Source organism: Coloeus monedula (genome assembly GCF_965178545.1).
Source record: "Coloeus monedula genome assembly, chromosome: Z".
Classification (NCBI taxonomy): Eukaryota; Metazoa; Chordata; class Aves; order Passeriformes; family Corvidae; genus Coloeus; species Coloeus monedula.
In genome coordinates this window covers 61,018,239-61,072,241 of record NC_138822.1, presented here as the reverse complement: position 1 = coordinate 61,072,241, position 54,003 = coordinate 61,018,239, and the positions used below count along the sequence as shown (strand labels likewise).

General features: G+C 39.8%; 1 protein-coding gene across 3 annotated transcripts; it reads right to left on the bottom strand.

The window, feature by feature from the left end:
* Positions 1 to 11,843: 11,843 nt before the first annotated feature.
* On the bottom strand, positions 11,844 to 36,117 carry AGGF1 (angiogenic factor with G-patch and FHA domains 1). 3 transcript variants are annotated; one of them, XM_082300926.1, is made up of 14 exons: positions 35,904 to 36,117; positions 34,779 to 34,875; positions 34,105 to 34,310; positions 33,247 to 33,393; positions 31,252 to 31,440; positions 27,320 to 27,389; positions 20,868 to 20,979; positions 19,522 to 19,573; positions 17,388 to 17,489; positions 16,863 to 17,028; positions 16,534 to 16,616; positions 15,393 to 15,520; positions 14,421 to 14,520; positions 11,844 to 13,594 (listed from the first exon to the last, which is right to left on the bottom strand). In XM_082300926.1, exons 1-14 carry the CDS (start codon positions 36,090 to 36,092, stop codon positions 13,394 to 13,396), a joined length of 1,842 nt encoding a protein of 613 aa, XP_082157052.1. In that variant the 5' UTR covers positions 36,093 to 36,117; the 3' UTR covers positions 11,844 to 13,393. The 3 variants fall into 3 exon arrangements, with proteins under 3 accessions (XP_082157052.1, XP_082157050.1, XP_082157051.1); XM_082300924.1 differs by lacking the exon at positions 27,320 to 27,389 and adding an exon at positions 22,482 to 22,833; XM_082300925.1 differs by lacking the exon at positions 27,320 to 27,389 and adding an exon at positions 22,482 to 22,833 and having other exon boundaries at positions 33,247 to 33,395; positions 34,131 to 34,310.
* Between the last annotated feature and the right edge of the window lie 17,886 nt (positions 36,118 to 54,003).

Genomic DNA, 54,003 nt, shown 5'->3' with positions numbered 1-54,003 from the left:
GAAAATTACTATGTTCTTGGGCTTATGGATGGAGAAGAAAAAGTGGAAAATACGTGCTGGATGAAAAGCATGGAAGACAATAACCATCCCAAGTAATTTAAAAATCCAAGGCAAAATATCACTCCAAAATGGTCAACAGCCTGGAAGGCGGAGATCCAAATGCTGGAGAATTTCAGATGACTCACAAAATCTTTTGACCTGTCCTTGCTCAGAGTCCTGAACACAGCCACGATGGTCCACTAAAAAAGCATATTCCTTCTTAACCAGTCATCTACTGGGAGAAAAATCAAAGTGAGAACCCCAGATAATGTGCCTAGTTACCAATTATCTTTTAGTTTTTCATCTTCTCCTTAAATACGTGACAGAAATAATTTATACCTTGATTAGAAGATATGTAGCAGAGGGATAATTTAAAATCTTTGGTGGAGCATGTATTTCAGAAATACAAGCACAGAAAAAAAATCTTCATTACAGTTAATTACAGTTAAAATGGATTTGGAAGAGAAACGACTCATATTTTAAAGGCAGCCATGAAAAATGTAATGAGAGCCAGACCCTGATCTGCATCTACTCCAGTTTTCATTGGTGTAAGTCTGCTCCTTTGAAAGACTTTCTCTCCATTTATAACCTCCCAGTGAGATGAGAATCAGGTCCGCAGCCTACCTGCCCACCCTTGCCATGATGATGATGAGGATGATAATGAAAAAATTAATGGACCTGGAGTCAGTATTAAAAATTGCTTGTCCCTAATACTAATTTTCCTCATGGCTGTGAAACCCTCTTTTTGATGAGAAGAAAAACAGAACAGTTACCAGCTGTTCACATAATGACGAACACTAATAAGGGAAGACATGCATGTTAATGAGCTGGGGGAGGGGAATCAGAAGGGGCACTCATCAGTGTGCAGCTGTAAGTGCAAATCTTTCCTCTGAGTATTTTGGAAATCTGATGGCATGTTGGCATGTTACACTGGCAAATAGACTTGAAACTGAAATCAGTCCCAGGTAAGGAAAATAGCACTTCTAGAGTCTACTTTCAGCCCTGGACAGGTGCTCAGCCTGTCTTTCACCATGCCATTAACAGTATTAGGACAGGTATTCTCACCACATGCATCATCTTCTAAAAAATTATTATTGCAGTCACAAATGAACAGTCAAACTGAGATGACCTCATGGGTCCAGCAGAAAACAACAAGTGAAGAGAGAGATGTGTGGATCAGAGCTGGTGGGAGAATAAGGATGGCCTTTGTATTCTCTGGTCTGTATATCACACAAACAAATTGAAGCTTAAAGGCTTGTCTGCATGCAGAGTTGTGGTGTCTTCTTTCAGAAGTGATTTAAACCTTAATGTAGTTTTTTCAGTGCAGAAGCCAGCAAAAATCAGTCCTCCCTTAGTTTAAACCCAGCATTTCATCAGGTTTGGGTCAGAGAAGCACAGGCTTATGCTGAAATAAACCATTCGGCCAAAGCAAAGTCTGCATCTAGGCTTACAGTATTCTAATTACCCCACCTCAATTATGCAAAGACAGGACATGCTCCCAGGACTTGTAGGTGTAACACACATCAGGCTACCATAGGTGCAAATCCCCTGCTTGGAATTCACTTCCTACAAATTTTCTGAAAGCAGCTGAAGAGGCATTAGGTTCTTGGAGGACCTCAGCAACATAAGTCCTGCCAGCTTTATTAGAAGCTATATTTGTTCAATTTGTTCACACTGAATGATCTTGGGAGGCTAGATCATCCAAACTGAAAAATACAGATCTGGAGAACGAGGCCAACCTTAAAGAAAACCATGCTCCAGAGCTTTTGACCTGCTGAGGATTGCTTAGCCAGGTTCACATGTGCCAATCCACAGATCCACGAACTATAGTCCTAAATAGCTGGAGGCAAGATTGCCAATATGAAGGACAGTGTTTGGTGCAAAACACAATAGGTAGTGTAAAACTGCATAGCTGGGTCAAAGCTGATTTACATCTAAATCTACATCTACACACTAAAAATGCCTTTGAGTTTTTAGATGTGTAAATAGGTCCTGACAAAAGCTCACTCATCAGGTTTTTATTTCTCAGTAGCAGACGTGGCACTTAAATCAGTACTGCAAGTTGTTATATCAGCCTCCATGTTGGGCTCAGATTGAACAGAAACTGCTAGGGACACGTTCTTTCCTGATTAATATGAAGACAGTCTTTTTCTTTTTTCTTTTTTTTTACTATTATAGCTGTGCTTCTACAAGAAAAACGTATGCCACACAGCAGTCAGCACTTCTCAGCAGGAAAAACTGAGACCAAGAACACAGAGATCTATGAAATCAGAGATGAAATGGAAAACATGACCAAGAGACATAAATTAAAAAAATAATTTAGAAAAAAATCAATTTCCTAGTAAGTTCCACTTAGTCTCACAGAACACACTGAAATGAAATGCAAAATACGGAGTCCAACTCCATCAAGATGTAAAGGTTGCACAGTATGGAGGTTAGTGGCATCGTGTGAATTCATTTAACTCTGAAAAAGAGCTCAGAAAAATGAGTTCAGAAAAACATATTCAGAAAAGTAAAGATTTCTGTTGCTTTTGCAAATGCCTGAATTTGAGAGATGGACTAATAATAGCATGAGGTGCATTTAGATGAAGCTGTAGATAATGAGAAAACCCACTACCATTCTCTCGGTGAAATCAGTCTTTCCAAAATTTCTAGCACTCCTCCTACATGCAGAAGGGCTTTCATTCTGAAGAAGCATGAAGGCAGAGATGTGTAAGTCACTCTTCCAATCTGAGAAAACCCAGGTCTCATGTCCCTCTGACCATCAGCCAAACAGGCAGCTGAATTTTCAATTGTGCCTGCAATTATAAAGTATTGAAACCACGAGATTGGTAATAACAGACCCTCTGCATACTTTCAGTCTGGCTCTACCTCAGCAACCTATAATAGGCCATGTCAGGCCAGTGCAGAAATATTTTCTGCTCCGGGGAGACATTGTGTGGGTGCGCTCCTCTGTGACATCACTCTGATCATAATCTCTACTTATGTGGCCATGTTGGAAATAAAGGGGTCTCCACCTTTTGCGCTCCTGGTGATAATGTCAGTACCCTACAGGAACAAGGCAATTGTATGCCAGTGCATAGCTACAGCATGATCACTTTTGACATGAAACAACAAGGAACAGCATAGAGAAAATTCAGCACAGGAAATTTATCCAATGGGAGTTGCAGTTCTCAAGGCTGAAATTTGGTCAAATTCTTCCATGTGTGCTGAAAACCTTATGGAGACTTTAACAGCCCAAAGAAGATCTTTGCACACGCTGGTGGGGCCTCCAGCATAAGACATGAACCTGCTGGAGCAGGTCCAGAGAAGGGCCACAGAACTGACCAGAGAGCTGTAGCACTTCTCATATGTGGAAAGGATGAGAGAGGTGGGGTTGTTCAGTTTGGAGAACAGAAGGTCATGGGGAAACCTCCCACTACCTAAGGGGGACCTCCAGGAAAGACGGTAGGGAGTGTAATTATCAGGGAGTTTAATTATAGGACAAGGGGGAATGACTTCGAACTGAAAGAGGGTAGGTTTATAACAGGTATCAGGAAGAATTCTTTACTGTGAGGGCATTGAGGCACTGGAAGACGGTACTCAGGGAAGCTGTGGATGCCCCATCCCTGGAAGTGTTCAAGGCCAGGTTGGATGGGGCTTTGAGCAACCTGGTCTAGTGGAAGGTTTCCTTGTCCACGGCAGGGTGTGAAACTAGGCGATCTTTAAGGTCCTTTTCAACTCAAACTATTTATGAACCTATGATTCTATTACATGAAAACAGTAGGTAGCTGATGTGCTTCTATTTAAAATCATAAAAGAGTCATTAATTCAATTGTTGCCACCACTTACTGCAGCTTCTTCAGCTTCATGTTCATGCACTGGTTGTAGCTGTATTGATGTAGAGTGCAGAGCAGATAGCATAGGAATCCCAGTGATGAAACATGCTCATCCAAGGAACAGCATGAGATTTTTGCTGTAGGCCAGAAGATGAGAATAGGAGACATGACGGGGGAGAGGGAAACTGAAGGCAAAAAATCTGATCCAGTTGCTTGCTTGCTAAATACATTGGTCCTGCACAGTAAAAGCTAGGGACTCTGGGAGTAAAGAGAGCATGAGAATATAACTATACATTAAATCATGAAGCAAAAAAACCTTCATTGAGATGACAGTGTTAGCACCATGCAGTTAAAGCAGTCAGCAACTGGAAGCTATGGTTCTTGCATTTCTGCAACACTTGAAAGCCTTACTGCAAGGATAACAATGTACTCTTCATGTTGATTCTCATTGTGATGTATCAATGTGCTCAGCCATGTTTTGGTTTTGGTTACTACCTCACATTCTGAGGATCTAGGGCTAGGAACGTATTTCTCTTCTTATTAATGCTAGCATAAATCCCAAGTAACTGTGTTGAACTCAAAGAGGCGTCATCATAAAAAAATCCCAGTAAACAAACAGAGGCAACCATCAATGAAAAAATATCCTATTCTTACATAATCAACAGAAACTTACAAGTGGCAAGTAGCTGGCAAAAAATACCATTCTGAAAGCCTAAAGTGAAGACTGTTATCCTTTTGCATAAAAGGATTTTTTACTCTAAATGAGTCTTATGGATTCCAAAATACACTTTCTAAAAACATTGCTAACTGTCAATTGAGTGACTCCAACTGAAGCCAGTAGAAAAATAATGCCACTGCAGCTGTCAAGAGTTAGGTATTTCAAGGCTCTAGGCTATTTTTAACAGTATGTAGAAGAATATAAAACATGTAATTATTCAAAAGGAAGATACACAATCTGAAAAGTGCAGTGTTTTGAAAATAAGCAAGTATCCTGACACCTGTAACACTGCTGCAATTTGGCCAGCACTATAACACCAAGTATTAGTGCAGCTGTCACCCAAAATGCTGAATACAAACAGCCAGTAAATGCTTTGTTTAGGTGAGCAAACATTGGGGATCTAAATCAATGACAATAGAAAGACCTTCCTTGGCTAATTGCAGTAGTGCAACATACATAGTTTGGCAGGAGGATGGTGCTGCAAAAGTAGAACTCAGTTTGGGATCATGTTGTTCCTGCAAAGCCTGACATAACTATTTTAAGTCACAAAATGAGATTAGCTCAGTTCGTTAGAGCATGGTGCTAATAATGCCGGAGTTGTGGGTTTGATCCCCATATGGACCATCCACTTAAGAGCTGGACTTGATAATCCTTGTGGGTCCCTTCCAACTCAGAGTATTCTGTGATTCTGTGAAATTTCTTCTCCAGCTTGAAGAGTTAGGGCATGTTTATGTGTGTGTAGACTTCTATACCAACATTGTATTGAGTTTGCATGGACAGATTTCGGTAGTAGGGGGGCTACAGGGGTGGCTTCTGTTAGAAACTGCCACAAGCTTCCCCCATGTCTGACAAAGCCAAAGCCAGCCGGCTCAGAGATGGACCTGCTGCTGGCCAAGGTTGGGCCAATCAGAACTGGCAGTAAGGTGTCTCTGACAACAGATTTAAAAAGGAAAAAAAGTTATTGTGCCGATGTAGCAGAGTGAGAATGTGGGAGAGGAACAGCTGTGCACACATCAAGGTCAGTGGAGAAGGATGGGGACAAGATGATCCAGGCACAAGACTCAGGATTCCCCTGCAGCCCGTGGTGCAGAACAGGTGAAGCAGGTGTGCCCATGGAGATCCACAGTGGGGCAGAGATCCAGCTGCAGCTCCTGGAGGAGTCCCACATCAGAGCAAGTGGATGCCTGAAAGGAGGCTGTGAACCTGTGGGAGGCCTTTGCTGGAGCAGGGTCCTGGCAGGGACCTGTGAGCTCATGAAGAGAGGAGCCCACACTGGAGCAGGTTTCCCGGCAGGTCTTGTGACCCTGAGGGGGTACCCACACTGGAGCAGGCTGTGCCTGAAGGACTGCACCCAGTGCAAAGGGACCCATGCTGGAGCAGTTAATGGAGAACTGCTGCCCGTAGGATGGACTCACACTGGAGAAGTTTGTGGAGGACTGTCTCCTGTGGGAGGGACATCACACTGGAGCAGGGGAAGGACTCCCCTCCCTGAGCAGAGGCAGGAGCAACTTATGATGAACTGAACCTAAGCCCTATTCCCTGTCTCCATGCACAGGTAGGAAGTAGAGCTTGGAAAAGAGGCAGGGGTGTGGGGAAGGAGTTCTTAACATTTTATCTTACTTTTCATTATCCTGCTCTGATTTTGTTAGTAATAAATTCAGTTAATATCCCCAAGTTCAGTCTGTTATGCCTGTGATGGTATTTGGTGAGCAACTTGTCCAGTTCCTTATCTCAGTCCATGACCCTTTGCTATATTTTCTCTCTCCCATCCACTGTGGGTGCCTGGCATCCAGCCAGCATCAAACCATGACTTTGTTCCTGCAAAATCTGACACAACCATTTTGATTTCTCCTCCAGCTTGAAGAACTAGGGCAAGTGTATACGTGTGTAGAGTTCTGTACCAACACCCAAGCCATTATCTATTTAATAACACTGGCCTATGAGCTTCAGCAGCCAGGCCATTAGATGATGGCAGCCAGTGTGCACTCACTGAAGTCATGGTGAAATCCCAGTTGAGGCTCCTACCCTTACATTCCAGAATTTGTAGGTTGCTCTTTTGAGCTGTCAAAACCAGGCACACTGTCTATATCCATGTCTGGAGAACAGAAACTTGTTTCTTTCAAAGCAAAACAAATAAAAACTATGGTGAAGAAAATGACATGACTCATTAGTTAAAATCCCCCAAGAAAACACACTCTTTACCTAAATCAGTAGTGGCAGTGATTAATAATCCTGCCAGCTGTTACAGGAGGCCTTTGAAGTATCCTGAGATCTCAACTTAAAGATCTCCTGATAACGCATCTACTGCAGCACTTTAAAAATGAGCCTTACACTCAGGTAAGCCTTCTTAATATTTATTTGTAATGACTAAAATGATTTACCTAGGCTTCAACAGTTCATTAGTTTTAATGGTGGATACCGGGAATTGGCATATTACCATAGCCAGGTGTGAGCAATATCTAGGGGAATGAAAATACTTCACTGAATGCAAGTCACAGGACAGTGAGGAAAGAGGTGAGGATCATGCCACATGTCGTAGACAGTTGTTTAAACATTTTTGCAATGTTCCACCATCATTCAAATAACTACAAATAAACAGACTTGGAAGAATCAGCTAACCTTGGTTTTTGCAAAAGGCCTGAGGAAGAAGGAAGAAGTACTTGTTCGTACTTCCAAAGTGTGGAAGGTTACAAGCTTAAAAACCACATTCAGTTTTCACTAAACTCTGGCTGCGGCAAAATTCAACGTAAATGGGCATTTCAGCAAGCAAGGTGCAGATTTCAACTGTCATCTTAAAGGCACGGTGTCTGTAAGGTGCCACACATACAGACATGGGAAAACAGATAAAGTAGAAGGTCACAGTCATCCTTCCCATGTATTTCTCCATCAAGTCAATGCATACAAAGAGTACCTCAGTTTGTAGTAAAGCCCCACATATTGCAAATTCATCAGAAAATATATCCTTCTTTAAATACACCTAAGACATACAGTGGATAAAGCTATTTTAAGGAACTTGTGTATTGTGAACAATTTCCAAGTTGAGTCTTTATTGTAAAAAGACAAAAGTCTCAAACAAAGCATTTATATGGCAAAATGAAAAATCAACTACTGCATTAAAAAAAATCATTCCTTACAAGAACATCCCAGTTATACTCTCCTTCTCATCAAGTGCTTTAAACAGCTCTAAACTGATGGATAATTGTCCACCCAGTTATCTTGTGGTCAACCTGAACAAAAAGAAGAAGCCAACTTTCTAGTGCCCCTGGTTATCATGTTCCCATCACACTGACTTTGTGGTAGATAACAACTGCTCATGGTCAAATAACACACCCAGACAGAAGCTCTGCTCTCCCACGTCGATCACAACCAAAAAACCCAAACCTCTTGGTCAACACAGGTCAGAAAGTCTCTCAGAAAGACCTCCAAACAGAAAACACACCCCAGATACGGCTCAGTGGGGTTTTTCCTGCCACTGTCTTTGTGGAGGATAAGTGGAGCTACATTACACTGAGCAACCATTCATTAATAGATAGTCTAATAGATAGTTGCATGCAGACATGCCTCTGAGCAAAAGTTTGGGAACACCAGGACTTTGCACAACATTACACAACAGAGAATGCCTCTTTAAAAACCATGTGACAACATTTTAAAAAGCCAAAATGGTCCACTGCTGCAGAGATTGAAGAGGCACAGACTCTGCTGGGTGTTAGCAAGCAAAGACAACTTATTGTACAAGTTACCAGCGTTTTATAGTTTACCAGTCCTGGGCAAATCCATAGACTCAAACCCCCCTGCCCCTATTCCCATAGCAACACTATCGAGTCCTTGCAGATTCCCTCTTGTGGTGTCCTGGCTAACCATCCTTTTGTGCCAGAGGCTCAGGTCATGTCATCCTGTTCATCCCATGTTTGCCTCTTGTTCTTGGTTTGGGCTTTGTTTTGTCTGTACTTCTTGTTCTTGCCTTGAGTTTTTATCTGTCCCACAGCTTTCGCGGCACCAAGGCTAGAAGACCTGAGCAGCTATCAGCTTTTCTCGCTCTCTGGCTCCTGTCACACTTACTGATTGTATCACTTTTTTTTTAACCTATTGTTTCTTTGTTATGCTCAGTAGAGGAATGCTGGACTTGCCAGCCTGCCAAGCAGTTTTCAAAACTGGTTCAATATTTACCATTCAGACTCATCACATGCTTATTGTTCTTGCAACTTAACCTCTGTTGGATCACGAATCCCAGCTTCAAGGATAGCTGGTGAAAGGTAAAGTGGACAGCAGATTTTTCCTTGCTGGCAAATCTTCAACTGCCCACTCTCCTTGGGCTTTTTGTTGGTTTTCTTGCTATTGTGAGTTCAAGACTTCTTTCTGTCTGCCTAATATGTCTGGGCCTCCACCCCTGCAATATCTAAGTACCAATCAGTTCTTCACTGTGGTAATCACAGAGTTGCAAAGCAGCTGAGGTTGGAATGAACTGGTGGTCATCTTGATCAACTTTCCTGCTCAAGAAGGGCTACATAGAAGTGGTTGCTTTTTGAATACCTCTAAAGAGGGGGGAAAATAGTATTATTTCCAGTGTGTAGCTAAACAATCAAACCAAAAGATTAAGGATTTGCCAAGGAAGTTATGGAACTGAAACTATAATTCTGATTCACAATAAACCTTACTCAACATCACTGGGCACTTTAAACTATTCCTGCCTGGAGGTGGTACAGGCCGAGTAAAGAGGATAAAAGGATGAATAAACAAGTCCAGTGAGGAATCTGATGGTGGTAACTTAAGTATCACAGTTTTACTTAATCAGCACACTGTTTTTTGATGTGTAGAAGGTAGCTAAATGAAGAAATCTGATGATCTAAAAGAAAAAAATTAGCCAGGGGAAACAACAAAGGAAGAAACAAAGAAAGCACTGAAGGAGGAAAATGTTGGAGGTAAGCAGGTTTTTGTGCAAGACTCAGGGTGCTACAAATTCTAGCTTGACAAACTGCGAACTTTTTAGTCCAACGAAGTCCGGCAGTTGAGGTTTGACCAAAGAACACCATCTGCAGTAGCAACCAGGCCTGACTGAAGACTACCAAGACAACACCAATCTACCATTGTCCTTGGACAGAAAAGGGAAGGAAGACGAAGGCAGGGCCCAGGGAGCTTAAGGAGCAGGGACTGTAAGACCTTTTAAAACAGACGGGGCAGGGCATGGCAAATTTTAAGTCAGCTCGATGTGAATAAGGTACTCTGAGACTACTGCAGTGCTGGCTCCCTTGGTGGGCCGCGCTGGCTCTTCCTGGCATGTCTTTATCAAGATCACTCCTGAGACGCCTCTCATTCATTCCTAGGACCATTTTTAAGTCAAAATGTTAAAAAAAGTCATGTAGGTGTATTTTTAAACTACTATCTACGGCTGCCGTCTTCACTTGTCTGATTGTCCTCTGGTAAGGTGACGGATTCCCTGCTCCCTTCCCTCCTCCTCAGCTGCAGAGCAGCACATCAGCCGCAACCTCAGGCGTCCATCCCAGCGCCGTTCCCTTGGCGAGCCCGGCGGGGCAGCCCCGGGCGGGGCGGTGCCGGCCGCGGCCGTGCCGGGCTGGGCGGGTCCCGCTCCGCTCTTCCCCCTGCGCCGTGAGACCACACAAGATGGCGGCAGCTGAGGGCCGCCGGGTTCGGGCGGGGCGGAGGCTCGCGGCCGGTGCCTGCGGCGGGAGCTGTTGTCGAGCCCGGCTCGCTGCGCGGCCTCCTCGGCACAGCGCAGGGAGGTAGACCGTGACCCGCATTTCTTTCCATGCACTACTAAACGAGGAGCGGCAGGAGAGGCAGCGTGTGTACTGCTTGCAGCGCTGAAATGACACCGGGACACTTGGGCACGGACGGAGGACAGCGGGTGGTGCGCTGAAGGGCTGAACCAGGATCACTGCTGCTGAAACCCGTACGCAGGTATGTTCATCAACAGAGAGACACTGCTGGATTAAAATAAGGTGGAGATGAAACCCTCAGTTTAGAAATCAGAACTCGCAGAGAAAAAAAAATATCCCACACTGAAAGCTCACAGTACTTGGAAAAAGACGACACAGAAAAAAATCCGTTGGAATGCACCTTTCAGTACGTCTTGTTGGTAACCAGGATGCTGGTTTTGACCTCTCTTCCTGCTGCTGTGGAGGATTTGTTACCTGCTGGCATAAAGCCCCAGTCAGGTACCCTTCACACAACCAGCTGCAGCAGCTTTGCTCGAACAAACATTTCAGTTTCATCCTATGGTATGTTTTGTAAAAGCGGTTCATACGCAGATAGTTCAGGGCCTCTGCTGGCATAGGTGTTTTGTTCAGTGTCTTTTGCACAACACTGGTTGCACTCCGTGTCTTTATGTGTCAGCTGGATTGTTCAGCCCTTAAGAATGTACCTACTATTCTTTGTTTATTTTAAATTTCAGAAATACGCTTGCTAAGTTGGCAAAATTCACTGTTAGGACTACAGAAAATAGTTTGCTTATATAAACAGATTAATTTTATCCTTAAGAACTTTAGGATTATACTTACTCACTAGCAGTATTTATATGTAAAGCAAACTGCTAAAACTTGACTTGGCTGTATAAAAACACAAGTTTAAGTATCCTAAATTGGGGAAGACAGTGGGATGGTTGGAGGACTGAGAAGGTAAGACAGTTAAACTTTATGCTGTATCTTACTGGTTATAGCCTCCAAAATTATAATAGTGCAATGGCAACTCCTGTTCCCCTCCTGACATGAGGGAAAGCAGTACTGCATTTGCACATAAGGGTTGCACACCATTGGTGGTTTTCACCTCATTCATTTGTACTTAAAACTTTGCAAGAGGTCACTGAGGTAAAGGATGAAGTCATATTTAGCTCAGTACAAGTCTTCCTACTCAATAAAGGCACACAACTGCTTGATGAGGATTACTCACACCTTACTTCCAGTTGTTTTGTTAACAGTCTGTGTATTAATGGAACTGCTTTTTCCACTTCCCTAGGCAGCATCAAGAGAGAATATTTGTCACACCGACACTGAACCAAGACTAAGCTTCAGCCCTTTATATGGAACTGCTGAAAGAGGAAGATGCAGTACTGAAAGCAGTCAGTTTTGAATGCATGAGTCCATGCCTCTCACAGAACGCAAATGATGTCTTACTTCAAAAATTTCATTAAATGCAAACTTGGTGGTTCACTTTTCTTAGAGCTGTTACACTTTAATAATAGGGGAGAGGGAAAGTTACGGTTCTTACTCACATCAAATTAAAACTTATAATTTGATTTACTCTGAAGACTGCGGAAGTAAAAAAAGAAAAAAAAGAAAGAGCCAAAATGTTCTTTTAGTATACAGTGATTTTTTCCTCTTACTAGCAGGAATAGCTTTTTAGATCAACGGTGAACTAAAACTTAATGAGTACAGAAAAGGACTTACAGAACAACATTTTTTCACAGCTAGAAAAGGATAGCCTCTGAAAATGTGAAGTTGCCAATAAAAAGGAATGCAACAGCAAAGTACATAATAGAGCAATACCTGTATATTATTGCAAGAGCAATAATACATGTCTATCACTAAATCAGTAGACAACTAACTGCTTACAAAGGCAAACAGTAACCTAATTTTAGTTATGCTGCTCCAGGCATTGAGTGCGGATAACTGTATCTTCACCTCTGTCTGCAGAAGTAAGGTGTGCTTCAGGTTGTAAACTAGGGTGCATTTCAGGATTTAAATAATAGATTGGACCTTTTGCTTTACAGTGTATGCATCTAGATTAAGACAAATGGCTGGTAACTTGTTCTGGTTTTACTCCACAGTGCCTGCAAGATCTGGTAGGATGGTGAGACTACCATGTTTCCTTGGACAAGTATCAGAACTTAAACTTGAACAAAGTGGGATTAAATTTTACTCATTTTAGAAGAGCACTCCTATTCAACATATGGACAAGACAGTATGAAGAAGCACGCTGCTTAAATTGACAATGATTTATTGTGTTTAGGAACATTCAATAAATACCAGTCTTTTAGCTTAGTTTGGAAATCCTTCCCCATCGAAAATCAGTTGTTTGTGTTGGTTTTTTTTTCTGGCATAAACTCCATTGCCAGCAATGGATGTATCAGAAAAAGAGGTTAATAAATACAAACAGAGAGCAGTTTTCTAAACATACCTCCTCTTTTAAAGGCATGATACAGATTTACTGAACAAATCTCAAACAAGTTCTTCACAGAAGAAAATTTTGCTACAAGCTGTCTCTGAACATTGTTTTCTTCACTAATGCTGGTAGTTTATTTCATGGAGTACAGTATTTATGAACAGTAATGTTGAATCATTTAAAACCAAGCTTTTTCCCCCTTTTCCTTTGCCACAGGTATGCTGAGACATGTAGCTAGTACTGAACTGTACGAATTTAAGAGTGGTGTGCCTCTTGTCGAGCATTTAATGGCAAACATGAAGAAACAGCACTATGGTACTACGGATCTGGGGGATTTTTTTTTTAATCTTGATTTTTAATCACTGTTCAAATGTTAAAGGTATCATAACTAAATGTAACAGATGTTTTGTGTAATTTTCTGTAAAGTGTAAAAACACAATGGGAGATTCCTGCTTGTGACGAGAATAATTTTCAAGTACTTAAATTTGAATATCCCTCTAAACTCCATTCATTTCTTATTAAAAATGTGTATAAAAGCATGAAGACTACAGAAAACCAATTAACAGAGTTAATCTTGAATAAGTTTTTCCACCACTGTATTTTACATATAACCAAACTCCTGCTTTAGCAAAAGCAAAAGGAATAAAAAATTCTCTCCCAACTATTTATACTCAGGAATTACCTTGCTGTGGGACTAGATACTTCAGTCTACAGTCCCTCTAACCCAAGGTGTACTCTTAGGTGTATCCCTTTGTGATTTAGGGTCTTGGAAGTTTTCAGCAAACCTCTCTCTTGCTTTATCCCAGTTCTTTTTATTCTTGCTCTGGACGAGCTGAACATCTTCAATTGAGGCTGGTCTCCTAGTACCCAAACCTGCATGCTTCTGATGTAACTCAAGTTGGATCTGTCAAATACATTAAACATTGTTGTAATTGCAAGTTAGGTATTCTAAATACTACAAATTCTGTTTTTCTAATACACACTTCACCCCCTCTCCCCAAGCAGCTCCCTTTCATGTTCTAATACACCTAGATCATATATAAACAATACCATGAAAATGATGTCTCAAATCATCACCTTTGGAACTATGATCTAGAGTGCTGAATTATGTCCCCTGCCACTACACTACTGTGAGATACACCTCACTGAGTGAGCAGCATATGATCCCTATGCTGGCTAGTTTGACAACACAGGGCATGGAGTGGCTCTGAGCAGCATTACTGCCAAAAGACAACACATCTCTGGTGACAAAAATGGGACTAACGTGGCTGTCACAGAGACCCACAACTTGGTGGCTACAGTGACTTCAGCTGGCTTTTCCTCTCTAATGGCCCATCACCTAGCTTGATTTTTGTGCAACATCAGCCTCCGAGAAAGTGAAGAATTCCACCCTAAGCCAATCTTAATTCACATCATTTATATTATTCCAATTTTCCTCCAGACTTTGTATTCAAACATGAGATTATTAATTCAATGGCTAGAAGCTGTCTGTCTTCCTTTGCTTAGTTTTCTAACGAACACAGTCTAGTGAAGGGACAACACTACTGAAAAATTTCAAAATACCTCATTAGTCAAGGAAAATATAATTTGAGATTAATACTACTGAGATGATTTCTTCCTAACCGGGGTTTTGATACATGGCATAGTGAATAGTGGCACACAATTAGATACTTTTCACTACAAATACATTTCCATTATTTTAGTTTCAAGTGAAAACCAGAAAGACCTACCGGATCCTTCATGCCACCACCATCCTTTCCCAGGCCTTCCCCCTTCTTCCATCCCATCTTCTCCAACATTTTGTGTCCTTTGTTGCTGTTGCTGATTTCACTGCAAAGAAAGTTTAAGATAACTGATAAGCAAGAGTTAGAGAGTATAGAGTATGTTTTCAAATACTGAACAACAGAAATGTGCATACATATGCTGCTCTAGAAACCAGTAATCAATCCATCAAGAGCTATCCAGAAGATCCTTGCTACCTTTTGCAACTTCCTGCAAGAATATCTTTGGTTAACAAGCCTCTGGTCAATATCAGCTTTCTTAAAACTCTGGAACTACTCGCTTGCTTTAGGAGTTAAAAGATACATCATGGGTAGCATGATTACAGTACGATGAACGCAGTAGTGCTGCCAAATCATCTTAATACACCTATTTCATCATCTCACACCTCCTTTTATTAATTTACAGGCACCTACAAGTTCATGTTTCTTAAAAAAAAACCCCAACTACAGCTACAGAGGCAAAATAACAACAGAAGGAACATCAAATAAATACATGTCCTATGAGTGGCTGGATACTGACAGTGAGAGAAGCTGCAGGTGAAAAAGTCTGCATTTATATATACATATTACTGGGACTGAACAGGAAAAATGAAAATTGAGCCACTTGAAAAACAAGACACTACTGAAGATGTCAGTAGTGCAGCTGGGGAGTTCTTTAAATTTTCGAGTTGGTAAGGAAGTGATCTAAGCATCTTTATGGCCAAGCTAATTTCTGTATGGAAGGTGAGGAGTTAATAAATAAGACCATGTGAAATGGGAAGTGTGAAAGGTTAAAATTTTCTATCTCTCCTAACACAATATATACAGGTAATTTGTAATCTAACAAGCTGTATGCTAGTAACAAATTTATACTTTATGATCATTTTCTTTAAGATTCACAAGAGAAAGACATGGGGGATACCTTTCCCATGCCCAACTTACATATGAACAGAAGCTGAACCATCATCTCTCTGGAAGGTTCCTTCACTTCCAATGGTCTCTCTGCGTTTTCCTGCTCTGTCTTTGTACTTTGGATTCTTCACTGCCTTGTTGTCTTCATACTCTGTGTTCTTTCCAAGCAGATTAAATTGCATCATGACAAAGAGGGTGGGGTTTAAATTCTTTATTTTTGGTAATTTCCCTTTTTCCCTCCAGAAGTATAGCAGCTTCAGCCTATTTCATTAATTCTAAATCTTATAACAAAATCTGTAGTCCTCACTTAGTATTTTCTTAGCCTGCAGGCATACCTTGTAAATCACATTATTGCCATCATCATGTAATATTGTCAAATTCAGTAATTTCTCAGAAACTGTAAATAACAGATTCTCTTGAATCTTCTCTTGGTATAAAGAGTCAATCTCTCAATATTAAGCAGAAAACCATGTGGACATGCCACTGGCTTTTTATATAAACATTTAGCCTGTTCCTCAGCAACTACTTTTTTTCAGAATAAATGACAGAATTAAGCATGTTTACAGATTCTGTATCAGTATTATTTTGGTACCTGAAGAATTTGATAGAAATTATGGCATTCTGTTTTCTACATTAATACTTAGTACAAATGCTGGAAGCAACTGCATAGTTAAAATTATCTCTACAACAGAAGTAATTTGAATACATATATATTATATTGCCTGTATGTTCCTGTTGATATTCTTCTATGGACTTAAAAACCTGAAAAAATTCTTTCTTCCTTCCGTAATTTTTTCAGTTGCTTATTGTGTCTCCTTTCCAAATAAAAGATAGGACTGTGATTCAGTGAAAACTTACTCTGCAGAAATAAAAATAGAAGTGTCTTGCAAAATCTTAATTTCAAAAGGATTAGGAATCTTGTTGATCCTTTGAAAGGATCTTCCTTCTAATTTTCAACGGAACTTTCATGCCCTCTTACCATCATCTTTCTCTGTACAGGTTTGTAAAGAATAATAACTTAGTGTACAAAAGACAAACCAGGCTAGGTTTAAGGGCATTTGAAAACTTGGCTTATTTAACGAAGTCTATAGCTTAAAATAGGAATCACGAAGTAATAAAAAAAAAAGTGTAAGAACCACAAAAACTTAATCAACTTCTACTGTAAACTCACCTGTAAACCATATTTTACCCGTATTTGTTTTAATGCTTTTCTTCTGACTAACTCTCTCTCTTCTTTGCTAAGTGCTGGACAAACTAAGAGGAAGAACACAGGATTGGATTTCTAATTACTAATGTAACAATGTTTTGAAACAAACAACAAATATGATAATTTTTGTTCTAACATAATTATACAAAAGATACATATACCATGAAGAAAATACATCATTATATATAACTATTCCCAGTTGACGAGAAAATTGTATGAAAACGGAGCTAGTTATTATGTTTATAAAGTAAATAGCCATAACAAAAAATATATCCAGTGATAATATGACTAACCAGAAGGCTCCTTTTTCTTGTCCAGGCGAAGGTGTGCTCTAACTTGTCCTGGTTCACATCCATCACAAGTATCACTGCCGGGGTGAATATGAAAAGAAAGCACAGTTTCGCCAATCTTCACTTCATCTCCATGCTCCAGGACGTAGGGATCGCATTTTGTTTTAGGCTACAGTAAAAGAAAAGTTTTGGCAGCCAAGTTACTCAACTACTCATGAAAGACATGAACTCTATTTTATGCACACTGCTTACAACTCAGTAATTCAGTTTGGCCTCACAAATGTAGGCAAGTATTTTAACTACAGTGGGTATTTCACTCTAGCAACTGCAACCATAGTGAATTTTTCCTAGTATAACCAAACATTAAGCACTGTATGTGGCCCTAAAATCAGAAAGAAACCAAGGCAGGCCTTCATGTATGAAAGAAGACATACAATGGCATTGTAAGTGATTTGCCATAACATGTTTTAAATGGCCACAAGATTAGTTTTCTGCATTGTATAGAGCACTAAAACAATAGCTACTCACCTGGAGAATCTGATTTCCATTAACCACCGTTCCATTCTGACTGCCTTGATCCACAAGAACATAATTTTGCAAATCGTGGTCAAAATATACTTCTGCATGAAACTGACAAATAGAAGCCTAAGTTAAATGTTCTTGTCAAGCGAGTACTTCACAATTTAAATCTTATTTAAAGGTAAGATTTCAGAATATATTTTGAGACCTTAAAAATGAGAGGCTCTGGTTTAATAGAGTATTTCACATCTTATGGTTTCATTCTTGTGCAATGTAAATGAACAAGCCACAATAGCATGAGCTAACATATACAGTTAATAATGTAACTATTTTGTTCATACGATGATTCAGGACCGGACAACTATATTCTTCCAATGTGGCAAGTGTGATTTACTTAAAGAACTGCAAGATTCAGTAATATAGCCTTTTAAACTGCTCTTGTCAATAACAGGCTTTTTGCTTTTACGGTATGTTATAGCATTGTCATTTAAAAAAAGATCTCATTCTGCTTCCATTTACTTGGTCTTTCGTATCTGAAATAACTCCCTTAATGCCATGCTTTTGTAACTTTCACATAATTCACCCCCTCCTGCATCTTAATACCTAGGACAGAATCAGTACCAATCTTTTGCCGTTTCTTTCATCTCCTTTCTGATATTGAGACTGACAATCTATTTTTTTTTGTCTTGTTGCAGTTCTACATAGGTATTGCTCCCAAGCCCACACAGACCAGAGGAAGCACAACTCCTGGCCAAATTAATAAAGAGATGTACAACCTCTAGAAAAGGCCACTGAACAAACCAAAGTACCAACTTCTCCAGCCTACTAGAACTTCCAATAAAAGCAGTAAGTCTAGAAAAGTGTTTCAAATTTGACAATTTCTGGCAATTGAAGTTGCTGCTTTCAAAAAAAAAAAAAAAAAAAAAAAAAATTTTGGAGATTAGCTAGCATTTCTTACTAAATGGAATATTCCCATAATGATGGAGACTGACTAGTTCATTCAATACATATTTTATTTTCTACTTCTGTTTTACTGAATAGAACTAAAACTTCTTCTAAAGAGGCTAAATCTGCAGGGTGTAGCATTTTTTAAAATCTCACTTTCCACTCAAGAAAAGCAAACACCAAAGTTGTCCACAGCTAAAAAGTAAGAATACTGTAGAAAACAAACTAGTATGTAACTTTTTGTTTCCACAGATATATAATTTATCTTTTCACCTTTGACTCCTTCTCTGAAAACTGAAGTGACTTCTTATATAAACTGTCAGTACCTGCGAAGTACTCAACTGATAACATTACAGAAAAGTAAAAGCCTTTTGGGTTTTTATTTGCCCAGTTTCAAACACACGCCTGAGAAAGTTATTAATAGCAGGGAAATATTTGCTCTGGAAATTATTCAGTATGATATACAGCAACTGATTACTGAGAACTATCATTTAAAATAGACACAGCAAAGTGTGTTTCATGAGATACTTGCATTTACAGATGTTTTTAACTAATTTTTTGTTTGGATGACACAGCATCAATCTACAGTTTTCTTTTATTATGAGTGCTGTATTTAGGGTCTGTGTTGAAGTATTTAGCAAAACAGAGCACAGAATTTATAACAGAACAAGAATTTCCATTCAATCTACCACTGAAAGGAATTCTGTTAATTTTTCAAACTCCCTCTACATCATTTCCACAGTTGCTTGAAGAAAAAGAAAATAAACCGTTTTGCTCTGAGCATACTGCAAGGACTGCTTTACTTGGTAACAAAATTCTTACTATCTGACATCAAAATTTTATATACCATTAGTACTTAACAGGGTTTTTCCTCAAGTTCAATAACTATGAAATTCAAGATTCAAAATATAACCTTTTTACTGTGCATTACACTGTAGATTAGTAGAACTCCAATTTTAGAAGAGTATTTAGCTTTTCTAGACTTCGAAAACATGCTGTTGTTTGTGTTAAGCTCCCATTCAGTAAAATAGTGTGTGTTTTCTTTCTAAATTCAACTCTGGCTAAACCCATATCTCACTCTGAAAGTTCTTTCAAAAAACTAACATGATTTTCCAAATTTAAAGCCATAAAATCAAAAGCTTAATTCATACATTTATGTCTTTTGATCTACCTTTCAGCAGACATGAACAAGAGTTACCTTACTGACTCCAACTTCAGGAATCTGAAGTGTGTGTCCAACATCTTTTTCTCTGGAAAGGCAAGTTGATATACAAATCACAACAAAGTAGAAATACGTCTTGTGTGGCTTATAAAAGGAGTATTTCCGTTGAACCGTAATATAATATTTCTCTTCTAAGCTATTAGGAATTTTTACAGATACAAAACATTGTATTGCTATATACACAATGTAAAGACTTGCTTCAGGTCCGTTCTGCCATTTGTATAAACTATACCAAGCAGGTGATTAGTAAGTGATCAAACGGTACCATTAAATTCTTATCTATAAACCTAACATTACTATCTGAACTGTCATGCAGTGCCTGTAAGTAACAGTCTGAACTCTGCATCCTTCAGGCTCTTCAGTGTATCTTGGCATCAGTCCTCAACAGTGAAGTTAAATTCTTGGTCGCATTAGGCAGGCAATACAAGTAAAGAAAGAGTAATCTGTACAGGGTGGGTTTTGGTTGGTCTACATTTTTTGTTATTAAAACACTGTAGCAGGAAGAAGGGATTTGTGTATTATTATTATTGTATTATTATACTGTATTATTATTATTATTGTGTATTAGATTCTTATACTAAGGGATTAAGAAGCAATGCAGCTAGTAAAAGCCCTATATGCAAATTCAGAGTAGAGTAGTCTGTTCATCTTCACATACATGGACTTCACCTTCAAGAGCAAATCAAAACACATCTATCAGCATTAGATAGAAACAGCTTTTCCAGGGTGAGGTTTTTAGTAAGCATGGAAAAAGCTTTACATCATCATTAAATTCATAATCCACAATGAACAGATCAGATTTAGAACTCTAAGAATACAGTCTAGCACAAACCAACTTACTATCTAAAGCCCATGAACAAACCCTACTGAAATCTGAATGTGTGAGGAAGTCCAGGATATTTTCCTCCTTGTGATCCTGAATTTCTGAAGGGCGTTTTTCCATTTTTGAAAAAAGTACTTTAGTGGCCTGGAACAAAATTTACTTACTTTCTAGGAAACAAGTTTTCAAAGAAGGACTTGCAGCTGTGCAAGTGTCACAAGCTGTGCTTGTGGTCACAAGATCGAGTTGCCACTAACAAATTTTCAGGTCTGCTGAGCTGCACTAACTGTGTATACTGTTATGTTATCATGACAACATGCTGTTATGTGACCTGACTTGAACTTCTTACTGTGGACTAGCCAAACTCAGAGAACCTCACAACTGCTGCAGGCTAGGAAGACAAGCATGAAGAGTAGTGTTAAGTGCTTTCCACAGCTGTCAAAGTGAGGTTGTTTCAGATAGAAAAATACATATATATATATAAAGTTTCATTCTGTTTTACCTTCCAATTGTAGCAGACTTCACAGCAGTGATAATATAAAGTGACCCAGTCTGTAGAACTGGTGATCTTATTACAATTACTCTGATACAAGGAGGCCAGATCTTTTCTTCATCTATAATTGTATAGAAAAAAAACCCCACCACCATTAGTACCAACAAATTGCAGTTTTAACTTTATAGTCCATAGTTTTTAAAAAACTGAAAAACATTCCGGCATTGCCTAGCAGAATAATATGCAACTTTCATAAAAAGAAATGTGTAACCACATCTGAGAGAAAACTTTGATGAGATTATTGTTTCAAAGGCTTTCTGACTGCACATCAAAGTATTACAAATGTTTTCCTAATTCTAGTTATTTATATGTGGACAAGTCTTTAGTTACAGCAGTAAAATATATATACATTCACAAAATTTACTAGTATATTGTAATTTATGGATCATTAATTGCAACAGATTAGAAAACAATTTTACTTTGAGAAAAGGCAGCACCTTTCTGTTCACCACATCACAGACCTCCTGCATATCAAACTTCATATATGACAATTTCTATGTCAAGTGTATTTTTACCAGTTTTTTCTCTTAGGAGCACTATTCATCAACATGGATTAGAAAAAATAATAGACAGAGCCTACAGATGCATATGCTTTTTTGCATCATTATCCATTAAAATATTATATTCTAACAGCTGTATGAATTCTGTACTTGGATGTACATTTGTAGAAACAGTCTCCAATGATCTCAGCTAGGAATAGACAGATGAGAAGACAAAACCTTTAAAGGTACTGGGGGAAGAAAAATGCTCCAGTTTTTGTTACTTCAGCATTACTGCAGCATTGGATATTAAGAAAAGACAATTTAGTCTGAAAGCCTGATGGTAGCAAGCACATTTTGGTTAGCATTAATCACTTAGAATCTGAGTAGTTAAGTAAAGTAATGAAAACGTAAGAAACAAACTGACAATACAATACAGTTTTCTATAGATTATATTTCATTCTGTGATTTGGCATATCCTTTGCTCTGACTGGCTGCATCAAGCTTTTCACAGGTAACCTTCATTTTTTTAAAGGACCTAGCAGAACACTTAGGTATAAAACAGCATACAGGTTTCCTGTCTATATCCATTTCTTACAAGTTGCCATTGGAATATAAACAAAATATGATTTCAACTAATACTCCATGTTGCTTTTCACCACAGTAGATCCATCTTGCATTCAACTGTACATGATGGTTTACAAACAGTATCAGAAATACTGTATATTAATTTAAGAGAGTTAATACATAGAATTACTGTGAATTACTGGTCTAGAACCCCTGTTTTAGCAGCAGTTTCTTTTCTCCTTTCACTTTCCTAATCAAACCACATTTTTGCAATCCCAGAGGTTTCCACACAAGCACAGATGTTATACTCAGAAACAGCTTTCATAAAAACACTACTACTTACTTTTGTGCAAGTGAAGAAAGGGAAAGAAATGCTGGTAACATACAGCACTTTTTAATTCAAAGTATCTCAAGTCAAATGCTTTTATATTTTTTCTTTTAATTATCCAAACTGTAATTTTTTTAACAGGCTCCTGGAAAAATACAGTAATATCGTATATAATCCACAATAATTCACCTTCATTTTCTGAGTTTTCAGAATCACCAGTTTCTTCACTCGTTAATTCCTCCTCACTGTAGGCTTCACCCTCAGAATCTGTAATTTCACCTTCTTCTGGTTCACTCTCTGTGTCTGCTGTTCTACTGTGATCTGTATATGCTGCAGCATCTGGTGTACTTTTATAGGAATGTGAATTTATACTGTCTGTAGAAATTGATTCTTTGGCTGACAGACTGTTTCGTGGTTTTGTGTCCATTTTAGTCTTTTTTCTTACATTTGGAGACTCATCTTCTTCAGTAGAACTTACTTGCTCAGTGGTGGAAAAGCAACTCAGACTGTTAGATGACTTCTGCTCTTCTGTGTCAAAATCCTGGAGGGGAGTTATACAATGTTACAGTCTTTACACACTGAGTTTTGCTAAAGAATGCTGTTAGCCTGGAAGTAAATTCTTCACTTAGGAAGAATTATTTTTAGAACTATTAAGAAATAGTTAAATTTCCAGAAAGTTTTACACATGCAGCAGGCAGAACTTTTACATTTCAGTAAAAATATTTCCATATCTTATGTGACTGAGACCATCTTCTATTTGTGAACGTGTGACTGCCCTCCTCTTCTAAATTTCACTTATTCCTCTTTTAAACTTCACTCTTTTCTCACACTTTAGAAATGTTTAGAAACTTTAGAATCTTGTCCTCATTTTCAAATGCGTACAACATCTCTTTGAATATTTTCCTATTTTGCTTTTATGACACTCACTTCTGTCCCTCTCTTATTCAATTCTTGCAACTTGCTTAGAAGGTCTTTAATTTATCTTCATTGTATCTTCCTCCTGTTTTTGTCTTCTTTTTTATTACCATGGTCTAGAATATCTGGAATGCCCACTCATGCTTCACCTATAGACCTGTTCTTCCTCCTTTCAAAAGTACATCTTTAAGAGAGTCTTTAATCAAGATAGCATAGAGGGTATATAAGCTTAACTTCTGGTATGTAAAACAGTTCTACTAAAAATCCATTTTCTACTTCAAGAAACTTCTCAATTTCTCTACTGAATATCAGACAGATTGGATTATTACAGGTTCTTCCACTTCCACTTACTTCAGCACCAGAAAGAAAAAAAACCCCAACATTTTTTTAACTGAGAAATCTAAAATTTCATATTAATTTTTGCTAGAGTACCTTGAAAATGTAATTCTCAATCTAGTAGCTTGACAACTATCTTAGAAAAAAATAAAAAGGAAAAAAAGGAGGAAAAAAGAGAAAAATGAACAGAAGTGCCTTTAAAAGATAAAATCTCAGATTAAATTATGTGTCATTTTAAGTTTAGAGTGAATGCATTCAATTACCTTGAATTGTACCAAATATTGCAATACAGCAGGTAAAAAATACCTCCTCGACTTCTTTCCGTGTGTTTCCATTTCAAGATACGTGAAATAACGTGAATGTTAACATCATGGAAATTAAACCACTTTCAGAATTGTAAAAATGCATCAGTGGCACAGACTAAGACAAACACAAGAATTCCTCTCAGCTGTTGGATAGGCCAGCGTACTTTTGAAACACTTTCAGTAAGACAGCAGGTTCTCAGGTAAAACCAGTGATTTTTAAAAAGGTTTTCATGCTTTAACTGAAAGACTGTTGGTTTGTTCAGGGTTTCTATATAATGCACTAGCCCTCCTCCCTGAATCCTCTAAATCCTTGAGCAGAAAGGAACAGGATTGCAAGGTCCCTGTGTAATGTCATTTATTTTAAACAAAAAGCATAGTAATCCTGCCAGAAGTAAGCCTACACAGTTTAGACATGTCAAACACATTACTTCCATTAGAAATATTTTTGGAAAAATCTTATTTTCCCTTTTATGAGTTGTTTTTTCAGTGTATTTGTCTTTGTCTATATTTATGTTTGGTACGGGTACTAGATTGATACCAAACATACCAAGGTGTTCTGCAATCTAAAACATATTGCTTCTATAATACTGTAAACTAACAAAGTAGCTCAGGGTATTCTAATCCAATCTAATCTGAAAACAAAGAAACTACACTATCTGCTCAAATCAGAAGCAAGGTGAAACAACACTTGACTGTGATGCACTAATGCCCAAATACAATGGTCCACTCAACTCAACTCCTTCTCCACAGTGAATCCCGTGATATCCCAGGATTTTTGGCATCATTTCAGGTATTTTAAACTAGAAAGTAAAAAGGTGCTGTTTCAAAGCCTGGCTACTAAAGACACACACTTGGTTCTGTGTTGAAAACAGGAATTTTTAGAACACTCTTATAAGCAGACTAAGGATTCCATTCATACATTCATTCTACAATTTTGTCAATATGACCATTAAGCCTCTTCTCAGCAGCTTCTGTATTTTTTCACTTTGCTACATTCAGCTGTTAAGAAAGCAAACTAAATAGTCAAGTTTGATAAAAATGCGGTCTTCACATTTAGAAAACCTTGTATGAAATAAGGATTTTAAAATTGAATATGGATCTTGACAAAGTGTATAAACATTAAGCATGGGGATACTGAATGAACCTTAAAGCATTTGAAAGGATCTTGTGGTGAAGAAATCCCTTTTCCATTATGTATAAAATGTACTGGTTTTGGCTGGGGTAAAGCTAATTTTATTCACAGTGCCTAGTGTATGGCTGTGTTTTGGATTTGTGTTGAACACATGGTTGATAATACAGAGATGTTTTATTTATTACTGAGCAGGGCTTACACAAACCAAGGCCTCTTCTGCTTCTTGCACCACTCCACCAGCGAGGAGGCTGGGAGTGCACAAGGAGTTGGAAACAAGACACGACCCATACAGCTAATCTCAACTGTCCACAGGGTATCCCATACCACATAGCATCATGCTTAGCAATTAACCCTAGGGAAGGGACAAGGAAGCAGGAGGGATGTTGAGAGTTTGGCCTTTGTCTTCCCCAGTTACCATTACCTGTGCTGGAGCCCTGCTTTCCTGGGGATGGCTGAGCACTTGCCGGCCCAGCCAGGGAAGCAGTGAATCAGTTTCTTGCTTTCTTTTGCTTCTGCGCATGTGGCTGTATCTCAACCCACAAGTCCTCTTACTCCTATCCTTCCAATTCTCTCTCCAATCCTGCTGAAGGTGGAGTGAGTGAGCAACTGCCTGGGGCTCAGCTGCTGGCTGAGGTTAAAGCATGGCCGACTACCAGTACTAACACAGTACACGTGTAGCACGTATTAAAGCGTAACTATGCAAACACCACCTAATGCCTTGCCTCCACATAGTCATTGCTTAAAAACCAGGAACTGGCAGTGAGCACAACATTTGGTAAATATTACCCTGAACAATGCAATAAATTCTAGCAATGCACTTGATTTCTCAACGAGTAACTAACTCTTCATCCCAAAGTTGTGCTACGAGACACAAAGTATGCAAGTACATGCTCATTATAGCCATTTTTTACAGCATGATATTAGGCACATACATTTTTTCAGTGTTGCTTTGCCCAATACATCTAAATAGTAGACTGACACCAACAGTCATGAGTTAGACATGGACTGACTCCATGTGACCCAGGACTGAAAAACTTTCTATCTACTGGGTATTACCACACTATCTCTGGGATTTTTCTCACTAAGCTGAGAGGTGTGATCAATCTGATCAATAATAAACTATTTTTTAATAGAGTTGAGTTGGTTCACATTTCTGCACCCCTGACCAAGTCAGGCAAAAGTACTTTGAAATCAGGATTTTTATGTATCCCATCAGAACTGATCTTATAAGAATAACAAATCATGCTTATGTGAGTGGAATTGATGGTTTTACATAAAGAATAGGCCACAAACTACTGATTACAATGACCTTTTGAAATGCAGATTGTTTTACTTAGAAAATATATATTATCATTGTCATTGAACTGTTTTTCTGAAAAATTCAAAATATTTTAAGCATTTAACTATACTTTTTGCTTTACTGTTACAGAGCAAGATATTTTGTCTTTCAAAACTTCAATTTTTCTGTATTATGGCTGATCAACATCCATGTTCATGCAATTCTTCAGCATGCCTATAAATTAGAACTTATTATTGTGAGCACAGTTAGCTCAATTCTAAGAACTGCACTGTTTAAACTATTTTTTTCTAAATTTATTTTATACAAAACTTAGAAATATAGGCAAATACAACTTCTCAAATGTGTAGCCTGTTCTTTCTTGGTTTGCTAGAAGTTCAGTAGGTGATTTAACAGAATCATGGGTTCTCAAAACTCTTCTACAGGACTGAATAGTACATCTTTAGCATTGACTCTCTCAATTTGAAATACTAATCTGCAATTCAGTATTTTACTGAAAAAGTATTTTCAAACACTTAAAAATAGCTCTTTCACTCAAATGACTAAGCTTTCATGTGCTAAAACCATTTCACAAGTACTTCAGTTACTCTCATCCACCCTACACAATACTCAATTTTCCAGTGCAAAAATCTAATTAAATGCCAGAAAAAAAAGCTCTTCCTACATCATATGGGAGCCATTTTATACACTGGTGGACAGCTCTGAAATATGGAGAACAGTAATTTACCTTACCTAAAGAATGAGTAGTTTCTTTAGTCCAGAGCCTTTATATTACACAGGGATGCTAAATACTTCTCTTCCCAAATATTCCAGAATGCCATCAAAGTTTTCTTCAGATGTTACTTACACAGTATTTAAAATATATTTCAAAGCTACTTTGCAGGTGAATGGATTTTGATCAAATAGCTTAAAAAAAGTATTAATTCCTTTAGGAAAAAATGTATCTAAACATCAATTACTAGATATTATTTTTCCTTTAATAAAAATATCAAGGTTAAAGGTAAACATCCGTGGACCAATGTGTTTGTTGTCTCAACTCTACCTTTACCAGAAGCTGCCAATCCAAAAGAAGAAATCCTCAGATTAGCCATGGTTTCTGTCAACTGACGTACCTAAAGATGGGATGAATATCAGCAAAAAGTAAACTACATGTGATGAAAAAAGTAAAAATCACTGCTTCAAGAGTTCTATGGGAAATACTACTGAAACTGCCTTGTCTCTCCTACAGAAGTAGCTACAATGTGTCTATAATGGAAAGAATATGTTAGAAGTTAATTTTGAACACCAATCTGAAATAGAATTTACTAGGTGGTACTTTGAAAATAAAAAAAAATTAAATTTAAAAACAATTTATGGGAAAAAATGGCATGTGTCAGACCTTCCTTCTAAATTTTGCTGTGTATTTCTAATGGTGCCAGTGGAGCAATTAGAACTGCAGGATCACTACTGCACAGTCTATTCTCCAAACTGTATGGAAGCCCTGGATCTTCACACTGGGCCAGGGATCCCATTATTATTTAAGCCACCTTTTTTGCTTTTTAAACTTTTCCAAATTTACTTATTTAAGGGGTTTTTTTGTACAAGAGAAAATACCGTGTTTCTTGTCCCACCTTTTTTCTAACCTACCCCTACAAAAAGATACCTGAACTAAACTATATGCCTAAAAGTTTCAAGGTATCCCACTAATCTTTTTATGTGACCTGCACAGGGGCTAATACTTCATCCTGGCAAAAAAAAAAATCCTGATTGTCTATTAAAAGCAAGTAATTAGAGATGGTATACTTTGTTTCATAAGTCAAAAGAAAACTATTTGTCATATATTCAGTTTAGTGACTGAAAAGAAAGGATTTCTTTAATGAAAGTTCTTGTATAAATTAGGAACATTCCCCAAGTGACAGCAAGTCCATGGTTCCCCCCACTACTGTTGTTTTACAATTAGAAGTACATTCATTTTAGCAGACACTTATGAGTATTTTCTTGTTTGGTAATTCAGCTTGTTGAAAATGCAACAATATTTTGGTATAGCCATAGCTACCAAAACCATAGCTACCAAAATCATCTACATAGAAACATATGCTTGATAATCTACACACATAGCTGCTAAATTTCCTTATTTCTTGTATTTGGCAATTTTTAAGTAATACTAAATATCTATCAATATTTTTTTACATTTATTCCTTTAACTGAAAAAGAGAGAGAAAAAAATTAAGATTCTACAGCTAATTTAAGATTAACTACAGCTGTCTTCCCCTGCTTCACATGGATAATCTTTTAAACCACCTCAGCTTCACCCAAGAATTGTAACGTTCAGGGGGTGTACATTGTTTCCAAAAGTACACCCTGGTTTCTTAACACTAGTGGTCCACAGCCCAGGCATTTAACCAGAACCTTCTCCTACCTGTACCATCTGTAGAAAAAGGAGGCAATGTTGGGACCATTTTTCAGGCTAGCAGCACAATTTAATAATTGATTGGGAAAAGCAGTAATGAGGTACTAGTCTCCAAAAGCATTGTCATAACTTTAATAAATTAAACAGCGTTCAGGGAAAGAAAGGGCAGAAGGCTGGGCAGTAAGTTTGGAGAAAAGCATTTCAATAGACAATGCTTCAACTACAAAGTCCTACTTAAAACCAGATGTTTTTAGTTTTATTCTATTATGAACTAATTAGTGCCTTTGATAATACCAGACTAAACTGGACAACAATTATACTCCCAAAAAATACCATGCATCTATGCACTTGACTGTGCAGTTTATAAACTAAATTTTCAGTTTTATAACAGAAAAATATAATCTTTTATTTTAGCAAATCTTAATCTTTTATATTAATGTAACATCGATTTTTTAAATGATTAATAACCACAGTACAAGAATAAAATGTCTTAGCTATGTAAACAATGTCAGCAAGGTATTTTTTTCTTCTAATGCCAGCACTGCATTTACAAAGAAGAGTGCTGACAAAAAGGCATTCTTTTATTTTGAAGTTTAAAATGGAGAGTGTTTTATGTTCCACTTCATATTCTCCCTGGTTTTGTTTAAAAATTATAAAAGGCCATGATTACTTCTTTAACATTGACCTTCACTCCCTGTTCACAGAAGGAAAGATCTGTGCACTAGAGTATACTTAAATGTTTCCCTGTTACCTTGTTGGTCAAACAAATGAATTTACAAATAAAGCAAAGTACTCAGTTCACCATCAATAAAACACATGAGAAAAAACGGATGTTCACCTCCTACCTTGCGACTGTGAAATCTCACAGAAAGGATTTGTTAACAAGACTATTTAAATAAAAATATCAGTATAAAGTAAGTTAAAGACAAACCTCTATTTCTAGTTTAATCAGATTACAGAAGCAGACTGTGATGGCATTCAAAAACGTAGTCAACATTATTAGCTAGGTCAGAGCTATACATGTCTTAGAACTTTTAAAAAACACTCTTGTTGGTTTAGGTAACAGTTCATTACAGAACTAAATTTAAGAGACTTATTAATCAGTTTATGGTAAAGGTACTCCTACAAGTTTTTCATGTTTCTTTCCTGACACATGATGGATAAAGTTCTGTATTGACCAATGTCTTTTGAGAGTGGCAGAATGCTGATTTAGTATTTGCCCAGAGCAGGCCCAGAACCTGGGTGCTGCTAAAACGGCACTTCCATTGCATTAGCTCTCGTCTCTTAAGTCTAAAGAATCATTATACTTAGTGTTGCTAAGTATCCAGATCAAGTTTTCCAAATGGAAGGTTCATGTGAAGTTTCCTCAAGGAGTAAGAATTCCTGCATTAGTCACGATTTGCTTATAAAATGTGTTATCAGTCAACAACCACTATCCATTTAACCTAATTGCACTTTTCCTTAATGTAAATGGTTTCCATTTTCAAATCTTTCAGATGACCTCAATCCTGATTAAAAGTTTTTAACTGTGCACTGATGCTATGTGACTATTATGTACAGGTACCTGTACAGTAACATAATTATTTCAGATTTCAACCAATCTGCTTGTCTGAGGGCTACATAACGAAACTACGTAATGGTTAAGGCAATAGCTTTGAAGAATGCAAACCAAGAAATCAATATATTCAATTTTATCTCAACATAAATAGAACAACTTGGCAGAACAGGACTCAACATTAGTAAGGCTGTTCATGAAGGAAGCGCTTCCTGAGGTTTAATAGCTGAATTAGAACTTCTTGGTGTTGTAGAGTGAGTAATGTTTTTCAAGGCAGACACTATACACCACATGGTATGCTTTCTTAGCACTCAGAAAAATTTTGTAACTTAAAATACAAATTAATTACAATGAGCATTTATTAAGATGTACAGCTTATCCACACACTAACAACTATGAAAATACATTGACCAAGTAAAGTATCAATAGGAGAGCAGAATATGCAAAGAAATAGAACTCCAAGACACCAATCCCAAATGATAGCAGAGATACAGTAAAATGCCAGTGGACTAAGCTCTGGAATGCAGTCACAGAGAAAGGATTGTGCATAAGTGTATTTCAAAATTTACACTTTTTTGATTCCTAATGTGAATCTGAAAAAAACCCAACTGAACAAAAAACCAACAAAAAATCACAAGCCAAAATCCCAAACCCAAGACATTGCCACTAACACTTGATTTCTGACATAAATCCAACCCACACAACACTGAATTCATTCTCGTGTGCCTGCTAATCAAGACACTTCACTGATACTCAGTTGTAGACTCCTTTACAGTTGGGTAGTAATAAAATAATATTGAAAAAGCAAGGGGATCCAAGTTAAAAGTTTCATCCTTAATCATTCAATGGGAAAGTTATTTGAAACTAACTACATGTTAGCAACCTCCTGTATATAGTTTACATATGTTTAAATAGTTCAAAAAATAAGCATACATTCTCTGCATAAAACCAAGCCCCACAACCTGTAAGTTGCATCATGGACAAAAACCCAACAGATTTTGTATTTTCTCTCTGTCAGTTCTGAAGTTACCTTATACTCATCTGCAGCAATCCACTCTGGTTCTTTTCTCTTCTTTTTCCCCTTTTTATCCTTGGTGTGCTTAGTACCAGAGGACTGGTAAGACTGCAGATCCACTCGTGAATGAAACTGGTATCGGCCGCTTTCCACATCACAGTAGTAGTAAATTCCAGTTGCTGGGTCATAATACAGTTGGTTTTCCTTTATAAGAAATAAAGAACAATATTATCATCACTTCAATAAATACACTGATCAAAGAAACATCTGATTAATAAAGAACCACATTTGAAGTTTGATAAAATGAATGAACTGTGGTGGCTTGATCCTGGATGGCTACCAGATGCCCATCCAACCACTTTGCCAATTCCCCTCCTCAACAAGACTGGGGAAGAAAATAAGATGAAAAGCTCATAGGTCAAGACAGAGAGGTCACTATCATGGGCAAGCCAGATTCAACTTGGAAATATTTAAAATAGAGCTGGAAGATAAGGCCCAAATTAAAAACACGTCTCCCAGTCTCTTTTTTTTCACAAGTTCAGCTGTACCACTTCATCCCCAGCTTCTCAACCGGTCTTCCCCCACCTGAGTGGTGCAGGGAAATGAGGAGTAGAGGGACTGAGATCTCTGCTGCAAATATTTCTCCCCTGCTCAGCATGGGACCTTCAAGAACTGACTCAAGCATGGGTCCTCCACAGGTCACAGGAGCCCACAGCTCCTACCAGGAAGACCTGCTCTGGGCTCTGGCCTGGGCTCTCCACAGGTCAGTTCCCTAAGGAGCTGCTTCTGTGTGGGATCCTCCATGGACTGTACTGTGAGTAGCTTCAGTGTGGTCCGCTCTACAGACTGCAGGAAATGGCCTGGTCTAGTACTTGGAGAACCTCCTCCTGTTCCTTCCCCTTTGGCCCTGGTGTTCACAGGGTTATTTTTCACACTCACCCCCACATACACACTGCAGTGTGCACAGTTATACCCTTTCTCACGCTGCTTTCAGAGAGGCACCACCAGCTTCTCTAATTGCTGTGCTGTGCCCTGCAGTGGAATCAGCCATGCCCAGGTAGCCCCTGGCCTCCTCCCACAGAGGCGACCTCTGCAGTCCCTGGCCCCATCATCAAAACTTTGCCAGTAAACACACTACAAGAACATTTCCTGTAATTCAGAACACTCACTGACCAAGAAAAGATACTATTTTGGATAATTGTACCATAAACTGCAATCTCTAGCCCCAAACATTTAGGTATAACTAAATCCACAAACTATGTCAAAAGCAATGCTATCCTTTTAAGACCTTAAAAATGAAGTCCAGAAGCATCCCGAAAATAAACAGTTGTGTACCTCACGCATTTTTTAAAGTTGAGTTGAATATAACACTGCAAACAAATTCTGTTTTCAGCACAGTACTGTATACGTATCTATCCATATATCTGTATACATATACACACCTCATAGGAGAAAAAGAAAACCTTGTCAAAAGCTATATAAAAACGTGTAACAAAAAGTAACCATTAAAAAGTTATGATCCATCATCTAATCTGTTTTTCTAAAAAGTGTTTTCTTTCCTGTAGCATCAAACTAGTTGGTAACAGTACTCAAGTAAAAGCACAAACATTTTGTGTATTTTCTCTCAACATGGTTTTCACTGTGGAGAAATAACTGACTTCAGAAATACATCTTTTTCTAAACAAGACATCTTTAAGCTCAAGCTCTTACATTTGAAAGAGTTACAGATCAGCTTTACAGCACAAAATTTCTACAATGCCAAGTAACTTAAAGATCTAGGAGACATCAAAAAGAACTGAATTAAAATCTAAATTTGTATCTTAGCCTGCTATCTTTAATTTGACTGAAATAATTAAAAAATTAACAAACTTTTAACGCTATTTATCTTCAGTAACCTGTTTTTCAAAACGTAAGATCAGCTTGGATCTTAGTTCTTTGCTCCTATCAACTTCTCCTAACAAAACCTTTGCAATAGAGAAAAATGCCAAGCATTTTGGAAATGATCCTTACTGAATTGTAGTAGAATCCAGTGCTATGGTCATAATACAATCCTGTATTTTCATCATAAATAAATCCGGTTTGTGAAACAGCGGCCTCTGCAGCAGCTCTCAAGCTCTCTGCCAAAGAACCCTCTGGTACTGAAGTTTCTTCTGTCTCCTGATAACAGAAAGTAAGAAAGGTAAGGGCTCTGTGAACGTGGACTGTTTCAGAAGGCAAAAATCTGGCTGTAATTTACTGATAAACTCCTACTGATTTCAACAGGACCAAGACCTCAGCCTGTGTCTTTCATTTTATCCTGGCTTTACTCAAAAGTGATTCGCATCAAAAATACACACAGAAAACATCTTTCAGAGCATTCCTAAGACAGATCTCTACTCTCTGTTCCATTTCAGCTGCTACATGCTAAGGCACAAACTCAGTTAAGCGAGTGACCTAAGAGAAGGCTGGAGAGCAGGGAAGAAAACCCACCACAAAATAAACAAACCCCACCAACAACGCTGTTCTCCTTATATGTTGCTTCCTCATGTCAATGGAAGAAAAAATACAAAGTGCTATTTAAGAAAATCAGGATGGACATACTGGACACACTCTGCTGATAAAAAAGGTCCTGCTTCCAGGCTATGTGGGATATATGTGCCTTTCTACAAAAACTCTCAAACTCCAGAACACAAATCTAAGAGGATGATACACTTACTACATACTAAAAAGAGAACTAGTTTTGATGTACAAGGATATTATCAGCACCAGACTATCACAAAAAGTCATTTTGTATAAAGATGTCAGGATCACAAGCACATCTTTTAGATGGAATATTAACAGAGTACTGATTTCAAAACCAGTAAAACCCCAGACAGTCCAGAAAGAAACCTGTGAATTCTGGACGAAACTTTCCTCTTCCCCATCTTCAATAACTTTGGTGCTATCCTTCCTTAGCGGAATATTAGCACCTGTCTCCGATTCTTCTGTGGAATTATGCTCAGTGCCTTCAGTCCCGTGACTGTGCTGCACTGGTAGTTCAGATGCACAATCTTGAGTATCAGTGTGATTGTAATAATTTTCATAGTAGTAATAATCTGCAAGGGGGAGGGGGGAAAAGAAAGAAAAGTTGAAGTTGCATAAATTAGCAAGGCAGTATTTTACTAATGCAGTTTAAGGATGCCAAATCTTAAACTGGAAATTTATGCAAGTAAGTAGTCTAACGAAAATCAAATATTAGGTAGTGCCTCTACTTTGAATTTACTCTACTCTTACTGAACAAATTATGTCTTATTGTAATATACTTCAAAGATTGGTAAAGCATGCATGCTTGCAACATGAGATTACTACGTAACAAAGTACAATGGCATGAATTCTGCTAGTTCATGCTACATTTTATCCTGAATTAATGGCTTGAATAAGTAGGAAATAATCTGAAAGATAATGTCAAGTTACTGAGTTTAATTCAGCAAAGGATATAGACTTGAAATGTATTCTATATTACAAAATTTTCAAACTAAGATATTGTTCTAGGTGCCCTTTTAAACAATCACCACCCTCTCTACCTGCTTGTGACCATGCAGCACAGTCCTCTGTCTGTACTTCTACACTAGACGTATCTTTCTCCTTTCTATTATGGATTTCTTTAGTGAGTTCTTCTACCTGAAAGAAAAATTGCATGTTAAGAACACAATACTGTATTTTAGTGGTCTGCATCTCAGAAAAGAGAGTCAGCCTATTTTGCATTTCATAATTCAAACAAAACATAGTGGCACCACAGGTGTTTGAAGTGATTTTGTTTGGCAGGAGATAATTTTGTACTTGAACGGCTGGCATAAAGAAACACATAATTTCTGCTCACAAAGGATCAGAGAAACTTAACTGAGGTTATTCCTAAATGCCCACCCTGTAAAGTTGCATTTCAAGCAATGACCACTGTTCCGTGGTGACATCTGTGGCATTTACAAACCCCAGAATGTTCTGAACTAGAAGAGATCCACAAGGATCAAGTCCAACTCTTGGCCCTGCATGGGACATCCCCAAGAATCACACCATGTGCCTGAGAGCATTGTCCAAACGCCTCCTGAGCTGTCAGGCTTGGTGCTGTGACCACTTCTCTGGGGAACCTCTTGTATTGCCCAAGCATCCCCAGTGTCAAGAACCTTTTTCTAATATCCAATCTAAAACTCCCCTGACACAACTTCAGGCCGTTCCCTCGGGCTCTGCCAGAGAGATCAGTGCTGTCCGTCTGCCTCCCCTCACAAGGAAGCTGTACACTGCGATGAGGGCTCCCATAAACTTCCCTGCTTTGTCAGAAGCATTTACAGGGTAGTTCTTCCACTCTTCCTTTACATCACACTTCGTTTAACAGACTTCTTTTCCTCTGCTACATGTAATCCTTCCTTCTGACTGCAAATCTAACCCTGCGGCAGAGAAGGCGTTACCATTCTCACCACCAAGGTCTGACTCGAGCCCTCAGACCGGCTCTGGCCGCCCGCAGGCCAGGAGAGCCCGGATGGCTCTGGGAGCCGAGGGACCGGGTGGAACGGGCACGTCGAGTGGACGGGAAAAGCGGAGCGCGGTCCATGCGGCACCCGGTCGAGGGCTGGCGGCCGCGGGGGTTCCGTGCCGCCCGGCTCGGAGGGGGTGGAAGGGCCCGAGGCCGCGGTAACCGGGGCGGGGGGCCCTACCTGCCTCCTGAGCGCCTCGCCGCCCTCCCGCTCCCGGCGGTACAGGCGTTGGGTGCGCCGCAGCCGCCGCCGCGCCCGCTCCAGCTGCGCGCGGCACGCGCCTAGCTCCGCCTGCAACGCCGCCGCCGCCGCCGCCGCCTCCCGCTCGCCCGGGTCTGCCCGGTTCTCGGCGCCCGGCGGCGAAGCCATGGCCGCCCGCGCGCCCCTGCGCCGCCGCCGCTGCTCAGCGCCCGCCCTCCGCCCGCCCCACGGCGCTGCCGCGGCCCCGCCCGCCGGCCCCGATCACGGCCATGGCGCCCGCCGGGCGCGAGGGCAGGAAGCGGCGCGGGGCGCAGGCCGCCGCCGCACCGAGAGCTGTCCCCCGCGGGGCGGGAGCGCGGCGCGCGGCCCGGAAAGGCGGCGGGAGCAGCCGGAAGCGGCGCGCGCGGCAGTGCGCGTGCGCCCGGGAAAGGGCTCGGCTGCCGCGGGACGGGCGGAGCGCGGGGCCTCGTGGGGACGGCCCACACCGGGAGCTGGGGCCGCGGGGCTGCTCGCGGTCCAGCGGCAGCGGCGGGGCGAAGCTGAAAGGATGAGCAGCAACCCCCAAAGGCGGGGCGGTCTCGGGGTCGGATGTGCTCGAATCTGTTCCCGACCTCCGCCGTCACCTGCGCTTACTCGTGCCAGGCAGAGTTGGCTGCTGGTAGTGGGCCTCAGGGTTCCAGCTGCATCATATAGCAGAATGAAAAGTAATTCTAGCGTGTACTTTCATACAAAAGTATGGCACATTTTTGTTCGGGTTTTTTTTTTTTTTGTGCTTGTTTGTTTTGGAGTGGTGAGGGGGAAGCTTCTTGAGACTTCTCTTTCAACAGTGTGGCAAACCACGCCATATCCTGGCTAGAAAATTGCCGTGTCTGGAGGTTATTGCAGTTGGAGTCATTTAAACAGCATTCACAGTCAGTGCTGAGAGTTGCAGTACTGCAGCCCTGCATAAACTTCTGTTCCTGGTATTTCTCGAAGCAGCTGCAGAAGGTTCTTGGGTTTTCCCCCAGAGCCCCATCTCAAATACCATAATTTTTCAAACTTAGCCTCGCAGACTTCTTATTTGAAGTGTGCTTTCTCTGCTGATTGCAATGCTTCTCAGTTGTTAATAAACTCTGTGATACACTCTGTTGCTTTTGTGTCTTGCTGCAGAAATGAGAAGTATATTGTAGTAGGTCATAGCCTAATAGCTTTTAGATCTGGCAGTATTAAATGTATTGCATACATGGACATCTACATTGGCCTTCAGGTATGTCCTGAATGATGCGTCACCTTTAGACTTTGGGTTTCACCAGGTTTCTTCAAGTAATGTATTCCATTTCATTTACATGCATATATTTTTAATATATTACACTTCCAAAAAGTAGTAAGTCCAGATACACCCTGAGTTCGAAAACCACAGTACCTGGCAGTGCTAACTTAAGAAGAATGCTACTGTTCAGTGCAAAGACATGGAGTCATGTGCTGTTCTGACTGGAAACTGCCAGAATCAAATGCCTGACTTCTGTAAGGCGGGCTACATGAGCAGGCAAGAAGCAAATCTACATCTGTCCATATCCTAACTCAAAGGAAATGGGAAAAAAATACATGTATTTTGTCCTCTCTAAAGCATTTTGTAAAAGGAAGTAAAGCTCTAGCATGGCCTGGAGATCCTAAGAGATACTAAAATAACTAACAGAGTTTCAGATGTCAGTTTTGCTCTTCTGAAATTTCTCATTGGAAAGGTACATCTCATCAGTTGAGAATTAGTGTCTCTATCAAAAAAGTGTTTTATTTTGGGTAATGCTTTTATTTGTATCAGGATGGTTTCGCTTAATGTGTATAAATAAAAAAGGACCTGAGCTGGAGGGAGATACTTCCTGAAAGAGCAGATTTCATTCACTGCCCTGTGTTAAATTGCATTACGTTTAGGGAATAGCACTATCTTCTTTTTAAAAGACTGGCCTTTGATCTGCAAGTTAAATATTCAATGGTAAAAGTAATGGATGTTGCAATTCAAGCAGTGAAAAGAAGATGAAAACTGATGCCGGCACTTCAAACAGTGCCTGTTCCTAAAAGTTTGCATCAGACGATAATGGAGAGGGTGGTGATGTGCATCCCTGCCACCAAGCTGTCAGTGCCTCTGAATATGCCACTTTCCTACCCATGTTCTTAGTGCGCCCTTGACATGGACTGATGAACTGCTGTTGCAACCATCCTGTCCGTACTCCTCCTTGATTCTTTGGGATGGGGTAGTTGCACTTGGAAGTGCAGGTGGCATCCCAATCCAGCTAGACAGAAAACAGATGCCTAGCTCCTGCACCTTCTGTATTAAAAGGAGGTGAGGACTTCAATCTCAGGGGCACTTGCCACAGAAGGACAGAGTACTGTGGAATAAAGATGAAGTGGTTGTAGGAAGTGGGGACAACAAGGCTGCTGAAATACAGACTGTCTGGCAAGGGCATTATCTCCAGGGGAGCTCTCCTCACCAAACAGCCGTCACAAGCCCAGATCTCCTTAAAAGAGAATGCCACAGTGCATGTTGCCTGCACAAGCAAAATTCAGGAGCCCAAAGCTGTCAGAGAGGGCCTGGAGATGTAGGAAGGGTGAAGACACAGAGCTCTCTTACTGTCTATTCTTTCCCTATACTGATGCTATGCAGGAACAACCAAGAGTTTCAGGAACATGTGCCAGCCCAGCATGCATGGCTCCAGGACTGCTCTCTCTGTTCCCTCATTCTCCTACCCCAGGGGAGGATGTGGTCCTCATCTATTGCTTTTTGCAGGTTCCTCCTTCTGAGGGGCAGTGCACAGAGGTGTGCTTGAAGCTATTCTTGCTATCGCATCTTCAAGGCATGGTCCCACCTCTGAAATGGTAAAGGCCGCTATGAGTATGATTACGTGTGTTCTCTATTGTAAAAATGAGCTTAAACGTAGTGATTCCAAATTCCTTGAGATTTGTAAGCTTGGTGCTCATAGTCGTGTATCCTTGTGTCTTGTCTTCTCTTTCTCCACGTGGGTACCAACCCCACTGCACTTCAGGTTTTGGGGTAAATCTCTGGCTGCACTTTTCTGGTTTGAGGTTTCTTAGAAAGTGGTGATCATGAGCCTGTCAGACACTTGTTTCTAGCCTTGCAATGACATGGAGATTCTCGAGAAAATTCTTCAGATGGTGATAGCATATCTTGAGCTATGTATTTTCACAGGGAAATCCTCAAAAATATTCCTGGAACTTAATGGTTCTTTTATCATATGACATTTGATGAGGCAGTGGCAAATGCCAAGTTCAGTGCCCTAAAAACCTATTTTAAGTAATAGTAGCACTACTGCACAAATCACAACATACACATATATCTTAAAGAGAAGTCAGCTACCGGGAAATGAAAGCGAAAACCAGTTGAAGTAGATCAAGCTGCAGAGCTTTTCAGCAGGGAATCCAGAGATTTTCTTCCTTGTCAGCACCCTCCTTTTCATATGGATGTACATTACTTGAAAAATAGATGCTTCCAAACTTGATCTATGCTCTCTGGTGTGGTCCTAAGCTTTTTTAAGGTGGGAACATTGTCTAGAATGGCACTTCTCAGAGAACAAGTTCTTTAGTACATCCACTGGAGTCACATTGTCTACGTCTTGCCATGGTGCTGCTTTGAAGAAGGCAAATTGCCTGTGGGTAGATTAAAGGCTCCTTTGCTGTAATGTGGAGTTAAAACGACAGGAAAGCAGAATGTGTCATGCCAGAGATCTTCATGCAGTTCCTCAGAGCTTGGGCAGATCAGCTTTGCTCTGGTCTGGGGGTCCCAGCTGATCAGAGGTCCCAGGAGCATCCTCTCAGAGACGTGAGGAGTATTTCTGCAGAAAAGTAGCCCCAGAACACTGTATCCAAACAGAAGACAACTGGTCGGTGACCTGTGTTCTGATAGGTACTGATGATATTGTGGCACAAGGGTTTTCTCAAGCGGGATCAGTATGTGTTTGTGAGAGGCTGCAGGTACCAGCAAAAGGTCAGTAATTTTAGCTGGAATTCGTGCTGTGCAGACCGTTTCAGCCACTGTTGAGAGCACAGAGATTTCAGATAGATAGAATCAGTGAACTACTTGCTACAATCTTGCTGCAGCAACTTTGAACTGGTTTTAAGATACCAGTATTAATAAGGCTTTAAATTTTCTGCATGTGAGATTCCTTTTGTGCCTGCACCATGGGTGGCTGTCACCCTTCACAGCATCTTGAGGCTTCTGGGTTCACACAGACGCCAACTGCATGTAGTAGACCTACCCATTGTCCTACTGCAAGGACAGGCTCCTCAGTTTGCAGCTGGGGATAATGGTCCCATGTTGAGGCATTTGAAAGTGAGACATCACAGCACACAGCACTGCAGAGCTTGAGCCCTGTGAACATATTTCCAGTATTCCTAGAACTTCTGACCTTGAGACATTCAAGGGTAAGAATGTGAAGTGAACTCAGAAAATCCAAACCTGTCTAACCATGACTTCGTGCAGTGGTCCTTTTCCTCTTGAGTTTCCCTGTAAGGCAGGGATGTTAAAAGAAAATAGCTTTTACCACTAGGTGGCATTTAAGGATTGTGTTTGGTGGTTGTTGTGGTTTCGTTGGTGTGTTTTTGCTTTGTATTTGTTTTTCTTTTCTTTTTTGTGTGTGTTTTGTTTCGTTTTTGTTTGTTTGTTTGTTTTCGGTTTTATTTTTTTAATACCCTGAAACACAGTATTGAAAATTGCCTAACTAGGCAAAATGGATTGCTAACCTAGTTTCCTCTCTCCCTCCAGCTGCTGGAGAGAGTCACTGAAATTGGCTTTTGGCTATTCCTTGAGATGATCTAAGGGCTGCCAGCAGAGTAAAGGAACAGGACTTACCTGCTGTGTCTGTAGGAGTTGGTACCCTAGAGAGAGTGAATCACCTGCTTCTGAGAGACAGCTTTTTTCCACCCTTCTCCTGAGGAATATCTGCTGCTAGGAGATATCTCTATCCTGAGTGCTGTAGAGTGAACAGATACCTTAATCCAAAGGTCCAATGTCACAATGTTCTTTTCTGAACTTGCTATTGATGCAGAGGAATAAATATGGATGCGCCTTTCTTGCTGTACAAGAGATAACATTGCCTGCATTTTGTCATTGCCCCCTGAAGAGCTTGTCTCAAACAGCACATGCACATTCAGAGCACGCGTGAGTCACCATCCACCTGCCAGCAGGGACAGGTCATGGGAACAGCATCAACCTAAACTCTTTCGCTTAGATGCTAACTTTGCTTACATGTGTTATAAAGGCTATTCAACGCATTTTTATTTCAGTGGCATAAAGCTTCTAAACATCTGACATCTTTGCTTGGTGTTTGCAAATAAACTTTGACAACTTTGCTCAGCTGCAAAGGCAAAAATAGATTAATGCAGGTAAGAGTCAAAAGTAGTAAGTGAGGACTGGTCTCTGAAGACAGCGGAGTTCAGTATCTGGGGCTCAGGCTGAAGATCCCAGAAAAAACATCATCATCATCATGCTAATGATGCCAAAATAGTTGCAGCTAACCCTCTCTGCAATGCTACATCCCTGTCCCAGAAGGATCCCACTGGCATGACAATCATGGTGGATTTGTTAGCTTGTGTCATGCATGCCCTTTTGTCAGGGCAGCAGCAGGAGAGATAGTTCTTTCTTTTCTTGGGGTGTGGTGTTGTGGTGTCCAATGCCTGTCATGTGCTTGCACCCAAGGAGCATGCCTTCCCACTCTGCTCTTTCTAAGTGCCTATGTGCAAACCCACTTCATCCTCTCCATCTACACTTCTGCACCAGCCTTGCTGACATTTCTCCTGCTCTTCACCCTGGCCTCTGGCAAACCTCAGGCTAACGATGGCCAGGCAACAACATAGAAGTATGTGGTTTGTCTGCACACTGCCTACAGGGCCTTTCTCTGCCTGTAGCATGCCCCAGAAACAAAGATGACAGTGCTTGTTACAGGAAGAGAAACAGTCACACAGCAGTCACACAAGTCAATAAAAAGCAGATGGCTAAAACCAAGAAAACTGCCTGTGTGGGTTTTTTTATCACATGATAGCAGGGCAGAAAATGTGCCCATTTCTCCATGGCCGATCACACAGTAAGAATATCAAACAGAGTTTTACACCTGTTTGATCAGCAATGCTTAAATATTAGTAATTGCTAGTAATAACACTATAATACTTGTAGTATTATTTATTACACGTATTTGTGGAAGTTGCAGTATTCTCACTTCCTCTCATCATGCTACAGGTTGCATAATTTTTAAGTTCTGGTTTTAGTAAAGAATCAAAAGGAGCAAAAAATACTGGATGATGTGAAGGTGTGAATCTGAAACACTTAGACAAATGCTGGCAATTAAAAAGCTCTCCTTGAAGGAATTTTTCTTGCAAATGCAGTAATTTTCCATCTGGGTCATTGTGGGGGGAAAACAAGCAAAAGGCGTAGTTTTGTGAGGGAAAATAGGAAGCAAAGTAAGCAAACTCATCACTGGGTTAATTAAACTGGCAGGTTTCTTCCTGACTCATATTTCTTCAGAAATTCTATAGGTGTATAATCTGTTAAAAAGTAGCTGGAGTAGTGATCCCAAAACTGCTGTAGTCATTTATAGCCATAGACAGATGCATGTAACTATTCATATTGCAACATTATTAAGTTGAGGCTCTCATTAAGGACAAATCAGGGGTGACCTCTTTTAATATGCCATAATAATTCATATGCCATATGAATTACCTGAAATTCTGCTGGAAGCCTGATGAGTTAAAATTATCTCAGTAGCTTTATTATCTGAATTGGCGCCAAATAGAATTAAATCTAGTTAAAACAAAAAAAAAAAAGTCAAATTTTAATATAATTATTATATCATTAAATGAGAACCAAATGCAACTCAATGTCCAGACTATCAGTAGTTTTGATACTAAGCCAAATTTTTAATTTTTACATTTCTTTGGGTTGACATAGGCAATACATCTGATTTTTATCTAGTGCATAGGTTTTTTTCTGCAAAAATTACCATCTTTTCTATTCTGTGATAAAGTAACATTTACGATTGTGGAGTTCTAGCTTTTTTCATTCTCGGCAGCCTCTTGAGTCTGATTCATTCCTCACATCCAGAACAGCTTCCATCCCTTTGGAATGGAACAAAAGTTGTGTCAGATAAGCAATGTTCAACATGATATCCTGTTCCCAATTATACCCCTATGATTTTCCTGTGGTTTCTCCTTCTGGGGGCCCATTAGTCCTGGAAGAGAACATTCAAGCTGTAGTATTTTCAGTCTGCCATGTAAAACAGGTCTTTCAGTATAAACTTTAAAACTGTAAATATACTGTCAGAATTTGTATCTGCATTTTACTTGTATTTTCATGTCACACACACACATGTGAATTGAAGAGGATTTAGGGCTTTTATCACGACAAATGCAGGGTTTTTTGAGTCACTCTGTTTAAAGGGGCTCTATTTATTCCCTTCACATAATCTTCATCAGAAATATTTAAATTATTTACTGCAAAGAAGACACAATGCATGACTAGGAACTTTGTCCACTCAAAGGGACATGCTGTACTTTGGGTCAATAGCTGAGGTTGAGCTCAACTCCAAACACGCTGCTGACAAGCCAGAGTAGGGAGATGTAGCAGGTGTTTCAGAGTGTCGTACATGAAATCCCTATTTGTGCTTGGTCTTTGCATATTAAGTGCTTTAAATAATTAATTTTGAGTTAATTATTTTTAAATTGAATGTTACAATTAACCCATCAGCCCAGGTACAAAAATCCAGTTCCATTATCAGTGTTTCCATTTGTTTAAAGTTTATTAATAGAGTTGCACCCTTCTCAGTTAAAATTTTTCCCAGTAAAAAATCACAAACTTGCCCCTTTTCAAGCTACAAACCACTGGTACACCATAAGAGTTACCTTTCCTGTGTTTACTGTATACTTTTACAAGTGTTTTGAGGTGTGTTGGATGTATTTTAATACTTTTTGTAGGTGTTTCACTTGCATTTTGATTCCAAGGCCAAACCCCCCACCCAGTCTTAATAGCCAGCAGCTATTTTTAGCTACAGAGTCATTACTCTGCAGGCAAGTTCCATGGCAACCGGGATACCTGAATTTTAATGAAGGTATTGTATTCCCTTATCTCTAACTGATACCACCCCCCTTGGCAACGATGAGCCATTGGTGGACAGAGATGATCCATCAAAGGGAAAGCACCAATCGCTTTGGACCGAAGGGGCGGGCTGTGGGCGGGCTGTGGGCAGACTGGGGGCGGAGCAAAAACTATAAAAAGGACGAAGCCGAGAGGCGGGCCCTCTTCTCTCTTCCCCTCTTGCTCTCTCCAGACTAGCTGTGGGTGACATCGGTGCTGGGCATTCAAAGCCTTACCCCTTTTAAGGGGCTTTTAGTAATTTTTTAAAGTCAACCCAGCACTGCAAGTTCTTTTTCTCTACCTGAGGTCTAGTGCTGTCTGAGCCAGAAGATCTCAAATCCCTGCGCTCCTGGGGCATACCATCTACTGAGCCATAGGATCCCAAATTTTTATATTTTTCTGATTTCTGTAATTTTTCAATTTTTCTGTTTTCAATAAATTAATCTTTTTAAGAGTTGTCTCATTTCTCACACAGAGGGTTTGCTCTGCATGGTGGTGAAACTTGTGGTCTTTCTTGTCCCAGCACTCTGCTTAGTTGGCTTCCCAAACATCAATAAATCACAAAATTCAGTGTTTCTTTATATGAGCAGAGCTCTGAAAAAGTTCTTTTCTTGCTGTTTGTTAGAAAAGTGCAGCAAGTAAGCAGGAATGCATCTGTGTTTTGAAAACAGGAAGGCTAGCAGTGAAAATTCCACCAAGACCATGGTCTCAAAGCAGTCCTCAGTTCATACGGCTTTTTGTCTTCCCCAGAAGCTATTACAGTGTTTTCTTTCCACATGGAGATTCTTCTTACAAATCAGCTGCTTTGAAACCTTTGGGTTTACCAGACTCTTCTTTTTAATTGGCATCTCAGGGTGAGTATGTAAAGAAACATGTAGGAGAAGGTTGTTCCCGAGGTGGTAATGGCTACTTTTCTCTCTTTGCCAACACAAATACACCAAGTTCCTTTGCTAGAATTATCTTGAAATTGACTCGCCTATACTGTTTGTTTGCCATTATATTTTTCCCTTAAATTTCTGTTGAGATTTACATGTGCAAATAAACAAGTCACTACAAAATTTCTGTCTAGATCCCCATCAACTGCAGAGCATGACAGCTGCCTCACTATTAACCACACCAAAACTCACTATTTGGACTTCTTATTCTCACTCCAGAGTGCCAGTTTGCCTGCCCAGTTTTCGAGGAGTATGAGACTGGCTACAAGTGGGACCAACAGAAAACCAAACTTATCACTGTTACTGCAGTTTTTGATATCTGATCCCGCTACTGAATTAGTGGTGAAAACCAACTTCGAAAGAGTAGCAAAACTGAATGAAAGCCTAAATTATATATGAGGCTGCTCGCTTTTTTTCTTTGTCTTTCTTCCCTCTTCCTTGCTGCTAGTGTTGCCTGTGCCAAGTCATTCAGCAGTCCTCTTTTGCACTGCAGATGGGGCACAAACACTTCTAGAAGTTGCTATTCATACCCACGATGATGTTCAGAAGCCAGCTACTCATGTCAGAAATACTGTAGTATGAAAGTGTAATGCTACTCACTGTCATGCCTCTGTTCAAATGACTTCTTGGTCAGTAATCAGCCCCAGCATCATAATTCTGGTGAAAACATCTGTATTTTTCCTGTGCATAATGAGAGGGTTAAGGAGAGAATTTTATTACTATGTTGCTGGTATAAACTAATCACCTCTACCCTGAGGAACATACTAATAGCTTTTCAGACGAGAGGGGAAAAAAATCTGCCCTGTGCTAGCTAGATTTTTCAAGATACTTTAACAGCAAACAATTTATCTTTTGCCAAAGTAGCCAGGAGGGACGGAGAGATAAAAATACTGGATGATTTTGATGTAAAACTGGGCAAGAATTAGGAACTTATTAAACAGCTATAATGTACTGAGAAATAAATATATTCTCAAGCCATTAAAACTTTCAGAGGGGCTGGATGGCTGCCACTGGCAAAGGTCTGTGACACTGTTACACACATCCTTGTCTAATAGCTCTTCAGAGAAAAGTGGAAAATTTCAGAACACAAAAATTCTTGCTTATAATCAAGCATCTTGGACCACTTTGTTCCACAGGGTGGTGAAGTTTCCCCTGGCCACTTTGATCCTTTCTCTCTTGCCAGTCTTTCTGATACCCTTCGAGGTTTTATGTGAAGGAGCTGGGAGCTGGATTGCCAGGCCTGACTACAGGTGGTTACAGCTACTGGAAAAGATCTTCTCTGAAACGGTCAGGGCTGATACCTGAGGCCAGGCTAGCTTGTTCAAAAGCCATCATCAGCAGTTGGAAATCTGGGCCCTCAAGCCTGGATTTGGTGAACAAAAACTGCAAGGAAAGTCAGACCCTCTCACAGGAGTGGAGAACTGACAGAGCAGGTAAAGACCACAGCTGCAGCTACATCCTACATGGCCCCAGTCCTCAGCCTCTGCACAGTTTTTTGAGTGCCTCTGGCATATGCAGAAATTGAATGGGGAAGGGAAAAGCAGGTCCTTGGTGGTTCTGTGCCCCTCATGCTCTCACCTTGGCATAGTCAGAGCCAAGAGGCACTGGCTCCTCTGCCAGCTGCCCACCACCCTAGGACAAGGGTGGCCAGTAAGGCCCTTCCTTCCTGTGTGGCAAGGCCAGAGGTACGGCCAGCATGATGTACAAGTGTGCTGTCCTGGGGAATTGTGCTCAGGAGTGTCCCCATGTGTGCTTGAATTTATTAGTGTCACTATTCAGCCCTCTGCCAGCTTCTCCTCAGCTTCTGGAGTTATCCAAGCAAGCCTACCCTTCCCTGCCCTCTCATAGCTGTATGTGAATACTGAATGTGTGTGAGAGGACTCTTCAAGGCTCTAGTGCCTTTCCCTTCTTGAGACCAGTTTTCTTGAGATGTTGTGGTAAAATTTTGAGATCAATGAGATTTCTTTCAGGGATTTCTAACGGAATTTGCAGGGGGGAGTATTTGAGTACTCATGCGGGCTGCTGAGATGCTCTGTTTCTCAGAGAAAAGATCTTGTCATTAGGATGATGTCCAGGATCTGGTGGCCATGAAGAATTGCAGCTCAGACCTGAGCACAGCATGGTTTTGTCTTTGGACTCAGGAAATATCTGTCTTCATCCATCATCTGTGACTAACCCTGGGTTTTTTGTAAAGAACTGTAGTTCTCCCTAAATTTTTAACCTCAAAACATTGCAGACCAACCAGGGACTAACTTGCTTTAAATAATTAGCGTCTTCTTGTATGCATACATTCCAGTTCTTCACTCAAGGAAAACCAATAAATTACTTTTAGCTGGGATAGATTTAAGGTAGAGCTAGCTCTTGCTGCTGCCTTTGATGTACTTGGATCTGGTCCATGCATGGAAATGTAATTTAACTTGGGCAGGTATCACAGTACCACAGCTGAAACACTCTTAGAACTGGTAACAGACACCACCAGGGCTAGCACTGTGCTTTGTAAATAAACCTGCTTGCTAGCAACCACTCTATAAATCGCTAATGCAAGACACACTGTACGGCACAGATAAAGCTTCTGTGGGATCTTATAAAGCATCCAGCACACACAGGGAGCAGCTGCGATATCCCTTCAGTTGCTCCCCTAACCAGATTAGAAGGCCCATGCTGAAGTATTGAAGGCATGTGACAGACTGTGAGTCTGTCTTCTGCCTTTGCCTACTAGTTTAAGCACGTTGTGAAAAGTTTTGCGTATTTCCCTTGAAACAGCAGATGAAGTATGGAGTCACATATATGGATCTTATTTCTTTATCTCTACACAGAATTTGTATGTAAAGGTGGTGATATTCACAAAGGGTTGTCATTCAGAGTTGTCCTGTGAATAAAATAGAAACTTCTTAGTATGTACGTATATGGTGATTCTTAAGATACTTCTGAGATACCTGACTACAGTGGTTGAAAATATGAAAAATTGTTCTGGTCTGTTCAGAAAAACCTTTTGGTCCTGTGAGGTGCTGGTAGACTGCAGTGCAAGCACATGCTGCTGGCAGCATGGTTTTCCAAGGTGATATGAGCTTATTTCACCCCTCTGGGTGAGCCCCAGCCCGTGGCCTGTGAGCACAAATGGAACTGCAGCAGTTCTAATGGGGTCACAACAGGGTGAGTCATTTGATAGTCAGGCTTGAATTTTCTATCATAGCCAGAAAATATGCCAGTCACTGATTGAAAGAGGAGAAGAGAAGGGTGGGGCAGGATTTGGAGGGAAAAGGAAGTTCCTGTTTCTATAATCAGTGGCCTTTGGTGCACAAGGATCTTCCAGGTCACAAGAAATGAGAAGGAACAGTTTCCCTGAAATGTCCGACAGATGCAGAAGATTGGCAGAAACCCAACAGAACAATACGTGGAAGAACACATCAGGGCTGAGTGAAGGTGCCTCTAGCTGAGAGAAGGCATACTCTACACATGTAGGGCATGAGCAGTCACTGCACATATCGTACAAGCCCACACGATCCAGTGCGAACTGTTCTGTATGTACTAAGTTTACTGAAAACATTTGTTTCCATTATGTAAGATTCCAGCTCCAGACTGGCTTTTTTTCCAAGTAAAAATGCAGGGCATCTTTAAATCCATTTTATCTATAAGAATTTTCAAATCTTTAATGTTCAGTTCTCCATGCAGATGCTATCAGCGCCTGTAACTCATGTTTTCACCCGCCATGGTAGTGGGTCATGGTAGTGTTCCACAAGTTACACATTCTTCCCTATAGCCAAAAATTAACTTTGCTAATAAAATGCTTCATCCTGGAAAATCTGATCAAAGAAATGTCTTTCCCCCCAGTGTTTGTTCAATGAAATCCTTTACAATAAAAATTTTTAAAATTTAGAGCCTTGGAGGGTTCTTTAGGTGATGTTTCCCCTTAGAATCCATTAAGGCAACATTCGTATTTTTCTGAGAAGGTTTTCAGGTGAAGTGAACCGTAAGATTGCTCCCAAGTAAACATTCATCTCTACCTAGAAATGGCCTCATTACTCAGCAGGTTATACATTCATTGCAGGTTCTCATCTCAAGAGCTTGCAGAGTCACCTGGAGCCTCGTCTAAGTGTTTTAGCACTGGCAAAAATGGGTATTAATGATTGGACCTAATAGGGCCACATTGTAAGGTTTGATTTGAATGCCACTGAGTAACTGGGCCACCTGGAGCTGACCTGACTGAAAATGTCAGCGCAGCATGTGACTATTGAGAGGGTTAGGCACTGCTGTTTCGATTAGTCATTTTATGACTCTGTACCTAAATCCATCCATTCAGCCTTTTTTTGGGCTTAAAGCCAACCCCAGCTGCTCAGGCTGGGAACTGCCTTCTCTTAGGAAGACCAAAGGAAATTATTTGTGCTGTGTCTATTTGAATCAAAGATCAGCAGGGGAGACTTTCTTCCCATCACAAGTGAATTCAAGGCTGTGGGTGACAGGTAGGCCACCACTGTAGCTTATAATGACTCCAGTTAAATCCCCATCTGCATACTTTAATTGCAAAGTTTAAATTAGGGTATTGTACAAAGAGGGTTCCAGACGTAGGTGTCTTGCTTTCTTAAAATAATCCTTAAAGAGCAGTCACATGCCTAAAGCTCTATGATGTGGTAAAACTTTTCTGTCAAGCCATGGCAGATACCAATGGGCTATGCAGTACTTGAATGCTAATCTAACTCCAACTCTAACACTTAAAAGATGCTGTCTCTTGAGATAGCCATTTCTGGAGTCATCCCTCTTATTCAGAAGTGTAGTTACACACACTAAATATAGCAATCAGAATTATAAATAAAGTGAATTTTGTGAATTGAATGAAGTCAGTTGTGGTGACTGATTTCAGAAAAATGTGTATATCTCCACTTTTCAGCAACAATATCCTTATAGTCTGTGTCTGATTAGGGGATTGAAGGAAAAGTCAAGTCATAAGGGACTTTCAGAGGTCATTAGAGCAAACTCCTGCCCAGAACAGGGTCAGCAATGAGGTCAAACCAGATTTTACAGGATTTGTCATGTTACTTCAATGTCCATCAGTCTCCGCAAGAGTTTTGATCCTTGCCCTCACCTTCTTTCCTCCTGCACAATCTGAGGATCACACACAGCAAGATGGTTGGACCCGATGATCTTGGAGGTCTTTTCTAACCTTAACGATTCTATGATTCTATGACGGTCTCCCAAGTTTGCGCTAAATAATATTAATATATGTTTAATGTATATATGTATGTTGCAAATGCAGTGAGAGCTTAGACAAGTCCTGCCTTAGGCTTAGATTTATGGGAGTGGCTTTATTTGAGGTGACGTGCACCCCAAATTGCTCTCACTTGCAAGTTCTTGAAGATGGCCAATTAGGTCTATTATAAAATGAATTCTTTTTTGAGTAGACACAAGATTAACAGACAAAAGATTTTAATAAACTACTTACTACCCAGGATAAACAAAAGAACTACTAGTAGATACCTAAACAGTGCATGATAAAGGTATCTGTATTACAGCTAGTGAAGAAATAGTATAGATTTAGGAAATCAATATAACTTACCACCGAATTGATGATGGAGCACGTGACTTTCCTTTCACTCAGTTCCTGGGAAAGTAGCTGAAGACAGGCAACCTTGTTTTGAAGAGAGGTCCCCATACATTTCCAGGGAATGTGTGGAAGACTTCTGCTTTGTGGAAGTTTTGTGTAGCTTTTATAATTTGTAAAGTGTCTGCCAGTCTGAAATTCAAGGCTTATCTTTCTTCAATCTGCTCTCAAGGGGAGATGTTTATTGTCAGCTGGGAATGCTACCTCCATGGCACCAGAGATAACTCACTACTGGACAGATATCCGGCTTGGGTTATCTCACCAATTAGCAGATTCATGTGAGGGGGAAAATACCCTGAATTATTGCACCAGCTGATAGACAGAAAAGATAAGCTCTTCTGGGGTAGAGAGGAAGGCCTGCTACAATATATTAGCAAAATACTGGGAAACAGAACCTGAAGTGCCTCTGTGCTCATTCATACCTAATTAAGTAGGTTCATTTCATCCTTAGTTTTGATTGTTGCCTCACCACCTTTCCTCAGCCAGAAAACGGGATCTCACAGAGCTGGGCTCTATTTCTGCATTAAAAAACATTTACAAAAATGTGCCAATTTTTGCCACATAGCTGTCACTGTAATATAATGTCTCAAAAATTATTTTTTTATATACAGCAGAATTATATTTCTGAGTTGAACACTAGTCACAGGTCTGTATCAACTGGCTTGCCAGGTCTTCCACATATGTCTTTTTTATGTTCTCAAATACAGACTTTCTTTTTTTGTGTGTATAATCAAAAATGTCTGTTGTTGATACTACAGCTTGTCAGTTGATTACAAGATTGTATGAATTTGCTACCCTATTTCAGTACATCATTATTTTTCCTTGGAAAGATCTTAAATAGATGATCTTACTCTTTTAGGCACTTTGGAGAGATACTTCCATTTATTAATCCATGAATGGTATATCTTTAATGAAATACCAGAAGAAACATTTCCAAATCATCACCACTTCTTCCTGTCTGTGCAGGAGTCAATCTTTGACCAAAATGGAGAATGAACTCCACACTGAAGCAGCCTGGGTACCCTCCCCTCCTGCTTCAAAGATGCCTGCAAAGACATGGCTTCCAGATGCCTGCAAATAGTAGTGTTAATGCCAGAAGTTACCAATGCTGGAAGTTAGGAGAAAGCAGTCACACAACTTCTTTTGCCTATTCTTCAGATTCTATTTACCAAACAAGCTCTCATCTTGGGCTGAAAGTATGACTCAGACTGATGTGAGAAAGTATTTCAAGAAGCTCATGAGTCTTAATCATTATACTCCACCAGATGTCAGGGAGCTCTCAAAGTTTTTCAGAGACAGAACTCCAGTTCTTATCCATGTGCTCAGGACTAATTAAAATATGGTCTGAACAAGACCAAGATGTATGTTGAATAACTTAACATAGGAAGAAAAAGTGATAGCAAGGCAACTTCTGTGAAACAATTAGCCCCCTTCAGGCCACAAACATTCTGAGCTGGTTTTTTGCCATCCTTTTGCACAGTAACTTTAACACGCAATCCTTTTGTCTCTGTGCTTATGAGGGATGTCTTTAAATGGTCCCACTGCTTTTAGTATCTATCTACGGGCCCCAAAAATCCATTGTGGACAACCAAGGCTGATCTGAGCTGCATTAGTGGCTTTTGCATAACTTTGCTGCATCGTGGTGCTGGCTGGTATGGAGAAGTGTTGTAGGTTTGTCACTGTGCAAAAGAAGACTGTGTTTATCATCATTGCCTAAAGGCAGGAAATATGGAAGCAGCATCCAGGAAAAATGGAACAATGGCTGAAACAATTAATCTAGTGGAGTTGCATTCAAAAACAGAGTAATGGAGGGATAGTTTTTCTCTAACAGGAGTTAAAGAGGAGGCTTTTGTCTTTAATTGTCAGTGATAAATCAAATAATATACATTTTTTATGAATACCTGAGAGAGCAAGTAGTCATAATAGAAACCCTTACATAAAATCCAACTTCTAAATATAGAAATATGAAGGGTTGTTCAGCCTGGAGAAAAGGAGGCTCAGGGGACACTTTATCACTCTCTTCAACTATCTGAAAGAAGGTTGTAGCCAGGTTGGATGTTGGCTTTTTCTCCCAAGTAACAGGCATCAGGATGAGAGAAAATGGCCTCAAGTTGCACCAAGGGAAGCTTAACTGGATATTAGAAAAAATTTTTCTTGGAAGGAGTTGTGAAATATTGAAACAGGCTTTCCAGGGAAGTGGTGGAGTCACATCTCTGGAAAGTATTTAAAAGACACATAGATGTGGTGCTTGGTGTGTGGTTTAATGGTGGACTTGGAAGTGCTGGGCTGATGGTTGAATTTCGTGATCTTAAGGGTCTTTTTCAACCTAAACAATTCTATGATGCTATGGTTCTAAATAACTATTCAAAGTGAAAACAATCTGTATTATTCCATACAGTGGTCTAAAAAAAGAAACATAAATCACAGAGGGTTCACGCTGAAATTTCTTTCCGGTGACTCAGATAGTTGTTTCCAGAAGAAGCCCCATACATAAAATGTATGATAAGAGAAACATAACTAATCATTTTTAAAACCTGTAAATTGTAGAGACGCATTTCCCCCTCCTCCCCTTATCTGCTTCACCAATGCAATCACAAAACTATCACCGAGCAAGCAGAGCAGGTAGCACTGCAGAAAATATGTGCAAGGAATTGGGAAGCAGGTACTATGAAAAAATGTAATTATACTATATAAAAATATTTTTCTTTCAGGACATTCATATGGAAGTGACAGCTACATCCTAAGAAATGCAGGATATTTTTCTAAAATGTGGAAGTTAAAAGTTTCTCTGCAAGATTCTATCTAAACCTGCAAAAAACAGGCTTGATTTCTAGACTAGCTGGTGAACATATGTAGCAGTTTTCCAATTTGTTCTGTGGAATGGTAAGACTCTGGCATAAAACAGCAAAAATGAAAGATGTATTTGGTAGCTCTTGGGAGAAGCTGGTGTGAGGGCCAAAAAAGGGAAATGAGGGAAAAGCTCGGCATTCCAGTTGTTAGCTCTGGGACTTTTTATATGGATTTTGACTGATCATGTTTCGTACTTTCTACATGATCTTTCTCCCTAAAGTACAAATTGTTAAACGCAAGGGATTCACAAGGCAATAAATAAATAAATAAATAATGTCTTCTGCTGTATAACTAATGTGGTATATTTAATTATGTGAAGTTACAGCCTTAGCTAATTAGTTGACAAAAATACAATTTTAAAAGCCTTTCCTCTGAATTTTTTCATGGAACTGAGAGTGTTTGTCTTTTCTTTAGTGGCTTAATAATAAAAAGCTTCAGAAAATATTCATCACAAGAATAATGATTTTTTTGGAATATGCATTTTCCTTTTGAATCATCCTTTCAAGGGAGACTTACATACATCTTACCAAAACACTTCCCATGATTTCTCCTGGGAAATGTTCACTGCTGCATGTGCTGCCTCTA

Coding starts and splice junctions, on each gene's coding strand:
- AGGF1 (XM_082300924.1), bottom strand. CDS start 36,092: ATGGCTTCGCCGCCGGGCGCCGAGAACCGGGCAGACCCGGGCGAGCGG. Junction 22,834..31,251: donor TTGCTGCAGATGAGTATAAG/GTAACTTCAGAA, acceptor ACTCCCCTCCAG/GATTTTGACACAGAAGAGCA. Junction 17,490..19,521: donor CTGAAGTTGGAGTCAGTAAG/GTAACTCTTGTT, acceptor TCTATTTGTCAG/TTTCATGCAGAAGTATATTT.